The sequence below is a fragment of the Diadema antillarum genome, unplaced genomic scaffold (genome assembly GCF_040938485.1).
Source record: "Diadema antillarum isolate AM-2024a unplaced genomic scaffold, OU_Dant_1.0 seq00000637_RagTag, whole genome shotgun sequence".
NCBI classification, from domain to species: domain Eukaryota; kingdom Metazoa; phylum Echinodermata; class Echinoidea; order Diadematoida; family Diadematidae; genus Diadema; species Diadema antillarum.
The window spans coordinates 260170-314396 of NW_027271554.1; the positions used below are offsets into that span (position 1 = coordinate 260170).

The following is a 54227-nucleotide window of genomic DNA, read 5'->3' on the forward strand; positions in this document are numbered from 1 at the left end:
GATTCTCCGACGTGGACTGTGTTCAATGTTTTGAAGTTGTCGGCGCGCTGCTTGTGTCAGGCATCATGCAGCGGGAATCATTTTTTTTAAGACGGCACAGATTGGGGCATGGCGCGTGTTAAACCTATGGGAAAAACGTTGGGTTAGGGTTTTTGGTTATGGTTATGGTTAGGGTTAGGGTTAGGGTTGGGGTTAGGGTTAGGGTTAGGGCTAGGGTTAGGGTTTGATGGTTAGGGTTAGGATTAGGATTAGGGTTAGGTTTAGGGATAGGGTCCCCGATAGATTTTTAGTTTCCCCAATCTGTGCCGTCTAAAAAAAACACGCCAGCGGGAAAAACCAGAATGCATGCATTTGCGTGCTGCTCGCTGCGCGCATGCAGCTGCTGCCTGACACGGGGGGATGGGGAATACCGAGAAATGGCTGCATGGTGAAGACTGTTGTGATATGTGTTAGGAAACAGACTCCAGTCGTAAATGTGCAGTGCGCCCTACTGAAGTTTACAGAATTTCCTGGTCAAAGAACTAGACAAGGTGGGTATTCTTTTAATTAACTCAACAGCTTTGGTTTCTTGATGGGCTCTCCTATGCGAGGTAACGCAATCTTCGTGGGTTGATTGGTCCTGGGCTCACCGCGCCGCCCCACAACCGCGACGGCGACCCCAAACACTCACTCGCACCGGGCTGACCCGTGGTATCCCGGGCCTGATACTGCTGCATGCTGCATGCTGGCCGAGGTTGCCAGAGTTGGCATGATTATGCTTTCTGGCATAATTTTAGACGTTTCAGTATTTAGCATTATGCTAGGCATAATTTGGCAATAAAAAGTAAACAATAAAAAGCCGTGAAAATGTGTTTTTTGTGGCTTTGTTTTGGTGATTGACGCCACGTAGCTGGGAGCATAGAAATATAATTTGAGGACCTTGGCTTGTCCTTGTCCTTGTTTTTTGCTTGTCAGCCGATTGGGCACTCGTATCCCCAAAATGTGAGGCCTTTTTTTTTTTATGTCAGCTCGTCGGGTACCACAAATTGTAGCAAAAAAGGAGGACGATTGGGCACCACTATGCGAATGGGTACGACGATGCGATGGGGCACCACAGTTCAGTTTTATTTTTGTTGGGTGCTTGTCAACTGATCAAGCACCAATTCTAATTGACCGACAAGTATGTCTAAGGCGAAAAACTTCTCATTTATAATAATGACATTTGGTTGCTGGGTCAGAACAGCTTACCCAGCAAATGTCATTATTACAAACAAAAAAAGAATTGTGTGTCGTTATTTTCGCACTGGTTTCTGGTGGCATGAAATGAGTGAATATTGCCACTTTTACAGCATTCTTTCACTGAAAACTTATAAGGAGAGAGTAGGGCCTACATCTGCTTCAAAAACAATTACTTATAGAACACTGCAAGCATATGTGACCCGCTACAACAAAAGGATCCTAAAGTCGCTGATGGCTGAGCCGAGAAAATCGGGTTGGAAAGTCAGATCATCAAAATCAGTCAAAACGATCATATTTTTGTTTATGGCGTAATTTTGTTGTATAATGTATCCTCTATCATGCCAAAATTTCGAAGCTAATATAGTAAATGATCAAAGGAAAGGCAAGAAATTAGCGTTTTTCTGGGCCATGATTTTCCGACTTTCAACGGAACACAAACATGTCCGAAGGTTTCGATTTAGCGCTGCAGCTCGACCCGCCCCTAGCGACGAGGGAGTGATCTTATTGGTCAGTGCGCGGCATCCTGGTTACTGATTGGTTGTGCGTAGACTGTTGGCACTAAGCTTGAATGAGCATCACGGAGGTTGCTAGGAGCGTATACCTTCTATTGTCCAGCGGTAAAAACTGTGTGGTCTCCCGTTGATCATCATAGTGTCGGAAGAAAAACTTTGGAGGCGGCTTTCTCAAAACGCTGATTTCCTAAACCACTCGACATGCAGTAATAAAATCATTGGTATCTCCACAACTGAGTGCTTTTAGGAGCCGTGTTATATGTGAAATTAAAGTGGAAGAGTAAGGGATTATGAATGTCATGTCATTTTCAGAAAATTGTCCTCCCCCGACTTTCGGATCCTTTTGTTGTAGCGGGTCACATATTATAATGACCCACACTTACTCACATTTTCCCTCCTCTGTCTGTCTGTCTGTCTCTCCATATCTCTCTCTTTCTTTCCTCAAACAGTATTGAAATCGTCACCATGGCGATGCCAGCTGTGGACGGAGCTGTGCGTAACCTGAGAAAGGTGCAAGACCACATCAACAACGGAATGAATGACATCATGGAGGTGGCTACCAATATGGGTCAGATGCAAGGTACGAAATCGGGATCAAAAATTGGCTGGCTGGCCATATTTATATTGTGTATGTGTTAAATGTCACAGTGCAAGGTACTGTAAAAGTGGAAATTTTCGCGGTGTTCAAATTTTCGCACATTTCGCGCTACCAGAAACTAGCGCGAAAATAAAAGCACGCGAATATTTTTGCTTGCCATATGTGCCTGTGCGTGATGTCTTGTTTCCGCGGAATTAAAAACACGTGAAACTCTTCCGACCCGGCCAAGCGCGAAAAATTAGTCACGCGAAAATATCCACTTTTACAGTACTACGTACCCACATGCCCACTTGCTTACAGTAAGGCAGTGAAAATTTTGCTGTTGGGCAAGCGCAATGAATGGGCGCTTGCCTATCAGAAATCAAACTAGATGTGATCTCATCACCAAGACGAGATGGGCGATGGGGTCCCATACTGGCCACTCCTAATTGTCATCTTTGAAATTTGGGGTTCCCAAATCAAAATGCACTTTGTAGATTTAATATACAGTGTATAATGTGATTTGATAGAATATGATATGTTGAAATTTTGAAATGCTCAAAATTGTGTGAAACATACTCATAGACAGTCAAGAAGTCATGTTTAGCATTTTTTGATGAGTGCAAATGCCTGTGTAAGGAGAGCCTGACTGATATCTGTAATGCAATACCATCAGACAAGACTTGAAGTTTACGTTTACCAAAAAATGAGATAGAAATTATAGCATTGTATATCCAGTTACAAAGATATGATTGATCTTTGGCACTATTTGGACATTAGAAAATGGTACCTAGGTGACGTCAGGTATATAAAGTGATTGAATTTAAAAGTTGTGTAGAGTTAAGATATGGCCATGTTACCAGATTAAAAAAAAAGAAAGAAAAGAAAATTGAGGTGAATTGGTCAAGGCACTCTGAGATATACTGTCCACAAAATATGGCAGAAAGAAAGAAGAATAAAAAACAAAGAAAGGAAGACTCTTTGACAAATACCATAGATGATAAACTACTGTAGTATAATATAACACATTAAAAAAAAATTGTATGAGTACATTTACAGTATCTTCATGCTTGCCCAAATGTCCATTCAATGGGAGTAATATATTTCTTTTTTTTGTGGGGAAAGGGGGCAGAGTCCCTCACTAGTGGAATGTGTCCTTATAGTATACCCATTTGTAGGTTTTTTCTAAAGTCCTTCATATTTTATTCTTTTTTTTCCCCCCAGAACCGGGAGGGGATGCTTGCATGGGGAACATGGCTGCTCTTGAGAAAGTGATGTTGGAGTACGCATCCATGGAGCGGACCTTGAAGCAGTTCACGGAAGCTGTGAGAAGTGTTAAAAGCCAGGTAGATTAGACATACTAAAAGGAAAGGGTCGGTGTTCATACAATTTATTGTATTTTGTGAGCATAGTCATGTTGTAAATCAGTACCTGCAAGGCGGTATGATGATTCATTTGAATTTACTGTCCAAAAACCACAACAGGGTAGATGACTGAGAAATGAGTCGTCTTTTCTAGGAAATAATGTAAATGAATACCCACCTTTAAAATGACAAATATTGCATAGATGTTAACAGAGGCACTGATATTGCTTGTTACCTCCGCCAAGGGAGGAGGTTATGTTTTCGTTACCGTTGGTTTGTGTGTTTGTTCGTTTGTTAGTTAGTTTGTCTGTGTGCAAAATAACTCAAAAAGTAGGTAACGGATTGGAATGAAACTTGCAGGAAAGGTTGAGAATGACACAAGTACCAAACGATTAACTTTTGGTAGTGATCCGAGAATTTTGGGGGAATTTATGAAGGATTTTTGTTATTTTGGCAGGTAGGGTCAATGAACTTGGGAGTTCAGGCTGCGCGTATTTGAGGTTTGTATGTACGCACTATTAAAAGTGTGTGCTCTAGTTTCTGCTAGGGCGAGGCACGCCGTGCAGCTGAGGGTTTATGACGTAACAATTAAAGGCTTCTATATTAGGAAATCGGGTGACTTTCTGCACACTATAAACACTTTCAGCATGCTATAAGTATGTATGGGTGGAAATCACTGATATCTCTATGGAAGAACAAGATCAGTGATGGAAATGAGCTGCATGCTTGGCGGAGGTCTGCGCTCTCAGAGTGCTTCTCTAGTTTTTGTCTTTGGTGAACAACAGTCGACTCGTAAGAAACATGATTTCAGAAGAACTGCAAATGATGGTGTGACATACAGTAGTTGATGTAGCATGCATTTAAATCACATCAAAGAAGTGGAGTGCTCATGTTTAAGTGATATTTTTGCAGATTATCTCTGGGTTGAGATGCTATTGTAGACTATGTCAGACTTTGTATTCCTCCAGTGAAAGCACTGTTCTGGTTCCTAGCTAACATCACAATCAATCCCACCAAGATATCAGCTTCTAATTTTGCCTGGACGGTGTTGTTGTACGGCGAAAATCAGAGAGTTGACTGCTTTCGAATCGATCTCGAAATAGGTTCAAGAATCAGAGGACAGCAATGTGGACGTACAGGCCATGCTGGACACTGCCTTCCAGGACCTCCAGAGGGGCAACTCCAGCGCGGAACTCCAGAAGCACCCCAAGTTGAAGGAGTTCCAGAGCAGGCGGGAGGAGCTGTTAGAAGGTATGGGAACAGATTTCTTGTTGGGGCGTGGTCTGCAATTCTTTAACCCTTTATATGCCCAGGCATTTAGCTTAACTTTCCAAGCATTTTCATTTTAGTGTATAATATCTATCCAAACTTTACCTAGCTGTAGATTAGCAAGCCCACTTGGGTGTATCAATGTGCCTTAGTCCAACAGGAAGGCAATGGTGACACATTTGGGATTTGGGGATGATTTATTCAACTAGTTTCAACAGTTGGTTTTTATACATTCATGCCAGTTGGTAAAGAAAACACTCCAGCATCTCTGCCATTTGGGATCAGCTAAAAGTTTGCGAAGTTTGTCATGTGACCAGTCCACTTCCTATTTGCTGTGTCTCCGACACATGCACTTTTTTTCTTCGTTGCGCATGTGCACCAGTGACCAAAACTTTGAAAACTTATTGAGAACTGAAACTTTGAGAAGTTTTCCCACTATCAGACCTCCCAACCATTCTGAATTTGGAGGAAAGAATCTGAATTTTCACCATTCCCAGCTCTTGTTTTAGTAGGAGTTTCCTATTTTTCTTGATAATTTTACTACACTCTCCAATGAAAACTGTTCCTTCTTTCCCACTTTTGAGCCAAATCCCTATTTTTCATTCAGAAATGTTGGGAGGTCTGCCCCTATTTATGAACGGACAAGCAAATTTTGTCAAGTGTTCTCGAAGTTTTTCCAGTGTGACCATGGCTATAGAGAGTCACTGATTTTTGTTGTTGTCCATGCCCACCTGTCTGGTCGTACAGGTCTACGGGAGAATGACGGAGATGAGGAGGAGGAGGAGGGAGATGGGGTGGGGTCATCGGCAGCAGACCAGTCTCTTGGGGAGGAGGACCTTGTGATGACACAGGCAGAGCTGGGCACAAAGTGTCCCTTCACTCAGCAGGAGATGACCCAGCCGCTGCGCAACTTGATTTGCGGCCACCACTACGACAGGCAGGCCATTGACGAACTCTTGACGCACAGGCAGAAGAAGATCAGGTAAGCTTGTGTAAAAGGTGGAAGCCCTGTGTAATATATATTGTACTCTAAAAGTGGAAATCTTTTGCAGCATTTAAATTTTTGTCCATTTCGCACAACCAGAAACTAGTGCGAAAATAAAATCAAGCATAACAATATTTTTGCTTGCTATATGTTCCAGTAGTTCATGTCCTGATTCTGCTGAATTAAAAACATGCGAAACTCATCTTACCTGGCCGAGCACGAAAATTTACTCACAGGAAAATATCCACTTTTTCAGTATGTCAGGAATGCCACAGATATTCCACAGAAGTTTATCTTTAGATGCAACAGGGGTATAAACGTAAATTGTATCATGGTGACTTCTAAAACACTGATCAATTCAGTGCTTATTTACGTTGATGTAGGGCAATTTGTCAATCAGTGGCAATAAAAACATCTCCATGGGAAATTTCATGAAATCAAACAGGGGCATAATTTCAACGCATCTCATGGAGATGACAAAAGCTGCATCGCTGACACCCCTGAAGAGCGTTGATTGCAATCTTCACATTTTTTTAAATTTCTTTTTTTGAGTTAAATCTAGTCAACCAGAGCATTAGTTTAGAAACAGTCTTGAGTATCAATACTGGGTGTCCCAAAAAAAGCGGAACGGTGGATTTTCAGTACCTTGCATTCTAAAAGTGATATAGTTTTTGACATCATGAGAAAGAGCATCTTCCGCAGAAGACAGTGATACCAAAATCATTAGATTTTGTTCAGTACTTTTTATTTTACGCCAATTTCTGTAAATGCAGTCATTTTCAAATTTCGCCAGATTTTTGCGACTTATGAGATAATAATTTGGGTGCGACACGCGATCCATACGGTGAATATTGTGTAAGCTCGTTGATCCATGTCAACAAAAGATACAGCTTTCACATTGGGCGCGGGCCAGAAAAAACCAGTGTGTGTGTGTGTGTGTGTGTGTGTGTGTGCGTGTGAAAGCTGTATCTTTTGTTGACATGGATCAACGAGCTTTACACAATTCACCGTATGGAACGCGTGTCGCACCCAAATTATTATCTCATACATCGCAAAACTCCAGCGAACTATAAAAACGACTGCATTTACAGAAACTGGCGTAGAATAAAAAAGTACTGAGCCAAATTTAATGATTTTTGTATCATTGTCTTCTGCGGAAGATGCTCTTTCTAATGATGTAAAAGAATGTATCACTTTTAGAACGCAAGGTACTGAAAATCCACCGTTTCGTTTTTTTTTTGGGACACCGGGTATAACATTCAGTGTTGTCTTATTGAAGCTCTACCTCATGTAAACAGAGCATCTCACCTTTCTCCTCAATTAAAATTCTGCACACTGTACCTACCATTTGCTGTCCTGTATACTAGTGCAAGCAAACCCTGGTTCATCAGGCATTGTCTTTGACCCTCTCTTCTTGTCTCATATAGGTGTCCTCTCCCAGGCTGTACAAACACCAAACCAATTAATCCGAACGACCTCCAGTCCGACTCTGACTTCCGGCGTCAGATCGAGAGGCAGAGGAGGGCCAAGAAGAGGAAGATGGCAGACACAATGACCCAGTGACCTCAGTTGACCTGGTGACCCTCAAAGAGTCTTCCCAAGGCCCCTAAGGATGGCTAGAAAGATTCAGAGAACTTCAATGTGACCTCACTGACGTGGTAACCTTTGAGGAATCTTTCGAAAGCCTGAGGATGGCTAGAGAGGTTCAGAGTACTCTATTGTGACCTCAGCTGACCTTGTGTCCTTTGAGAATCTTCCCAAAGCCCGAGGATGACTAGAGAAGTTCAGAGAAGTCTAGTGTGACATCACTGACCTGGTGACCTTCAAGGAATCTTCCCAAAGCTTGAGGATGACTAGAGAGGTTCAGAAAACTTTAATGTGAGCTCACTGACCTGGTGACCATCGTGGAATCTTTCCAAAGCCTGAGGATGACTAGAGAGGTTCAGAGAACTTTGGCATGACCTCACTGATCTGATGACCTTTGAGGAATCATCCCAAGGCCTGAGGATAGCTTGAGAGGCTCAGAGAACTACAGTGAAAAATGTGATGCTAAAGCATGACCTTTTGACCTTACTGACCTGGTGACCTTTCATGAACCTTCAAAGAATGAGGATGTGGATGACAGGACAGGAAGGAAAAGTGAACTCTGACAAAAAAAGGCACTTTTATCCATTTGCCATTCTATGGACTCAGATGAAGAACTGAGATAATTTTGTAGTTTTTTTTTTAAGTCTTTCTTTCAACATCAATCTTATATAAAATATGCACTTTCAGCTTGCAGAGAAGACTAGTGTATGCTAGTCAGAGCAAGTGAGGAGATAAAAGTTGTAAAATATGCCTTCTTGTCATTGAATGCAGACGGCATACAGTGTTACTGATCGACATAATGAAAGTCAATATGAAGCTTCTAGTGTACTACATTTATATTGGAACCTCATAAAAAGGTCAAAAGTCACAAAACCCATTTACAACAAAGTGATATTGCAGCTTCCAACTCTTTACATTCCTTTGGCTTTGTACTCTGATATAGTGAGGAACCTGCTAAAACATGGTGATTGTCAATGTTTAGGTCCTTGTTATAGCAAAGTTTCCCAGTACCATGGCAACATTCCTTGTAACAGTCAAGTCTGCTAATAACTGAAAATGTCATCGTTGATTGTTTCCGTAGCAACATGTGGACAATCAAGTATGGTATGCTAATGTCTGCCTTAGCTATATGGTATTTTGTGGCTGTATGTAGACTGCCAATAGTTAGCCACTACCTTCAGGGCTTTGTTGATCTCAAGATTTTACATTCTTGCTGGAGCACACTAATCAAGTTTGAAAGGGGAAATCTAAAACAGTTTGTTTTTTTATTACTCATAAGCTTGTTCAGGGAGGAGGAGGTGCGTTCTAACTTTTATACTATTCATGCAGAGGCATGTAACCCTTTGCACACATCACTATTAAAGACTTGTTCATTTTACTGTAATGTAAAACGAGGGTACACACTTCTGTACGCACATATGTATGTTACATATATACATGCTTTTGTAGATTCTGTAGTTTCAGAACTTGATTCAATGCCAGCAGTGAGTGATTACACGCCATAGTAACGTTGTGTTTTGCAAGAGGAATGCCTTGATACGAATACAATTTAGAACAGACACAGTCATCTTTGCATGCCTTGATCACACAGTTTGAGATCATCCAGAATACTGTACGTTTGTGTATGCCATGTATTTTCGCAGGGTTCTTAGTTTTGTGAATTTAATGAATTTAACAACATTTGCAAATTTGACGTTCTTAGATTTAACAACATGCAAACATGTTAACGCTGATCATTAGGCTGCGTTCACATAGCAGTATTCGATATTCGGTATTCGGTATTCGGTATTCGGTATTCGGTATTCGGGCACCAAATACACCGCCACCCGCACCGTCAACTCACCATCCCATGCAGTGAGGATTTCTTCCTCCTACATCCCAGCAAATCTTATTAACAATTTCTAAACTGCATCAGAATGTCAGTCTACATGCTTATTTTTGCTAAAGAGCAAATCCAGACCAAAAGTGTTATTATTTCATAAACGAGAGACGGTATACGCTGCAAGAAAATCGAACAAGCTCGATTCCCACTTTGCTATACTTTCCGCAGCTATTCGTACTTTCGAATAGTGCCCTCCTATGTGAACCGGTGTGAGGAAATCCTATCGTTCGATTCAAGCTATTCGCGTGCCCTCGAAAAAAAGAGCCCAAATACCCGAATAGTATACTTCTGTGTGAACGCAGCCTTACATGAATATGATGTGCACGCGTACATTTCTCCCTTCATTACCATACTCTATGATAATGAATTTAACCACTTGCAAAATTGTCAAGCAGTCCTGACTCTCAAAACATTAGACTAGGTAAATATATGGAGTATACTATACATTTTATGATAACTTAATTGGTATAAAATTATTGTCACGAATATGTATTTATGTAAATTAAGTGTAACATGTTCAGCCCAAGTGGGACAGGAAGTTTCAAGATTTTTCAGTTTTAGCTTAGGCCACTGAGTTTTTACATGTCCCTCAGTCTTGCAATAGTAGCAAATGAGCTTTCTCTCATTCCTCACACCACTACTCTGGTTAGCACTACCACTTGTTGAATGAGCACTGGATATAAACTTTCCACCAGCCTCTTCAGACTTCTCTCCCTGGGAAAACATGAAATATATTTGGAGTCAAAAGGGGCCTGAGCTTTCGATCCTAGTTTATACCTACTTGGTGCTTATTATGCCTTGCCTGCTCATCTACATACATGTATACAATTTTCTCTCTCCTAGTTTTCACATGTGCTTTATTTTATTTCTTTTATCAATATATATATATATTTTTTTCATTACTGTTTTTTCATTATCATTATTGTCATTACTGTGTGTGTATATACTTTGATATGTTTGATTACTTCCTTTTGTTGCCTCCTCCTGGTACACCTTTTAGGGCTCACTGTTTGCTCAGCCCCCCCCCCCCCCCCCTTTTCCCTTGCTGTTGCTTTTTTCACTCTTTCCCTTTCTTTATCCTTCTGGTGTTCCTTATCTTCTTTGATGTTGCCTCCCTATTCATCCTTTCCTTCAATGGTTGCCCCCTTGATCCTAATGATCATTACTGACCCTCCTCTGCCTTTTGTCTGTCCACTCTCCTCTGCCCTTTGTCTGTCCACCCTCCTGCTCTAATCCCCCTCCCTTTACCTGTTGGGCTCCTTGCCCATGACCTCCCACCGTCTCCTTTGTTTTCTTTGTTCTGTGTACCCAGCCTGTCCCTGTCTGTTCTTGTTGTGTGAAGTCCTTGTGATTGCTTTCCCTGCTTGTTTGTCATTTTGCCTCTGACGAAGATTCTGCTAGGATCGAAAGCTCAGGCTCCTTTTGACTCCATTTTACTCCATTGGCTCACCTTCATTGGATAAGCAGTTTTCAGCAGCTTTTTTTGCTACATGAAATATATTTGTGTAAATTGTCATCTTGGTGTCTTTTCCTTCACTGTGTCCCCTGGCTGTAAAGATGAATTATTAGTTTTGTTGTCAATTTTGATGTTTCAAACCAAATATGGTTAGTCACACTTTTATTTCTTTTTTTAAATAAAACTGAAGTTGAATTGTATTGTACCATAAGTAGAGGGCATTAAAAGGGCTTCCTCATTAATCTCTCTCTCTTCCTAATAAGCCAGTTCGGAGATAGCTCATGTGCACATGGGTACAAATGACCTTTCATTTTTCTCAGTTGGTTAGGCACTTCGCTCAATTCAAAGCGACATAATGCAGCAGCTTGCCCAACGTAGCAATTTATGGAACTTGTTTTCTAACAAAGAATGAACCTGTGTAGATGAAGTGACCAGAATGGTTCGTCAATCAACACTTTGGGAAACATCTATTTCATTGTGCTGTTTTGAATACATTAACAAACTTTTTCTGTTAGCATTGCCAAATACCAGGCGGCTGTCAGGTGGATGTACTGGCAGACACCACTTATATGGATTCCATGAATAATCATAGCGTTACAGATGCCTATCTCAGTGAAATTAAAAACCAACCTGTCTCTCGGTACAAATTTGACCTTTTTCTGCTCATGCTCAAACTGGAACCCCGAACTGGCTTATTGCTCAACATGTAACATTTTCATGAAACAGGTGTTAACATTGAGAATTACCTTAAGATGGATTGCGCTATGCAGTTACAAACAATCTTCTCTTTTTATGTCTGCGAGTAATAAAATTTCGCTATGCAGTATCTCAGTTACAAATCATTGCTTCTTTATTGCAGTGCAACAAAATCTTTGGTCCCTTTGCTGTAATGCTGTCTTGATCTTGTGTAGGAGGTACAAGGCACACTGTGAAACATACTGGGAAACTAAAGTAAAATACATGTATATACCTCTCTGCTTTATGACCAATGCATCAAACTTTAAACTGTCACATGTCTTGAGAAGTGGTGGTGCCCAGCAGGGCCCCATTTCATAAAAAGTTGACAGGATAGCAACTCTTACCAGAATGGCAATTGTCATAGTAACAACAAGAATCTAACTTCCTGATTGGCTGTTGGTGTGTGAAGCTGCTATTCTAGCAAGAGTTGCTATCCTAATATCTTTTATGAAACAGGGACCAGGAACTGTCACTTGACTGCAAAAATTGGACAGGGGTCGTGATGATGGTTGTGTGTTATTGTCTGAAAAAGTGGGAGTGTGTGTGTGTGTGTGTGCGTGCATGTGTGGGAATGTGTGCAAGCTGCTTGACAATGCTCTTGTGATGATACTGTCTGTGACTTTCCATCACAAAAACCAACAAAGAGTCACGCTACCCATTTTTACACAAGTAGGTGAAATGGGTTGACTTAGTCAATCTTTGTTTTTCTATATTGTCTAAAAGAGGAAGATTTTTCTGCATAATGCTAAAGTTTGAGATCACAAAATGAATGGAAAAAATGTGTTTTCTGCAGTTTTTCTAGAAGCATTTTTTGGTAGGTAATTAGGAAGTTCTGAGAAACCCCTTCCATTTCTTAAAAAACCTTTTTACACACTTCACTTTTAACTTGAATAACTTTTGAAAGGACGATGATACTGCATTAAAGTTTCCAGTAGTCATGAATAGAATGTGCCAGTGCCTAAAGAGTGTAACACATTTTGGCTTAATCTGATAATCCCTTCATTGTGGTTGCTAATGAGTTCCACATCCTGTTTTTTGTTCTCTTCATTGCACTGAGCACCACTCTGTGAGTTTAAGCGCTTGAATAAACCCTGAACGTCAAAGCCTTATTACTCGTTATAACACTTTTTCAGAGGTTGTACTTTCCTTCCATTAATTAGATGAGTTAGTAAAGTCAATTTATATATCATTTTAAAGCTTAAAGGCTGCTCCTTCATAATCTGCCTTTACTAAAAATCCGTATCGTTTTGTTGGTTTTTTTTTTATGCAAGTGAAGGAGCAGTGTACATAGGGTGCTGTTTGCTACTTTGGTAGTTGCACCCTTGACAAACTTTGCGAGACTGAACATGAAACGATTGGTCTGAAAAGACTACCACGCTGCTGCCCTATACATGGCATGAAAACCAAACAAGAAAAAAAAAAACATATCAAGCAGATAGTTCTTCCTCCTCCAATCATTCTCTTATAACAAGCTTCACCTAAAGGCCTTTTGGTTGTCATGACAACCATCGTGACCGTGACCGTGATCCCCATGGATGTCCCTCTCCCTCTCAATGTCTCATTCTCATCTTTTGTTCAATGTTTCACAGCAGTGTCCAGGGCCTGTGTTCTGAAGTACAATAATAATAATGATGATGATGATGATGATGATGATGATGATGATGATGATGATGATGATGATGATAATGATAATAATGATAATGATAATAATAATAATTCACAACATTTATATAGTGCATTATTACATGAAATGTCTCTAAATGCTACGAGAAAAAAAAGTAGAAAAGGAAGAAGAAGAAAGAAAGAGAGAAAGAAGAAGAATTAGGTACAGTTTCAGAGACGGTAAGACATGAGTCATAGTCATAGAACTACTCAATAAACATATAAGTTTTTAACATGGATTTAAATTTGTCTACCGAGTCTGTTTGTTTCAAACATTCAAGTAAACTGTTCCAGAGTTGAGGCGATGCTGACTGAAAAGCGTGTGAACCATAAGATTGTGTATTGACAGGAGGAGGTATTAAAAGTGATTTGTTGTTTGACCCCAGTTCCGGAAGGGTAGGTACAATACAGTCATTAATTTAAGAGTTTATTGGAAAAATGAATTACTGTAAGTCCATTTTTTCATACAATTTGAAATGTTTATTGCGATCAAAGCTTTAAAAAGGCAAAGAAAATAACAAGATTTGGGATTTTTTCATAACATCTTCAAGAACATTAATTTTTATGTTACAAGTGAGGTATATCCTCTGGAAAGGTTTTACTTTTTCCATCTGATTATAGACTTAGTACACCGGTACTTTAAAATGTTTAAAAAGTGGCGCATAAAGGGATGGTATAGTTTTGGTAGAGATGGGGATTCATATTTTGACTTTTTTTTTGGGGGGGGGGGAATAATTGGAACTGAACAACTTGTATGAAATATAAAAGAGCATACAATTCCTAAAAGAAATTCAAAGCTTATTTGATGAAAGTAGGTTTTGAAAAGGCTGAGATATATGTAAAAAAACACAAAGTAAAACAAAATGGTCCTAATTGAGTTGGACCAATAGTGTATTAGGACCTCTTTGTTTCTGGATATCTCAGCCATTTTAAGACCGATTTTCGCGAAGTAAACTTTGAATTCCTCTTAGCCGTATATGCTCTTCAATATTTCATATGAAAAGTTTCTAATTGTCTTGTAAAGTAAATGTTAAAACCTGAATCCTCATCTCATCCAAAACTATACAATCCCTTTAACTTGTTTTGCGATCAAATCCTTCATCTATAGGCAAACTTATTCAATCCTGATGAGATTATGACACCAGCTGTTTGTTTAGATTCATGCTTTTGTTTTGTATGAGAAATCCCCTTTTTGTCTCGTCAAGTCTGCTCATTTTTTTTTCCATCCTCCAGCTCTCAGGCTCAAATAGTACAGTGGCAGATCTAAAGGGGTGCGCTCCCCCGGGCTCGGACCACCTCTTTATTTTTTGTTAAAACAAAAGAAATAAAGAGAAAAAATGGGGGGGGGGGGCGGCGTGCGACCCCTTTTTGATTTTGTAAAGGCACCTCCCCTGTATTTATTGTGGAATTCCTGGATCCGCCCCTGTCATAGATCAATCAAACTGAAAGGCAACAAATCAAAATGAAACAAAACAAAAAGTGTCAAATTCCCTATAGTCATGCATACACATGCTCAAGGATTTTGTCTCTGCAGTAAACTGTGTACCATGGTATCAATTTGTTTGGTTTTTGTTTGTTTGTTTGTTTGTTAGCCCTATCATTTAATCTTTAAGTTTGATGCAGGCTCACTGTTACTCGTGCAGTCCTCCACATCACACATGAGCGAGTTTGAGTCTAAACTGCATACTGTAGTATCTGTGATTGATACAGAAAGTAAAATTTGCTCGAACTTTTTGATACATGCTGTTAAAAAGATGAATGTCTTTTTTTTTTCTTAGCTCTATCAATCATAATGGGATAGTGTTTCAACAAACATGACTGATGCGTGACGTAGAGGGCGCGAATTACGACATAAATTTGATTAATTTGGCGTCTCTCCGTGATCGGTCCACACGATACGAGCCGCGGTCGTGAAAAGTGAGTTTTTAATACGTTCTCTTGAGTGCTTTTAATGTTAAAATCATGCATTTTGCGAGCAAAAATCGTCTATACGTATACTGCTATACATAATCGTAGGGATTTATGTGTCGTATTTTGGCGCTGTATGCCATTTATTCGTAAAGAGGAAGTTCGACGATGCACGTACACTTTTGACCATTGTAACATGCCGACTGCTGTTGTGAACTGTGGGTGGGCCGTGGGTTGTGCAAATGGTGAACATGCACGCGTAGCGGAGAATGCGTATAGATGGAAGAATAGAATGGCGGTGCTTTGTTGCGGTTTTGTGTATGGGTTTGGTTGGGGTACGGTATTTTAAATCAAGTCAGGGCGGGTAAATTGATCTGACTGAACTAAGTAGAGTCAAAGGAAGGTAGAGGGTCTAAATCAATGCCAAGTCAGTGCCAGTGCAGTGGTAGAATCTTGATTCCAGACACATTGCATTTTGTAAGTTTTAAGTGTCTAAACTAGGTCTAGCCGTTAACAATGCTAAAATTTTACTTGCTAACATTAACAAATGTTACTGCCGTACCGTACTGCTCTACTGCACTGGTTAAATTTACCTGATTCCTGAATTACCTGAATTAAATTTACCGACGATGACGCCCAGTAAGTTGAAAACCTAGACATCTAACTAAGTTAGACATCTGAGTATATATCTACATGTAGACTTGACCGAAAGATCGGTCTGTATCTGTCCGTCGGGGAATGTTCCGCGGAGACTACGTCTGGCTTCACGGATCCCCTCCGTATACAGACCGAAGTCAATGATGCCAGCTCCTGTGTGGCAGTAGCGCACAGATCAAACGTTACGATTAACCAAATTTCAGGCAGCTATTTTACATTCAAACAAGTTTGACATGACATGACACATTATGTAGCAATATTTGGGGTTAATTTCTCACATTGTGCTATCGAAATACTCACAGTTACTCGGTTATAACGCAGAAATTTTATCGATATCGCAACATCGCCGTTCGCAAGCAGTAAGTCGCCATTTTTAATCTGTAAGCCATTGAAAGCCAATCACATGCAAGGTACGTGTTTTAGTAAAACAAACTCGTAGAAGCTACCTCGCATATGATTGGCTAAGAGATTCATAGTGTGTGTTTCTGCAGTTTGAACGTGACGACGCGACAGGCTGTGTTTTACGTTGAAAATTCTACTAAAATATTGGATTATTCATTAATCTGGTGAGTGTAGTCTATTCTTGAATAGTTGATTTAACTATTCAAGCTTAAATTTGCCGACCCAGGGCCGTGAATTAGATGCAATCGAGAAGGGTGAGGTACCTCACCCAATTTTCCATAGAGACAGTGGTTAAGAACATCCACACAGCAATGGGTACTACAACCTTCCGTCTGTCTACGGAGGACAGTGTTAATGGCAAAATATAAAAGAGTCCTCCGGACAGACTGATCTTTCTGTCTACATGTAGACTACAATTGTACATGTAAGTGTAATGTTAGGCTTTTAAACTACGGTTAGGCTAACCACGCCCGAGACAGCAAGTTAGTTTGTAAAATGGTCTGACTGGTAAAACCCCCAATTTTCGGACACTTTAAGCTTTTTTTGCAATATTTGTTCAACTTGAATAAGCCTAATACTCTACAAAATTATATCTATAATCAAATATCAACCTGCTTTTCCCAAATATTGATTTTGTTCGATACATCATAAAATTTCACAGAATCCCCAAATACTATCACCTTGTCAATTCCCCAAAATTCGGACAGCCTCTCTAAAATTCGGACATGCGCGCAATATCAATACGCGAGTCATGAGGGCCGAGGGGGAACCCTGCTCATCATCATCATCATCATCATCATCTGTACGGGAGAGTAGGTAAATCCTGTCAGGTCTCCCGGTCGTCAGCGCTTGGTAGCACGTGTAACAGTCTATATCGAGCGTGGGCGTGGATGTCAGACAATTTCAAAACGTTTGTCTGACCAGAACGTGTCTAAACCATGTTTGAAAGAATCTATACCGCAGTGGATGTAACAAGTGATGAGGGCAGACTGTTCCATGATTGGATGATTGGATTTGCTGAAACAGTTGCTGCGGATATTCAAACGACAATGGGTTGCAAATAATTTGAAGGGATGGCCTCTTGTTCCACGATACTGTGACTGTACAAAGAAGGACTGTGGGTTGATTCTGTCTATACCATGTAGTATTTTGAAGACCTGGATCATGTCCCCTCTTTCCCTCCAGTAATGCAATGAATACAGGTTAAGCTTTAATCTCTCTCTCAGGCCTCGAATTAACCGACGGCCACGCCGTCGGTGCCCCTCTCGTTGGCCGCAATGCCTTTCTTTCCTTGATCAAAGTTACGGCCAAAAAAAATGTGCCCTTTTTCTTGCGGCCGTGGTGCCCTTTTAGAATGAAAGTTATTATTTATGACGTATAATATGCCCTTTCTCAAAGTCTACACTTTAATAAGCTTGAACAAATTTCCTGATCTCAAATATCATACCTTCAGTTCACTCGCGTCCCAATATATCTGATTCAAACTCAAAGTATTTTTCCGAGATACGAGATGACGTGTAGAAGTCTACGTACATGTACGCCCGACTGGCTTTTACCGTCCCGACTGCCTCCGCAGCGCAGCGGCCATAGAGTTACTAGCTAGGCAGCGGCGGGCCGGAGCAAGTGGTCGCAAGCCATGCTCAAAAATGCCAGGCCTGTCGGATTGCTGCGAGCATTGCCATCTCTCTCGCTCTGCATTCATGCCTCGCCGCCGCGCCGCATGCTCAAAGCAAAATGGCGCCGGAAGTGCTCCAAAGCGAGCGCGGCGTACGCGTTGAGAACGTACTGTATTACAGAACCTACATCGTATTGCGTATGGCCTACTGCCTAACGTCGTCTGCTGCGGAGAGATCTTATGCGTGCGTGCACTGCTGGAGTGTAGCAGCACGGTTGATAGCATACAGCTCTATGGGGCATTCACATCACGTATAAACACCCAACATGCCCTTTCCAATGTGGCCTTGGTGCCCCTCTGACTGTGCCCTGGCCTCTTGGAAAAAGTGCCCTTTTCTAAATGGCCTTGCCCCTCCAAAATCCTATTTCGAGGCCTGCTCTCTGTAGGAAAGGGTGCTCAGTCCAGGAAACAGTTTGGTTGTCCTGCGCTGAACAGCTGCGATCCTTCTGTCATCTGTCGTAAGCCTGGGTTTCCATACGACACTGCAATATTCCAGATGCGGTCGAACCAAAGCCTTGTACAGAGGGAGGAAAATATCTGGTTTGATGTTAACGAAAGCACGTTTGATAAGACGTAATATACATCATCATACATGTATGTAGTGACCCACGATACATCTTATTTCTCCATCGTCATCGATCCCCCTTTTTTGTTTCGGACAGTGTGTAGAAATGGTCTAGGCCTATATTTTAAGTTCAGACCAGTGAAAATGGAAAAACTCATACCTTCTGGTCGGTCGGTCTAGAGGGGACTTCTCGGACCAGTAGGACAAATGGGTTAGTGTGCAGCCGGGGATTGTGAGTAGTGGAAAATGAGGAGTGTTCACGTGCATTTTAATTTTGCGAATTTCGCGAGAGTCAAGATTCGCGAAATTAAAAATGCACATGAAAGTTCTTGTCTACACTACACATAGACTCTACATTCTACACATTGAATGTTAGAGGCAACTTGGCAAAAATTTCATGCTGTGAAAAAGGCCATCACAATCAGCTGCAGTTCGCAAAAATTTCATGCTGCGAAAATACCATGTTTTACAGTAGTTGTCTCGTTGCGATTGAAAATAAACTGAAACTAATATGAATACACCAGTGCCACTCTCACTCATACTAGCTGATACTACTCACTGGATATCTAGTTAAATGTAGCAATTGCATCAAATCCAGTTACCCAAGACATGCTCACAAATTGTAATCTTTTCAAAAATATTTTTCACCCCCTCTCTTTTTTTTTTCTTGCAACCTGGCTTGCACTTTTTTTTTCTTTTTCTTTTTTTTTTTGGTGGTGGTGGTAATTGAATACTGTAATACCAATAATCATGCTTTCCTTCTAACTTCTTTCTCTTTTCTCTCCTTTTTTTTTCTCTCTCCCCATAGAGAAAATGGAAAGTGATGAAGAATATGAGCGTCGCCCTCGGAGGCGCGATAAATTCCGCGGAGAGAGAAGGGATTATAATGACCGGAGGGAGAGGGACGAAAGAAGGAGGGATGACTGGCAAGATCGGTAATTATTGCTTCCCATTTACTCTTGTTTCCTGCCACTTTCCACAGATCACTCTGAACCACAAGACGACATTGTGTGTGTGTGTTTATTTTAAACAAATCGATGTACAAATGTGTATAATTTATGTACTACTGTATGTACAGTTACACATGCTGTAGTGTAGTCCTACAATTGTTCTTCTTTTGACTCGGTGTTTTGAAGCTTAATCTGTATTGACCCTTCCTCATCATTTGAAATTTCGTTCAGTACAGCAGTCTAAGCATTTGTGTGACAAACGACTATTGATGAATATTGCGTGTATGTACACATGTAGGTGTACATCTCATACTATGCAAACTATGCTTAGATATGAATACATCTTGAAAAACAGGATTCCCACCTGCTACATTATTTACAAAGAAGACAATCTAGTTTGGCCATGAAATTGTTTTATGATATTTCAAGTGAAAATGTAATAATGCAAAGAGTCAGCGTTTCCCAAGGCTATAATAGCGCGACATTGTAATATGGAGCCATGCCCTAATCTTTCTCTTCTCTCCCGTAGGCGCGCACAAGTGGGTAGGATGTCTCCTACTCAAATGAGGAACAGGAAGTGAGTAAACAAAGAAAGAGCAACAACAACAACAACCACTAAAGAATATTGCTTCTTAATTCATTCGGAATTCTCTTTTTTTCTCTCTGTTTGGACTTTACTCCTTTTAAACAAATTTACTTGTAAATGTTAAAAAAACATGAATCTTAGGTGGAAAAGTACAACTTCAGGAAGTGTGTGTGAATAGTCAAATGTTCACCCAATACACTGTGAAGGCCACATGAAAGTACCTTGTAGTCAATAATTCCTGAGCATTCTGCATATGAGAGTGCAGCCATTGTCGTCCCGGTTAAAATATTGCATGTTTTCCATTTTTCACGTAGTAAACACCTGCAAATCTGTTAATACTAGTCTAGATCCTGGACTCTTTCTTTGAGCAGCTAAAGCTGTATGCGTGAAGTCGAGTTATGGCATGATCCCAAGAACCAGAGAACAAAAGAATCCTCAAATTTATGAGGGAGTCATTACTTGAGAGCAATCACTCTGAACTATTTTTTTTCCAGTTCTCGGGATCGCGCTATCACTTCGCTCGACTGGTACAGGTATAGTAGCTCGAGTAAAAGATACCATAAAAATGTCCAGTATATAGACAGTGCATTTCAAGCATCAGCATATCATATACACTTACATGCAATATTATCTAAACATAGTGCTTTACAAGCATTAGCACATGCAATATTTTGATGATGGTGCATCAGTAGTTTCTCCTTACTTTCTGTCTTCCCTCCCTCTATCTGACATCAATTTAAGTCTGTGAAATATACTCTATAGTTTGTTCCACACTTCAACCGTAGTCCTGATATTTGTGAGAATTCTCCTGTCTACCCTTTTTGCAGTCGCACGTTTCGCAACGAGTGGACCAGAAGAGACTTCCCTGACTACGACAGAGGGCGCCAGGATCGGTACAGCCCGCCATCCCGTCGCAATGACATTAGCCCGCCAGCCAAGAGACAGCGACGTGACTGGTATGTATTTCCATAATCTTACAGACGACGTCGTATATCAAAATTCTCTAGTTAATAGTAATCTTACAGACAGCGTTGTATATCAGAATTCTGTTAATAGCTGTGGAAGGTGATTTGTACACTGTACGTTGAATATTGTGTGGGTATTCAGTAGCAGTTACACATGATGTATTTAGGTAATCAGTTCTGGATCTACAGTAACGGTTTGACTCTTGTCCTTTGTGTATTTCTGCCCTGGCTTTGGATTGCCAGCCCATAAACTTTTGCAGCTTGCACAAGTAGATTGGTTTCTCAGTGTACCAGCATATTGTAATGTGCGTGCTCAGTATGTTCCCTCCCCCCCCCCCCCCCCCCCAAAAAAAAAAAAAAAAAAAAAAAGTACCCAAGTACACATGATATATTTGGGTACTGGTAATCAGTTTTGGATCTCCAGTAAGACCGCTTACAGGTTTCATACTGTTTGACTCTTATCCTCTGTGTATCTTTTCCCTGGCTGTGGATTGCCAGTCCATAAACTTTTGCAGCCTACACAAGCAGATTGATTTCTCAGTGTACCAGCATATTGTACTGTACTTGTACATTATGTTTAAAAAAAAGGGGAAAAAGAAGAGAGAAAAATTACAATGGATTTTCACATTGATAACTTTCAATATGATTAAACTGTGTGCATGCTATTTCAGGGTCTAAGAATATAACATCTTACCTGTATTTTGCAGAAAACCCCATTCACTTTTGGTTAAGTGGTCACAGAGAAATGTGGATTGATGTAAAGCATGTCATGGGTTTGTTTCTTCCAAGTTTAGCACTTGGATGCTCTTGGAACTGCATATAATTATGAATGCGTGAACACAATGGACAGAACTTGGAGGGAAGGGATTCCTGACATGCTCTACAAAGATCCTCATTTTTTCTTTGACCATTGAAGCAAATCGGATAGTGTTTTCTGTAGGTTGTGGGAAATGAATTATAGTTTCACACCCTAAAATTGTATTTGGATTGATTCACAATTTCAAAAGTTATCGTTGCAGAGGGTCCCATTGCATTTTTTTTTTTTTTTTTTTTTGGGGGGGGGGATATGGTACAGGTCATGTATGTAGCAAATGTTCTGAACGGTTTTTTCCCCCAATGACACACTCTTGTTCGTCCAGGGACAACAGCGGCTACGGATATGACGGTGGCCACGGTAACCAAGGTTACGGAGGATATCGTAGTAACTGGGGAGGAGGCGGTGGAGGGGGTGGTGGCGGCGGCAGCGGAGGCGGCATGATGAGAAGCGGCCAGAGAGGGCAGTATCAAGGGCAAGGTCATGGGTCAGTTACACTCAATCTATTCATACTTCAGCGTAGACAGAACAAGTGATGACCTCGGGCCTCACTTTTGTCATCATCATCATCTTCCTCTTCGTCTTCTCTGTTCTCTTCTATGAATGATGACGCAAATATCGAAATGTATAAACAATTGATGGTAAACAGAAATATAGTAAGCCTTGCCTGAGTCGAATAAGTTTGGAGTGAAGAAATAGCTTTGACTTAGAGAAAATTCAACTATATGAGAGATTAAAATCAATAGAATATAAAGAGAAGAGGACTTAAAAAGACCTTCGACTTGGGTGATCATTCAACTTATGCAAGATCAACTTTAGCAAGGTTGACTGCAGATGCGAACAGAGATATTTTGTTGCATGACTGTGTTGGAAATCATAACAGATCATTATTGTTAACATGGCATGATGCCAAATTTTCCATTCTCGCAGCAAGCTATCACTTTACTGTTCACAACACTCGACCTTCAGTTGAAAAGTAATGAGAATAATGTGAAACTAATGCCTGCATGATAAAAATATATGAAATGCTTGCCTCAAGTTTGGGCCAACATTTCTCTACGTTATCAGACTGCTTCTGTCATAAGTGTTAGAGGCAGAGCCTTTCAGAAAGTGAAAGTAGCTTTGCCTGTAAAATGGGATTTGTTTTCTAGTATTACATGTTTGGATGTCGATGGGTTGCTGTGTGATTGCTCCAGTGTACTGGTAGAAGTCACACATTCCAGCCCTGATTATAATGGCTGCCATTGTGTAGCATCAGATGCAGAAAACCACACTCTTAACCTCTGCTCTCTTGGCCCCCTCTGACCTTACCTCCCCACCCCAGCAGGCATGGGATGGACAGCGAGCAAGGGGGTCGTGGGGAGAGCGGCTCTGGCAGCGGCCAGATGCTCAGCTTCAAGCAGTTCCTGGCCTCGCAGGAGGACTCCATCGACGACCAGGAGGCTGTCAAGAAGTACAACGAGTACAAGCTGGAGTTCCACAAGGCCCAGCTCAGCGAGTTCTTCCTGGCCCACAAAGATGAGGAATGGTGAGTGATACACTGTAGTCCCACATATCGATTTGTGCGTAAGGTGTTTCCTCTCCTTTGATGAAAAGTCACAGCAGTTCTGTCAGTGGCAGATGGGGGGGGGGGGGGGGGGAGGGGACAGAGAGATGAAGAATAATTTACATGCATTGTGTATGAGAGTCCTATTGATTTGTCCTATTCGAGGATTGAGGACAAACTGAGAAAGAGATAAATTCATGCCAGAGAAATGTTGATGACTACTATGCTTGAAAGATGACTAGAAAAAAATATGTTTGGCACAAGGGTTATCATATAAGATGGTTGGATGGGCTGCACCCAATGGATTTCATGATAGATTTAATACCATGAAGAAATGCTTTGCACTTGAATGATATATCGGAGTGATGACTTGTGATGTTATATCAATAGCTGTGTTTTTAAAGTTTTCTGTACAATTCTTTGTTTATGTTACTTCATTTGATTCATTTGCTGTACATTCCTGCTCTGTACCTGGAACAGGAAAAAACAAACAAACAAAATATGTTGGCATTTTATAAAACCACCTGCCATGTATTTATTAATTTGAATTTAGTGATTCTGTTTTTGTTTTGTTTTTTAAGTCAAAGCAGATGTGGGATGTAGCAAGAGCAAATACTGTGAATGTGTTTGATATCATCAACTGCATTTCTATGTCAGAAAAGTTATCAATATCAATTGGACAACTTTCTAAGGTTTTATAAACAAATTACAACCTGTATAAGAGAAATGGACAAATCGATTGATTCCCATGAACTTTGGACATACAAAAAATTGTATATTTTTTTTAAAAAGTAGAACACGGAAAAGACCTTTTTACCAGTCAGTATAAAGCTTGCACTGAATTCTCTTTTATGCCATTATGTTTAACCCTTCCATTTTCACAGCGAAGTGTTGATGAAGCGTTACTACAGCTGGAACCGCTTTTAGAAATGCTCCATGTACGACCCTCATCTTTATGATTTCTTTGTGTCGTTGTAAGCTCCCACTGTGAAACAATGCAGTGGTTGTAAGGTCGTGTCATATCTCGCGTACTACCCCCTCAGTATACTAGCACAGAATCGCGATACACCTCCGAGAATTTGCCATTGTTTATGTTCTCCCGCTCTCTCACTAAAAATGCTGACGACGATCAATTCATGTCATGCTGATCTCGCGACTCCGAAGCGAATAAGTAAATATTCACGGCAAGCCCGGATTTGAAGGAGATTTTGTGAAACCTGCGTGGGCACCCTCTGTGAAGAACGAGTTCCAAGGAACTCCAGCCTCGCCGACGCGGTCTGTCTTTTTTAATTTTCAGAAAAGCCCTAAATGAGTCTCTTAGCCAGCAAGGCTGGTGCCTTCCGAGACAGCGCCAGGCTGCCGGCGAGCGGGAGGTTTGGAGGACGTTGTGGCTAAGTGTGATATACAAGCTTTACCCATGAACTTTGACCCGCAACAGGGATGGGGCAGGCAAGACACATGAGGGACAGAAAAAACAAAAAACAAAATAACAACAAAATAACAACAAAATAACAACAATACAAACCTTTGTTGGATATGAACCTCCCAGAGTTTAAACAGTGTGATTGTATTTAAGAGATTTATGTCAAGGTAGATTGAATAGTAACAATTTGGATTTATTTGATTTCATATGTACCAAGAAATTGAACAATATTCCCACACCAAATATGTTCCAGTTTTAAAATGTATGTTGCTTTCTTTCAAGTTCATGCTGTTGAACATTATTTGCATTTTCTGAGGCTTGTTAGAGACCTGTAAACTTAATGATCTGGAAAAGTTCTGTATGTGTAGAGATATGACCGAATATCTGTGAGGCTAGCCCATCCTATTTCAGATATCAAACTCAGTAGAGTACAGTATATGACAAAGGCGCTTCTAACTTAACTTGTATGCACCTTATGTGAAGTTTGGGCATCTAGAATGTTTTGGGTTTGTGCTCACAAACATTTATTTTTGGGATATGACAGTGAGAGAATGTGGTGGCATTCTATCCGGGAGCGGCAATGTTGATTCATCCCCGTGAAATTTTCCAAGCAGGACATGTTTTTACCTGATTCATTGCCCAGAGTGGAGGTGGGGCATTCAGTTACTCTGAAAGTTTCCCTGATTTGTTAATATTTTTTGCATTCTAATCAGATTTAGATAAATTCTACTCAGGGGGAAGTTGAAACTGTAAGGAGGGGGGGGGGGGGGGGAAATGCAGACATTAAAGACAGATAAATCTTGAAGCTTGCTGATGTAGTTGGCAATAAGAAAACTCTTTTCTTTTTTTTTCAGTAATAAGCCTCTATTTGCAACTGCTTTTAAGTCCAATGCAGTCTAATACTTGTGGTAGCCAGACCATAGTTATCACTGTCCAAGTCGAAGAATGTAGAAATTAAGTTCTCTTTATTTTTTCCCGGGTTCCAAATTTTTCCAGTTGTCTTAAAACAGGAACAAAAGCAGTATCTAAACTTGTGAACCACAATACACTCTTACTGAATTACTAGAGGGATGCACAGAGATAAGAATGATAACTGTCAGTGAAATTGCGTTTCATTTCGAAGCCCCTGTGGAGCTTTAGTAAATCAGAGACACTCAGATACCCTCAGAGATTATAGAAAGAAAAAGTGTAATTTTTTAGGCCTTTTGGGACTGTCCAGTTTCTAACGCAAGAATCCGCTGGCTGCCCCATTGCAAAAACCCCAGGTTCCGCACCAAGTACTACCCGGACGAGTGCGAGCGGCAGCAGGCCGAAACGGAAGATGCCATAGACCGCCGTCTCTGTGTCTTCATGGAGTTCTTCAAGAAGGGCGACGTGGACAAAGTCGGGCTGCAGTCTGACCGGTCGGAGGGTGTGATTCGTCTCTTGGACTCGGGTAAGAGTTTATCTCCTTGCATTCTGTCAGTCACAAAATACTAAGTTGCCTAGTTCATCACTGAAACAGTCCCTCTATCAAAGAGTGTACTGCCAAACCAGAAACATTCGCGGCATGAAACCTTGAACATGAATTTCCCCTGCATGTGAAACCCAGTCACCTCACGATTTTCACTGCATGATGAAGATAGCATGTAATTTCAGCTCTATCTTTTTCATAGCTTCGTATCTACACAATTATATTTATATACAATTTTCTGAAAATGTTATGACGTTATTCGCTTACTCTTCTTTATTAGCGCATGTCAAGTGGTTGAGGAAAACAGAGTTTTGAGAAAAACGCCTTCAAAGTTTCCCTACTGACGCTATCATGATCAAGGGGAGGCAAGGCAGTTGTCAAAAGAGGGTATGCTCCTCGCGACCTCCGCGATGTTCATTCAAGCTTAGCGCCAGCGGTTTAAGCACGACCAATCAGTAATCAGGATGCCACATACTGACCAATAAGATCGCTCTCTTGTTGCTAGGGTTGGAGTCTAGCAACAACTTTTGTTGTAGCGGGTCAATATATATATATTTTTAACTGGAAATATTGTTAAGAATGCCTTTTTAACAAGGAACTATTTTACTGTGCATTTGTATGCCTCTTCCTCAAAGGGTGCTAGAAACATTATTTCTGTATGGTGTGCACTAGGGAATGTAAAACAAGTAAAGAGATCTCCAATGCTTTAGTAACTATCTTTGCCTTGTTTTCTCGGTCTCTCCTCAATGGATAATCTCAGTCGTGATACGCCTGGAGGGTGGAACAGACCTGGACCTCAGCATCCTGGATCAGCCGGAGCCCACCAGAATCGGAGAGAGGGAACGGAGTGTGTCGGAGTCCGCCAGACCCCCCAAAGTTGAAGAAAAGTAAGGCATTATCCAAGTGTGCACAAGTCGCAGGTGGTGGCCCACGCTTTTTCAAGCATGTTTTGTTCAGGAAATCTGTGCTGTCAGCAATTGGTATCACGCAATCTCACGAAGCAGCTAAAACTGTTGCTGCTAGTCTTCCTCTAAAAACTGTTCATTCCGACAGTACCAACACGTATTTGTGATAAAAAACGTGGATTTGGTCCACGCTTGTCAGAACTTGTTTCTGTTCAGATTCTGCACATTATTGCTTACTCTATACATATGAAAAGCATACTTTCTGTGCTTAGAAGATAGTTTTTTGTTTCTTATGCACAAAGTAAGTGGTCATTATGTTCCGCCTTCCTCATCAGCATTTGCAAATGAAGCTGTGATAAGTATTGAATAGAAAAGATTGGGATTTTCTCTTTTATTATCATTATTTTTCTTTTTTTTGGGGGGGGGAATATTTGATTTTGACGATCTGCTTCTTCTGCTTTATTGGCATTGTGAGATAACCTATTTATATTCTTTCTCTTGGAAACATATTCTTCATTTAGAAAGAGGTGTTTGTGCAAAGAGGAGTGTTTTCTGTTCTACACATTGGACTAAAATATTACTTTTACCCTTCAAGACTCCAGGATTCCAAGAAAGAGGAGGGCGAGGAAGATGGAGAGGAGGTAGAGAAGGAGGAGAAAAAGGCCGACGTGGAGGATGGAGAAGCAGAGAGCAAGGAGACAGAAGAGGACAAAAAGACAATGGAGGGAGAGGAGGGACCAACACCCCCACCTCCCAAAGATGTAAGTTACTGTATACGGCATATATTTATCGAGTCTAAATTTGTTTGTTTGTTTGTTTTTTGAATCAGGACTCCCCAACGATTTTGCGAGTGGATAAATTTGCGATTGTGGAGCATAGTACTGAATGGATAAGTGTTTGCATGCATGTCACAGTCATTTAGGGATCAAGCCAATATTTTCGTGTGTCTCATGAGATTTGTGAACATATAAAACCTCACATTATTTGGAGACCTGCAGGTGATTTTCAGACTTTAACATTTAAACAACTATCTATTTGTTATACTGAGTACAGAGTTTCAGAATTTATAGTGAGTGGGATGAGGAGTAAGAATGTTTTCAAAATTTATAACAAATTACAATAAACAAGGGTGATGACATGGCAGCCTCACCTTAAGAATGCACGAGTTGGGGATCAAGGAAGCAGAACAAAAAAAGGCATGCATAGATTCTACACAGGTGAACTTGTTAAGTAAGTGGTATTGTAATGGAATTGCACTGCTACATTTCTGAAGTAAATGAGGCTCCTCTATGTCGTCAACACTGTTTAGTGTAATTTGTTCAAGATTTTTCAGAGTATTGGCCTTTCTGCTCAAGGACCACAATAAATTCCACAAATCTATACATGGAGCTATCGATTCATGTACTACATGATGTGAAATTATGAAAATCTTCTGGAATGTCCCTTTCAACAGTATGTGGCCAGTGTCCAATGTGACTGCAGCATGACATCCGACATGTGTATTTGGTGTATTTGAATGTGTTTGTTTTCATACACACTGAATTCAGTCATTGCAAAGATATGCATTTACAAGATTCACAGCACCCATTGTAATTCAACCTTGGCATTTGCTTTTGTATGTTGGTCATTTTTATATGGACTACTTTAGCTATCTTGTTCTTTTTCTCATATCCTGCAATCTTCGTGTAGGATGACAGTAAAGTGTCTCTGCCAGAGCCCATCCCGCCACCTCCTGCCCAAGATGATGAGAAGAAAGATGAAGAAGAAGCCGAAAAGGTAAAAAGAACCTCTTACACCCCTCCCACACATGCTAACAACACCAGCAACAACACTGACACTGCCACCCACAACACTGACATCATCAACACTAAACAGTGACACCACCAAAGACACTGACACCATCACCACTAATACTGACAACACCACCACTAACCCCAACAAAATCACCACTAACACTGACACCAAAAACAACACTGGTAACAATTACTGCAATACTGACACCACTGCCCACAACATTGACACTACCACCCACAACACTGACACAAACACCACAAATCCCGTCACCACTGCCACTAACGCAAGCACAATTGTCACCAACACTAATACCACCAACCACATCAACAAAGAGAAGCTGTAGGATATTGGCAGTAGACTTGTTCATATCCACTGTTCTGAATAGATTTGATCATTTTTTTTTTTCTTTTGCTCTGTAAATATCTAGTTTGGAGGAGGTTTTCCAAAGAGACAATGCCATTTGTCTTTATAGTTGTGTCATGTTCTCTGCATTCAAACCCCTCTGATAGTTCCTTTATGCCCTCATGATTTTCAAAATATGTAGCACGTGCAACAATTTTTGGTTTCTTTAATGAAAGCAAGATGGAAGCATTGGTCTTTGATTAGGTAGGGGCGTCAATTTCGATGAAAGGAGAAACTGAAAGACTTTTTTTTTCAAAAGTGATATTAGACCATTTCTCTTATTAGTCATCCGATCAAGTGGTTCTCCATAAGTTTAGAGAGCATCAAATTAGTGAATGTCTTAAGTCCTGCAATGTTTTCTGTACACCCACACTCACTCTCTCGCAAAATTCAAACTTCAGGAGGGGGACACAGGACACCAGTCCAAGAAGAGGAAGAGGGGGAAGAAGCGCAAGCGTCCCAGGGACCAGGAGTACAGCGACAGCGAGAGCGACATCAGCAGCAGCAGCGGGAGCAGCGAGTCGGAGGAGTCTGATCAGGAGCAGGAGATGCAGGAACCAGAGCCTGCCCCTCCAGGTACGGACGAAAGTCTTGCGATTTCTTCCTCTCTGACATTTAACATGTTCCTTATGGGAACCTGTTGTACAAGGTTCCCGAAATATAGACAGGAGTGTCTACATACATGGCCTAAATTCGTGTTTATTTGTGTTATGCTTACCAGAAAAATATGATTTTGATCGAAAGATTTGAGTTCATAATCTCTCGTCCGATCTGTATTTCCCATTGTTTGATGGCACATGCCGTTGACCATTAAAAGGGGATACATGTACTCTACTGCTTGACTGCTTTCACACAAGCTTATAGCTGATCTGTGCATTCTTTGTCGATGGGCAAAAAGAATCTCATTTGGGGGCCTTAAAGGTTCTCAGAGAATCATGGAAGGAACTGGTTTATTCTTGGAGGACAGGGCCTGTCATTTGCAAGCCTTCTTAAATTTCCTCATGTAATTGTTAGGAGGGTAATATCTGGTATTGCTGAGGGTGTTTTGAGTTTGTCATTGGATATAAAGATTCAAAATTTTCCATTTTACTGATTGGTGTTAATTGTAGTTTTGGTGAGAAACCCTTGTGTCTCCAAAGTCTCCAAAATTTGATGAAAATCACTCTTGGATTAATTGTCAGATAATCAGCTTAGTGATGTCCTGTTCATATCGTAGCTGTATTACTACAAAAATAAAGTAGCTGTGGCATATCAAAAGATGTTAAAGGCAATCCCATTTCTTATACCTTCGGCAGTCACATTTTTTCTTCTTTTTTTTTGCTCTCCTGAACATTTTATTTTTTTGTTTATATGCCTCCGCCACGAAGTGGTGCCGGAGGCATTATGTTTTCGGGTTGTCCGTCCGTCCGTCCGTCCGTCCGTCCTTCCGTCCGTCTGTAATGAATTTTGTGGACAGGGTAACTACCAAAACCTTTTGAGGTATCCTAATGAAACTTGGCATGTATGTGTATTAGGGGGTGAAGTTGTGCCTATCAACTTTTGGGTGCACATGCTCAAGGTCAAAGGTCAAAAGGTCAAGGTCAAATGCTTAAAATTTTACTATTTCCCCCATATCTATGCAATGCCTGAAGATATTTTCTTGAAACTTAGTGTACACATGTACTACCCAATTAAGATTCTCTGGTGAAAGTTTGGGGTCATGAGGTCAAAAGGTCAAGCAAAATGTTAAAATTTCACTTTTTTCTCTGTATCTTGGAAATTGTTCAAGGTATCTTCATGGAACATAGTATATATGCATCTACTGACTGGCAGTGGTTATCTAGGGAATTTAGGGTTCATGGGGTCAAAGGTTAGGGGTCAAAGGTCAAGGGCAATACTTCAAAATTTTACTCTTTTCCTTATATTTATGCAATGCCAGCAGGATTTTTTTTAAAACTCAATGTATGCATGTATAACCCAATAGAGATTCTCTGGGATTTTTTTTTTTGCCAAGAACGTCAAAGGTCAAAAGGTCAAAGATCAAGTGAAAGTGCTGAACTTACTTCTTTCTCCATATCTCGGAAGTGGCTCAAGTTATCTTGAAACCTAGTACATGCTGAATTTATGTATGTTCTGCCTGACAGTGATTCTCTTATAAATCAAAGGCCAGATGAAAATGATAACAATTTACTGTTCAATACAGAAATTGCGCTTTGTCTCCATACCTTGAAAATTACTCAGTGCATACAGTAAACTTATGAAATGGTCAATGTCAAGTTAAAGTTCTTAAATCCCCAAATACATGCTCTCCTATTCATCCAATTAAACATAGGTCAAGGAAGGTAAACATTCAATACATTTGTGACAATCATGTCATTTTAATATTTTGCCAATTTTGTGAAAATGTAATCACACATTGTCCACATGTACTATAGACCTATTAGGAGAATCATGCATTATGGCGGAGGCATACCAGTCGCCATAGCGACATTTCTAGTTTTTAGATACAAGGTTTTGTCACCCCAAGAGCGTCACGTTTTACAGCGACACTGATTTGAATGCTGAGGTGTGCTCACCATACCACACAAGCTGTCTTTTTCAGCAGCAAAAACAGTCTGTGTCAAGAAGAGATTCCTAATGGCTACCCATTCAGGTCTTTTGTCTGTGACATCATCACATGATGAAAACTTCAAAATCAAACAAACTGAAGCATATTCGTCAGTGTATTCAATGTGTGGGGTCTCTTTTTTGTTCCAAAACGATCACATCAGGTTTGGAGAGCAACACAGACAAGGGAGCGTCGGAGAGCGACAACAAGCTCGAAGAGGGGGAGGCGAAGGAGGAAGGGGAAGAAGGTGAGGAGGGAGAAGGGGAGAAGGAGGAGCAGGAGGAGGGGGAGAAGGAGCCCGAGCAGCCCAAGCCCCGTGCCCTCCACAAGACCTTCTCCATCTTCATACGCAACGTCGCCCCGATCATCAAGAAGGAAGAAATTGTGGCGGTGAGTGTTTCAGGCCATTTCTGTACTTCCTTGGTAATGCTTGAGGATACTAGGCACGTATGTTATGCCTCCACCAGGAAGTGCCGCCAGAGACATGATCTTTTTCTTCTTCTTTTGAGTTCCTCTATTGTGACAATTACCATTATGAGCTCCCTCATGGACTAGACGATTTATTCAGAGAGGTTTCAGTAATAATACTGTGGGATATGTTACAATATCGTTTGATCTTATACAAACACTGCCTGTGGCAAATTATTTTGAGAGGGCCCCATTTGTTTTCATCATATTCAACGACAATTAGGCACACATGAAAATAAAATGAAACAAAATAAAACAAAAAGTTGTGATCCCCCCCAAATAAAAAAGAAAAAGGAAAAGAAAAACATTTTGTACAATGCAGTGAAATTCTTTTATGCATGCTTGTGATATCTTATGTTAATAAGAACACACATCTACCAAGTCTTCCTAATTTTGCGAGAGGCTCCCTAAAAACCAAAAGTCCTCTTATACACCTGCCAGTATGATATATGAAAGCCTTACTAATGTGGGAATCATTTTTTGCCCGTTGTGATAGAAGCAAAACACAAGTATCTCCCGTATTGCTCTTTGGTACCTCCCTACTTTTTATGTGTGACTGTTGGCAGCCTTGAGAACAGTCAGTTGTGTTAACCCATAGCAGAATAGTCCCAAGAAGTATATTTGTACAGGTGTCTATAAGAAATGTGTGTTACAGCAAAATCAGCTGTTCTCCAATGAATTAAGATGCTTAAACTATTACTCATACATACACGTGTACATGACATATGACTATGTGGCTTTATGATTTATAATCGTTGTAACACATCCACTGATTTGTCAAACTCATGGCCTTGCATCATTACATATCACATTATGATAGCCATTGATGATAGAAGCAATTGCCAGTAGTTTTTGTAATTGAATAAAAAATCTGCATGAGTGACATAAGGACTTATGTCTCTGTATGCTATCTTTCATCTCACCTGTACCCAACAGCTCTGCAAGAGGTACAAGGGATTTATGAGGGTGGCCTTGGCCGAACCCCAGCCAGATAGGAACTTCCAGCGACACGGCTGGGTGACCTTTGACCGCACAGTCAACATCAAGGAGATCTGCTGGAACCTCAGCAGCATCAGAGTAAGTCTGGAAATTTAGACAAAGACATCCAAAGGAAACAAAAAAAAAAATAAAAGTAGTTCAAAAAAAAGATAGAAGAAAAGGTTATGACAGTGAATTCAGTAGCCTTTCACTGTATTGCAGTTGTGGCTCCCCCTTTAGATTTCTTTTCCTCCACCAGGGCGGCATTTTCTTTTCGATTATGTGGAGATTATGCTTATGTGTTATGCCACATTTGATAAGCTATCTACTAAATACTAAAATAACCAAGTGTATTTATTCATGACTCCCCCCCCCCCCCCCCTTGTTGATGTCAAAACAAAGCAACGATTTGAATGCTAGTAACTTGAATGAAATGGACAAGAATGTAAAGTTGTTACCTCCTTGTCATGTTGTAATACCCATCTCCATTCATGGGTTCACCTCCTCCTCTCCCTCAGCTGCGAGACTGCGAGCTCAGCCCCGTGGTGAACCGTGACCTGGCGCACCGCATCCGGGCGGTCAGCGGCATCTCGGCCCACAAGGTCATCGTGCAGGCCGACCTGAAGCTGGCCGCCCGCCTCGTCCAGCTGATGGACAGCAAGCACGAGCTGTTCACCGGGGAGCCCGGCTGGGACGCCCGCAAGCAGAAGGCCAAGGAGGACAAACAGAAGGAGAAGGAGGAGGAGAAGAAGAAGAAGGAAGAGTCGGAGGCCGCGGCGGCCGCGGCGACGGCGGGCGGGGACGCAGAGAAGGGCGAGAAAACGGAGGAGGGGAGCATCGAGGAGAAAGAAGAGGTGGGTGTGTCTTTCTCTGGCCCACTTAGGAATGGTTTTTCATCAGTTGACTGTCATTTGCTGTTTTATATCTACAACTTTACCAGTTCCCTTCTTTTGATGAGTAGATTTGTTCCAAGATTTATTTTAGGATTACTGCTGTTTTCATGAGTTTGGTCCAGAGGAATTACTTCTCTTCGAACAAGTGACAGGGTTTGTCTTCATTGAAGCTGATCTCCCATCATCAAAATTTCAAAAGTTACATTTTCTGATTTCTGTGTGAAAAAATATTTGATGTAGTTTATATACCTGGCTTGTTAGTATTCAAATCATTTCTGTTTGAATTGTGTGGATTTGAGAGAAGACAGATTACACTACAACCAAACACATTTTAGAGAAGGCTATGGTGTAACATATTTCATTTATGTTTGTATTTATACCCCCGCCAAACTAAGTTTGAAGGGGGTATATAGGAATCAGCGGACGGTCGGTCGGGCGGTCGGTCGGGCGGTCGGGCGGTCGGTCGGGCGGTCGGGCGGTCGGGCGGTCGGGCGGTCGGTCGGGCGGTCGGTCCGTTGCAAATCTTGCGTCGCGAACTACTTCCTCAGTTTTCAACCGATTCCCATAAAACTTGGCACAGATGTGTGCCTTGGGTTGTAGATGTGCAAGACGTATTTTTTGACAGTACCCAAAAGTACGTTGCCATGGTAACGGCATATTATGGGCAAAAATGGGTACAAATCTTGCGTCGCGAACTACTTCCTCAGTTTTCAACCGATTCCCATAAAACTTGGCACAGATGTGTGCCGTGGGTTGTAGATGTGCAAGACGTATTTTTTGACAGTACCCAAAAGTACGTTGCCATGGTAACGGCATAATATGGGCAAAAATGGGTACAAATCTTGCGTTGCGAACTCCTCCCACAGTTTTTGATCAATTTTTATGAAATTAGGTACAGATGTTCATCTGAATATGTTAATGTGCAAGACACATATTTCCGCAGTGGCAAAAAGTGCGTTGCCATGGTAACGGCATGTTATTGGTAAAATATAGGGCAAAATGCTTCATGGCAAAACTGCTTCATCAGTGTTCTTCCAATTCTCATGGAATTCATATTGAATGTTTGTCTTAGGATATAGGTCAGCATGACACATTTCTTGACAGTGACAAAAAGTATGTTGCCATGGTAACAGCTCACATATTATGAGCCAAAATGATGGAAAATTTTGTGTGGCAAACTACTTCCTCAGTTTTTGCCCAATTTCCATGAAACTTGGTACAGATGTGTGCCTTTGGTTGTAGATGTGCAAGACGCATTTTTCGACAGTACCCGAAAGTACGTTGCCATGGTAACGGCATATTAATGGCAGAAGATCAAGGAATGATCTTGCGGATTTAACTACTTCCTCAGTTTTTTGACCAAAGCTTATGAAATGTTGTTTTGACCAAAGCTTATGAAATGTTGTTTGGTGGGGGTATAACCAGTCGCTGTAGCGACATTTCTAGTTAGCATCTAAAATCAGGCAGAAAATGTAGGTCACAAAACAGTGGATGGTTGTCAAAGTGAAATTAATTTCTTAACTTTTTTTTTTCTGACATGAAATGATGTCAGAAACATTGTATTTTCTTTCAGTTTCCTGTCTACCCCAAATGTCTTTGAAGCGAAAGCTCACATCATTGGAATCAACTGATTTTGACATATGAACTTTTTTTATTATTTCCCTTCGTCTGATTTGCCCACGCAGCCCAAACCTGTAAAGGAGGAGCCACGAGAGCCCCTCCCGGCGAGGAACCCGATCCTGGAGAACATCACTGACTACCTGGTGGAGGAGCTGAGCGCCGAGGAGGAGGTGTTGCTAGGCAAGAAGGCGGACGGGGAGGAGGAAGGGCAGGAGGTCGGGGATGTGACCTTCGAGAAGGATGAACACCTGTGTAAGGTAGGAGTGACAAGCTGGGGGCGGGGGTTGGGAAGGAAGGAATGGATGGAAGGATGGATGGATGGATGGATGGATGGATGGATGGATGAATGAATGAATGGATGGATGGATGGATGGATGGATGGATGGATGGATGGATGGATGGATGGATGGTGAAGTAATGATTAGTGAAGGACTTGGAGGGTCTTAAAATGATTCATTGTTGATGAATATACAATGTATAGTTGGATGGATGGATGGATTAATAGATTTATGTATGCATGTGTATATGAATGTATGGATAGTTAGATGGATGAATGTAGATATGTAAAGATGACTTATAGGTGATAATTGGAGAAAAGATGAATATTAGCCAGGGAATAAGGGGTGAATGAATGGATACTTTGATGGATTGTTCACTGGTTATTGATAGTGGATGGATGATTACTGGATGACATATGAATAATGGATAAATGAATATGAATAGTTATTGAGGGGACAATTATTAAACAGATGATAGATAGATGAGTTTATCAGTTGCATCTTCATTGAATATTGAATGGTTAGTTCTTGAGGATGATGAATGTTGTATAGCTAAAATTATGCCTGATTGATAAATGAAGCCTGGATTGAAGATGAAATGTGAGTGAAGATGATGAAGAAGCTGTGCTCATATGTGCAATCCTTACACACTTTTGAATTTGTTTCAATCATGTTGTGTCATCCAAACCAGGTCTTGGACAGATTGCTGCTCTACCTACGCGTCGTTCACTCAATAGACTACTACAACTGCTCCGTCTATGGCATCGAAGACGAGATGCCCAACCGGTGCGGCATCATGCACTGCCGGGGACAGAACCCTCCGACAAGAATCACGCAGAAAGACAGTAAGCATATTTGATAGGCAAAGCAACTCTAAACTGTCAGCTCATGTTGAAGGCAAACAATGCAGTCATAAAATTCTCATGATCAGACATACTTTAAGACCAGCAATTATTGCATGCATTTTACTTTCATAAATTTTGTGAGAGCCAAGATTTACAAAATTAGAATGCAGACAAAAATTCTTGTCTACACTACATGTGTATATGCATTGAATGCCAGTGGCAATTCTGGAAAAATTTCATGCCGCAAAAGAGGCCACCGCCTCCAATTCACAAAAATGTATAGCTTTACAGTGTGCTAATAATAAAAAGGGTGAAGAAATAGCTGAACCGCAGACATGCATGTAGCAGTGTGTCTGATGCTCCTACGTCTGTTGTCATTCATCATGTTTGCTCTGCTAGTGATTCTCCTGCAGGCAAATCTTAAGTTGTTTTTTTTCTTACTAAGATTTCATGCTCCTTTATGCTCTTCCTTTACAGTATAATGTCTAAATTTGGAATTGTTTCCATCCTCCCCCCCCCCCACTTCTCTCTTCTCACAGTGGAGAACTGGCAGACCAACTTTGAGAACAAGCTGCAGCCCCTGATGAACATCAAAGCCAAGATGAGCGATGAAGAACTCACAAAACTTGGCAAGAAAGATCAGGATCTATATCCTTTTTATCATTCTAAAAATATTATATATTTATTCACTGTGGACAATTCATTTGCTCTGTGTGATTTACAATGTCTTGCTCTCATTTTGTATTCGAATTCTTTTTGGGGGGGTTTTGTTTTGTTTTGTTTTGTTTTTGTGTTTTTGTGGTTTTTAGCTCACCTGAGCCAAAGGCTCAAGTGAGCTATTGCGATCGCCCTTCGTCCGGCGTCCGTCGTGCGTCGTCCGTCGTGCGTCGTGCGTCGTGCGTAAACTTTTTACATTTTCATCTTCTTCTTGAAAACCCCAAGACCGATTTTCATCAAACTTGGCAGGTAGCATCCCTAGGGGGTTAGGAACTCAATTTGTTAAAATGGGCACCATGCCCCACCCAGGGGGCCCCCAGGGGGGCCCAAACCCCCCAAAATTAAGGAATCTGTAAAAATCTTCTTCTCTAGAACCAGAAGTGATAGAGCTAAGTTAATACTATGAGTTAGTACATTGATGACTGTAGTTTCAAGTTTGTTCATGGCAGAATCAGGGGTGCCCCCCTTGGGACCCAGGGGAGGGGGGTGGGGAAGGGTTCTAATGGGGCCTAAATTGTACATTTTCATCGTCTTCTTGAGAACCCCATGACCCATTTTCACCAAACTTGGCAGGTAGCATCCCTAGGGGGTTAGGAAATCAATTTGTGAAAATGGGCACCATGCCCCACCCAGGGGGCCCCCAGGGGGCCCAAACCCCCCAAAATTAAGGAATATCCGCAAAAATCTTCTTCTCTAGAACCAGAAGTGATAGAGCTAAGTTAATACTATGAGTTAGTACATTGATGACTGTAGTTTCAAGTTTGTTCATGGCAGAATCAGGGGTGCCCCCCTTGGGACCCAGGGGAGGGAGGGGGTGAGGAGGGGTCCTAATGGGGCCTAAATTGTACATTTTTATCTTCTTGAGAACCCCATGACCTATTTTCACCAAACTTGGCAGGTAGCATCCCTAGGGGGTTAGGATCTCAATTTGTTAAAATGGGCACCATGCCCCACCCAGGGGGCCCCCAGGGGTCCCAAATCCCCCAAATGAAGGAATCTTTATAAATCTTCTCTAGAATCAGAAGTTATATATAGAGCTGAGATAATACTATGAGTGAGTACATTAATGACTGTAGGTTCAAGTTTGTTCATAGGAGATCCAGGGGTGCCCCTCTTGGGTGGGTGGGGGGGGGGGGGGGGGGGGTGGTGGTTGGAAGGGTCCAAATGGGGGCCTGAATTGTACATTTTCATCTTCTTCCTGAAAACCTCATGATGGATTTTTGTCAAACTTGGCAGGTAGCATCCCTAGGTGTTCAGGATCTCAATTTATCAAAATGGGCACCATGCCCCACCCAGAGGGCCCCAGGGGGCCCCAATCCCCCCAAATTAAGGAATCTTAAAAAAATTGGGCCCTTATTGTACATTTTCATCTTCTACTTGAGAATGCCTGGTCAAATTTTGGTAGAGCTGTGAATAATTTAGATAAGTGACTGCGTGAAAGGTGAACTTGCGATACTCAGGTGAGCGCTAGACCCGCGGGTCTCTTGTTTTTTATATTGTGTACATTTAAAATTTGGCATTCTAATCTAGTTCTCTGTGTTGGGCAGAAATTAATGCAAACAGGTTCTATTGACTCAGTGTATCGTTATTCAGTATAACAGGTTTGGTTTAGTAGAATATGCGAAAGTTTCAGGCAAACTCAATGCTGTGGGGATTTAAATGCAGTAAGCACAGTGTCGTCCTGTCTAGGCTCTATATACACAGGTAAAGCAGATACTTGCAAGTAGAATAAAGTTGTTCCATTTGTTTAAAGTGGGGGGTTTTATTGCCCACCAAGTCATGATGTGTGAAGCACTTTTAGAGATACCATTGCCCCACTCATTTGGATTAATTGTGCATATGGACTAGCTGTCGTTAATAGATGTCAAGCGCTTTTAATTTGGAGAACATTAAAAAAGTGTGACAGGAGGAAACTATCCCCAGAGTAAAACTTTTCCTTGACTGAGTTTTCCCATACGGAGGTGGACAAGTTCATCAAGGCTAACACCAAGGAGATGGCCAAGGACAAGTGGCTGTGTCCGCTCAGCGGCAAAAAGTTCAAAGGGCCAGAGTTTGTCAAGAAGCACATCTTCAACAAGCACAACGACAAGATTGAGGCTGTCAAGAAAGAGGTTGGCAGAAATATATTGAAATAACATCACCATTTTTGTCCCACCTTATGCTTGCAGAGTGTAGAGATCTAATTCTGTAAAAGTGGAAAAGCTTTTGTGGTGTCGAAATTTCCGCACATTTCGTGCAACCAGAAACCAGTGCAAAACTTAAAAGCGTGTGAATATTTTTACTGGCTATATGATCGAGGAGTTCAGGCCTTGATTCTGCAGAATTAAAGACATGCAAAACTCATCTTACCTGACCGAACGCGTAAAATCACTCGCATAAAAATATCCGCTTTTACAGTATGGTCTATGGAAGTGGAATTGATGAATTGAAAACGTGCAGAGATGCTGATTGTCACATTTTTGCAGTGTTTTGTACTGTTTCTTTTGTTTTTATTAAAAATGACAGTTTCATGGAAAATACTCTCTTTCCCAAATTGTATTACTCAGGGATGTGAGAGTTTTGAGTTCAATCTCATTCAAGGCTATTTTACTCTGCCCAAAACCCACTTTTCAGACTTATTTTTTTTTTTTTGTAGTTCAAATGTGTTGAAATGTTCACTGTCAAATGCAATTCAGACTTTTTGTCTTAAGTTTTAGATTTGCTCAGATTTATTTATTTTTTTTCTGCAAGTACTCTCACACTCTTGATTAACCCGTTGAGGACAAGTCCTGAGTGTACTCGGGCTAACGTCTATGGAAAATGCGTGTTGTAGCAAAGTCAAACTGTCCTCAGCAGGTTAATACACATGTATGTTACTAAAAAGGAAAAAAAAAAAATTTCCACCAAAAATATGCTTTTTTAGCACTCAGAATACTGCAATACTTATTACAAGGTCAGCATCCTTGAACATGCCATGTCATGCTAGGGCTTCTCATATTTGATGTCTAGAAAATGGATCGGCAGTCTGCATTCAGTGTACACAGCCAGCAGTGGGTTGAGTAAACTTCATATGGTCCCTTTCTCTCTCTCTGTCTGTATGTGCCCAGGTCCTCTTCTTCAACAACTACCTCCAAGACTCCGCCAGGCACAGGATCTTGGAGTCCGCCAAGCCCAAGCCGGCCCCCAGCAGCTCCCGGGAGGGGCAGGGCGACCAGGGGCACAACGGCCAGAGAGGCGGTTACCACGGCTACCAGCAGCAGAGTAGCTACGACGGCCAGCGCGAGAGGCAGCAGCAGCCTCTGTATACTCAAAACAGAGGTATGCTGTTATTTTAGCTTGCTCAGACCTGTCATATGTTGTGTACTGCAATGCTATCCTTGTAATATGATATCACATTATGTACAATATGTCCCAAAAAAATTTCAATCAGATTTTCACATCCATAACTTCCAATATAAATGAACAGTCTAAGTGCTACTTCAGGGTCGTAAAATATAACATCTGAGCTCTATTTTGCAGAAAACCCCATTAAATTTGGTTAAGTGGTCACAGGGAAATGAGTATGGACTGTTGTAAAGTGTGTCATGGGTCTGATTCTTCCAAATTTAGTACTAGGATGCTCTTGGACCTGCATATTAATGTTGAACACAATGGACAGAACTTGGAGGGAAGGGATTCCTGACATGCTCTGCAAAACTCATTTCTCTTTGACCACTGAAGCAAATGGGATGGGGTTTTCTGTAAGATGTAGGTAGTAAGTTATAGTTTCATACCCTGAAATTGTATTTTGATTGACTCACTATTTTTAAAGCTATCATTGCGGAGGGTCCTGTTGTAATTTTTTGGGGGACATGTGGTACATACCACACATGTGGTAAACCCAAGACCTGAAATTATATCTCATGATATTCTGTGCCATGAAGGCAGACACTGATATAGTATGGACTGGCCGTGAAGGGAATACATTATTTATTGCCTGTACTAGAATTTTAGTAAGGGCAATTATTAATGTTGTATCCCCTTCAAGGCCAGTCCAGATCATTATTATTACCCATTTCTGGCATTTTGAGCAGTATCAGAAATTATCATAATGTAAACTTTGTACAACTTCCCTATAACAAAATTTCACTAGGCACCAGCTTTAGCTTTGCTCTGCATGCATTGTGTTGCACGGAAACCATGCATGCACACCTGCACAGCTCAGGCATGCGGCATGGGTAACTAGCCAGCACACACAGTTACAAACATGCGTTACACATGGAAGACATTTGCAGTGAATGTCCTCCATTTTGGGAATTAGCCCTCTGTCATGAAACTCCTATCACTGGCAAATTTTCATCACCAAGTGCCCAGATACACCATTACCTTATTTTTTCACACGTAAATCCCATAGGCATTTGTAGAAGAGGGGGATGTTAACCCCTATTTCCCTGCTGGCACTAACAACAAGGGGAATGCAATGTCGTAGAACCGCAGCTGAGATGTCTGATATGGGTAATGATAAATTGTGTTGCCTGATGGAGGTTGCATTTATCCTTTTCTGTATAGCCCTTTGATATCTTTGTCCTTGTGTTTTCCCTAAGCTCTGTTTTGTCATCCCTTTTACATGCCTCTATGCCAAAGCATGACAGAGACATTATGTGGGGCTTGACATTAGCAGTGGCCATGGGCCACCAAGGGCCAATAATGATTGATGTTGGGCTACCAAATTGTAATAATGCTATCTTTTAGTGGCCCAATCTGCTTGCTAAATTTCAGAATGAATGTGTGTATTTCATATTATTTTGGGCTAGTATGATTTTTTTTTTTTTGGGGGGGTCAACAAAATTTCAAAGTCAAATACTTTTGGTGGCCCAAGCTGACCTTGCATAATTATTCCACAGTTAATTGCTTTGGTCTTCAAACATAACCCTTCTAAAGTATTCCTTGGCACCCTTCCAATCGCAATCATAAAAGAGAATGCCCATATGAAGTCTTTACACGTAATATCTGGTGCAGATCTTTATTGGACATGCAATGTATGCAACTTTCTTTCATTTCTTTTCAGCAGAACTAAGAGGTTCAAGGTGGAGTAGTTTTTCATGTTCATTCTGCATGATTTCCTCTCAAAACAGTACCAACATGTGTCATAAAACATTGCTGGCATCAATACGTGCTGAAGGCTAATTTATGGGTCATTTTGAGTGAAACTTGTGATTCAGAGTGGAATTAAAAGTGCAGCATTGCTGAATATGGTTTGAAGGGTGGTTATGTTGTGTTGGCATTAAAAGATATATGAAAGACACTATTTTTATGCCTCCGCCACGAAGTGGTGCCGGAGGCATTATGTTTTCGGGTTGTCCGTCCGTCCGTCCGTCCGTCCGTCCGTCCGTCCGTCCGTCCGTCCGTCCGTCCTTCCGTCCGTCTTTCCGTCCGTCCGTAATGAATTTTGTGGACAAGGTAACTATCAAAAGCTGTTGAGGTATCCTAATGAAACTTGCCATGTATGTGTATTAGGAGGTGAAGTTGTGCCTATCAACTTTTGGGTGGACCTGCTCAAGGTCAAAGGTCAAAAGGTCAAGGTCAAATACATAAAATTCCACTATTTCCACCATATCCATGCAATGCCTGAAGATATTTTCTTGAAACTTAATGCATACATGTATTACCCAATTTAGATTCTCTGGTGAAAGTTTGGGTCATGAGGTCAAAGGTCAAAAGGTCGAGTAAAAGTATTAAAACTTCTTTTTTTTCTCTGTAAATTGGAAAATTGTTCAAGGTATCTTCATGGAACATAGTATATACATGTACTGACTGGTAGTGATTATCTAGAGAATGTAGGGTTCATGGGGGTCAAAGGTCAAGTGCAACACTTCAAAATTTTACTATTTCCCTTATGTTCATGCAATGCCAGCAGGATTATTATTTTTTTTTACACTTGGTGTATGCATGTGTAACCTAATAGAAATTCTCTGGAGAGTTTTTTTTTTTTTTTTTTTTTGCCTCAAAGGTCAAAAGGTCAAAGATCAAGTGAAAGTGCTGAACTAACTTTTTCCTCCATATCTCGGAAGTGGCTCAATTTATCGTGAAACTTACTGCATATTTATGCATGTTCTACCTGAAAGTGATTATCTTAATTTTAGGGTCAAAGGCCAGATGAACATGGTAACAATTTACTATTCAGTACAGAAATTGCACTTTTTCTCCATACCAGTACCATGAAAATTACTCAATGCATAAATGTATGAATGTGTCAAAGTCAAGTTAAAGTCCTTAAATCCCCAAATACATGCTCTCCTATTCATCCAATTAAACCAAGGTCAAGGAAGGTGAACATTCAACACATTTGTGACAAACTTGTCATTTCAATATTTTGCCAGTTTTGTGAAAATGTAATCACACATTGTCCACATGTACTATCTAGACCTATTAGGAGAATCATGCATTATGGCGGAGGCATACCAGTCGCCATAGCGACATTTCTAGTTTTAGACATGAACTCATATCAATAAAATGTTCTGCTGTCAAAGATACACAAATGATCCAAGGATTAGTTTGCAAAGATGTCTACATGTCCGATAAACATTTGATAAATTGCTATCATAAACATTTGATAAATTGCTATCACTCCACCGTTGTGATAGAAATGTAGGGTGGAATTTCTTATTTATTTTTTGGGGAGGGGGGAGGTTGGGGGATGTAAGTGCTTCTTCTCTTCTGCCTCAACCCACCCCCACTACCCCTTGAACCACCATGAAATTTTTCTTTTCTTTGCATTTGCATTTTTTCTTGGAATTAGATAGAAAAAAGATTTTGCCTTGAGCTTAACTCCTCGCTGATGTTGATGTGTGTGTCAACTTCCCGACAGGTTATTCGCAGCAAGGGCGGGGAGGATACGACCAGGGTTACGGCTACTCCAGCCAGGGACCGCCCCAGAGGCAGTACCAGCGAAGGTGAGGCAGCAGCCCGGTGAGAAAAAGAATATTGGGCGTCATTTGCGGTGAAATGCCACTTGCATGTTTGCATGGAATTTTTCTGGATAGATCTAAACGAACAGAACAGTTGGAGTTTTATTTAATTGCACATACAGAAGGCAAGTCATTAAATATCAAAGTCTTTCATGATTTATTCAGAGATATTTGTACATTTGACGAAGCGTTATCGTGAAAAAATAACAAAAACAAAACAAAACAAAAACCCAGTCCCCTATTGGTTTGTACAAGGAACATAGATATGATGTTTTGGAGTGGATGAATTTGCAACTACTACCTCCTCTCCTTTCAAGATCCTGTAAAAGTGGAAATTTTCGCGGTGTTGAAATTTTTGTGCATTTTGCGTGACCAGAAGCTAGGACGAAAATAAAAGCACATAAATATTTTTGCATGCCTTATATTCCACTAATTGATGTATTGATTCTGTGGAATTAAAAACATGCAAAATTCTTCTTACCGGCCAAGCGCAAAAAATTGGTTGTGTGAAAATATCCACCTTACAGTACGTCATCACATCAAATTTTCCAGCAAAATAAATTTTCATTTCGCCAATTTGTTCTTTGGGATAAAATCTGCCATCATTATAGTTTCATGTGAATCTGCAATGTAGTTGCCCTCATTGACAGGTAATGATCATTTTATGGGATAGTTTCCATCACGCCTCTTGTGTACTTCCTATGATCCTACCATAGAGACGTACAGTCACTCCAAATAAGTTGACTGTGCATATATGTCAGATAATTAGCCAAGTCGATGATAATAAAAGCCCCCAGTTTACATCCAAAGCATTACACGTATTGTTCCTCATTCCTCTGTACACACAGAAGTCAAACATTGCGCAGGTCATTGCGTTTTCCTCGGTCCATTCAAGACGCAGATTTGACTGTAGTGCAATACAGTCAATTGTATTTTGCAATTTGTGATGTGTTTTTACTGCCTTTAAAGGTAGGGAATCCCATTTGCATGCCTTAAATGAAGAGTTGTATAAATACAGTGGTATGTTGAAGAGAGTATCATTTTAGAAACTCCCATAAAGTATTGAAAGTGGAAGGTAACATTTAGTACATTTTTATTGACCGTTAGATTTTGAATTGAATTTTTTTCGGGGCTCACCGTAAATTCCAGCACATTACTAGGCTACCTTTGCAGACCCATGCACTGCATGTGTGTCCATCATATATATTTTGTGAAGAAAGTTCATCAAAACTTACAAACATTTCTATATATATTCTTGCCACACACTCTATATATTATTACATCAGCTCTCATACTTTTAGATTTGTGTTTATAGATAAAAAAATACAGAAGACTGCAACAAAAAAGCTTAAGTGTGGCTGACACACAGAACTACTGAGTAGTTGAGTTTTGTGCATTATTCAAATTGTAGATAACTGTTGACTTCCAAATTTCTCAGCAGTGGCCTAAACAAGTCCCCAGAGGTTCATATCTAACGTTTTGCTGCATTTTGGGAGGTCTGTAAAAGGTATCCCCTACCTTTAAATGGAAATGAATGAATGAATGAATGAATGAATGAATGCATGTATATATATATGTATGTATGTATGTATGAATGAATGAATGAATGAGCAAATGATTGAATGAAGGAACAAAATACATTCTCCAGCTGTACTTTCAATCTCTCCACAGAGGTGACCCACGCTCCATCATCCAGTATCGCGACCTGGACGCTCCTGATGACAGCGACTTCTTCTAAGTGGGCAGATGCATTCTCCTCCTCCTCGTATCCCTCTTAATGTTTGTTTGACGCTGCGTCGTCTTTCCATCATCTTCCTGACTTGGGACCACGGTTCCCCGGTCTACCGAGATTTATTTTGCGTACCAATTAAACAGATCGATAGTGCTGTTACGATTCCTGCGAATGCTTGTCTTGTGTGTGCATGTTTCTGATTTGTCATTCAACTTACCAGGTAGATGTGTGTTTAAACTTTGTAAAAGTGGCAAGCTCTATCTGCAAATTCTCTCCCAGTGAAGAAAAACAACAACAAAATGAAAACAAGAATTGTGTAGAGATAGCCATGCCTCATAAAAATAGCGTGTGCTTGATTTTAGTCCCTCATTCAGGGATGGTTGTATTAAACTTATTTCCTTAATTTTACTAGTAGTGTTGGGAGAGGAGTAAGGTGTGTCTCAGATACCTCGGCAGCTTGCTACAAATCCACTTGCCAAGGGCGACCAAAACCTATTGTCTGACAAACAAATGAGTCAGTCAAACGAATAGGCAATTGTTAAATGAATGCATGTGTTAAGTACTTTGCCCGTGCCCTACTTCATATACTGACAAGTGGGATAGACATCTTTTGCAATGCCCTGCCTGATGTCGACATCAGATATTCCAGTTTTAAAAATCCACAGTAATAGCTGTAGGACAGTGAGTGCATGAAATCATTCGAAATTATCAACGGACGTAGAGTATCAACTGATGGCAAGATTTCTACGAGTGGAAGTAGCTACAGGTTTCAAATCCATTTGCTGTTGTGACCGAACCATTGTGCTCTATCTTGCTTCCTTGTGTCACCTACAGGTGGCAGTATATACTCCTGAGCACCGATAACTCTCTTTATATTAGGTGGAGACCGAGCACCATTGAAACTGAGATACAGGAGGTCAATTTTATCAATGCTTGACACTTCAGTTATGTTTGTCCCTGCAGTTCTTTAAGGAGAGCCGTAAATTTGGACAAAACTCTTCCAAGGGACCAAACTTTCAGGAAAGTATTTCAGTATGCACAATACATGTACAAACCTACATCTCACCAGTAAATTTCTATGACCCTGGGGACTGAATGCAAAGCAACAAGATGAATACTGCAAAAATGATTCATTACTGGTGGAATCATTTCATTGTGATATGAGAGTGCCGAGCTGAAATATCCCACTTGATGACACAGAATTTGATAAAGCCTTCTACCACCTTGTTATATTAAAAGAGTACCTTACAAGCGAGACTCACGGGTACTCTTGCTTGTTTATGTGCCACCCATCATCCAAGACCACTGTGGTGGGTGGGGCCCCCGTCTAGTTTCCACTTCATGTAGGATGCTTAGAAGCCACCTATTCCCGAAATATATATGCAAAGCTTCATAGATAACGTGCAGTTGATTCCATGAGATTTGAGTTGTGCCATTGGACATGTGTTATATATTTTTCTACCAGTGTTGTCCATGTGCTTAGCCAGTGTGAGATTTTAATACCAGTAGTGTCTGTTCTCTTGATATTTTGCTATCGTGAAGTTTAATGAAATGTGAAATGCTTTGCTTATTGTTGTTGTTTTTCCCCTGCTTTTTATTTCTTTTTTTTGGGGGGGGGGGAATGGGGAGCATATACCAGCAGTTCATCAAAATGTTTATTTCAATATTAGATAAAAAGTCGGCGAGGGCTAAATAGTAGCTGTAATTAACTGAGAGTGCTCAAGTTTTGGAATTGTATTTTATCTTGCATTATTCATGTACATAGAATGGCCCAACAATCATAATTCAATACTTTTCCAAAACAGAGTGTTGGTTTTTGATAACTCGCCCAGTGGATCTTTGAAGACTGCGATGTTGTGTACGTATAAACCGTCATTCCCGATTGTTATAGCTTGTTAAATATCAAACAGTTTTGAGTGTCATTTTCCAAATATAGAAAACAGAGAAACAAATTGTGTTGAACTTGTTGTTTTATTCCAATGTGAGCATGAACAGAAATTCATTGTGGTAATTTTGCATTTATGTGTTTGTGTGTGTGTGTGTGTGATATGCTCGCCTTTGACTACAGCTCACTCCAACATCTTAGAAAGGGATGGTATAGTATTGGTTGAGACGAGGATTCAGCTTTTAACTTTTTTGTAAGATGCTTAGAAGCCACCTATGAAATGTTAGAGACCACACAATTCTACATGGAATTCAAAGTTTATTTCATGAAAATAGGTTTTGAAATGGTTGAGATATCCAAAAACAAAGTACATGTAAAACAAATTGATCGAAATGAAAGGTTGGTCCCATCTTTTATTGTGCTCACTTTGTTTTGGATATCTCGGCCAATTCAAAACCAATTTTCATCAAACAAACTTTGAATTCCTCTTAGAATTATATGCTTTGTCACATTCCATAAGAGATTTCTCATTATCTCACAAAACGAGTTGGAAACCTGAAGCACCATGTCGACCAAAACTATAATTCCTTTTAAAAGCTGCTGCTATGACATATAATTCATAAACGTGCGCATATAAAAGAAATGTTGTCGATGCCAGTCATATGGCAGTTTTCCCGCATTTATCAACACCTCCATTATCGGTGTACTGTACTGGTGTATATCATTAACGACACCATTAAAGGGACATAGTTCCGGTAGTGTAGAGGGCGCTGTTGATGATACTGCCGATCACCGTTAGCATTGATACGAAGATTACCGAAGTTGAGCTGTCGTCAAGAGCTGGTCAAGAGTAAAGTGCGTAGGTGTTGCTAAGTAACGTTGCCTTCGTTGTCTTTTCTGCGCATCGCGCAGCCTGTAGTAATGCCAGGGTGCGTGCATATGCGTATCCGGGCACTTACCCCCTGGGCAACTACCCTCCGGATAACTACCACCCGGATAATTACCCCCCAGGTCTATTCCCCCTTAGGGCAACTACCCCCCGGACAATTACCCTCCTAGGGTAATCACCCTCAAGGGCAATAACCCCCTAGGACAACTACCACCCGGTCATCTACCCTCCTAGGGCAACTACCCCCAAGGGCAATTACCCCTAGGACATCTACCCCCTGGATATCTACCCCCTGGGTAACTACCCCCTGGATGACTACCACCCGGATAACTACCCCCCAGATAACTACCACCCGGATAACTACCCCCTGGATAACTACTCCCCGGATAACTACCCCCTGGATAACTACCCCCTGGATAACTACCCCCTGGAGAACTACCCCCTGGGTAACTACCTTCCGGATACTACCCCCAGGATAACTACCACCCGGATAACTACCCCGCGGATAACTACCCCCAGGATAACTACCACCCGGATAATTACTCCCCGGATGACTACCCCCAGGATAACTACCACCCGGATTACTCCCCCCCCCCCATAACCATACCCCGAACCCCCCCCCCCCCGCCCCCTCCTGATACTTACCTACGGGACAACCCCCCTCCCCGCCCCCCCCCCCCGAAAGTTACCACCCGTTGTAATTTTTCCATAAGTTCATAACACCATATCAGAAGACGGTTCTTTCTCTTACACTGTCATCTTACTCTTTTGGCTTGTCATTTTCTACCGTTATAACACATTAGACGATAAACATAAGAAAAGGAGAGTTGATTTCACTGCAATTCATATTCCGTTAACATTAGCGAGGGACCCTTCGATATAAAGCCATAATTTCTGATAGGATCCGGGCACGGTTTTATGAAAGTTATCAGTCCTGACAAGCTGTCAGTTCCACACAATTACCAATCGTTGGAGGTCGATCAAAGCAGGTCCATGGTAACAAGTCAGTGACTCGAGCTTATCAATCAAGCAGAACCCATGATTTTATTGAAATTATTAGAGACTAACAAGATGTCATAACTGGCAACTTTTATCAAACGGTGCCCTAATCTGTCATAAGAGTAAAATTACAGCTTGTTTTACATACAAGTAGAATTGTGTTAGTTTTCAAATTAAATGCTCTCCACACTTTAAGAGGAAATCCAGTTCAAATATAAGTTAGTCTCATTAGAAAGAATAAATATTGCGAGTTTTACGGTATTTCTTTTTTTTTACAAAACACCCCTAGTTGTTAACGAAGTCTTTTGTCCTGCACCCTCTTTTTGAATAGATCTATAGAGAGTTGTAGTTGACAGAATCCTTTTTACATTATAGGGCTGCTCTGTTTGATCCCGGCCATTTCAAGAGTATTTTTTTTTTCACAAAAACTTGAATCCATTAAAGTCTATGGTACAAAATTCGCTTATAACGAAGACGGTTATAACAAAATTTTCGTTATCACGAAGTCTTTTCTGAGCGCCACTGACAAAGAAAAACAAAAGAAATGTGCTCCGTTTAGAATACAGTACTCTCCGCGTAATCGGGTATCGCTTAAACGGGTACTCCGTTTAATTGGGTAGTAATGTCAAAGTCAGTTCCAATGCACATTAAATTTACCTGATAATCGGGTTGCCTCTCCGCATAAATGGGTAAATAATTTTCTTCTAATACAATTTCTATCCACATTTTATCGCAAATAAAACACTTTAAGAAATCATGAATGTCAAATTTTCCACGGGTAATCGTATTCTCTGTAATTTGCAAAGAAGACCAATCATTTGGGGAGTGATTAAACATGAGTTTTCTGAAGACATATTTGTCCGTAAAAAGAGTGTAAACTATTGCTCGTGACTCAGCAAGTGTAAGGTATGTATAATGTGCCGTGCAAGCATGCGTGTTCAAGCATACAGCGTAGGTATTTGGTGCAGTGTACAATGCATGTACAGTATAATGTACATACACACATTGTATGTGTCAACTGTGAATGAGACGTGTTCTTCTGTTAATCGGGTACTCCGCTTAATCGGGTAAGAAACGCTCTGTCCGAGCCTACCCGATTATGCGGAGAGTGTGTATAACGAAATGCGGATCGCATTCGAAAATGCATAGCGGAACAAGCATTTTTAAAGCGTCTCTGCATGAGCGAACGCATCATTGAATGTTCACTCCCGTGACCGTGTATCACGCACAGTTTCCGAGGGGAACTTGCGTTACTGTAATACAATAATCTGAATTCAGATAAGGTTTGTTTCATTGTTCCGAAGTCCTTTAATACAAAACACACAGTTTCTGATACAACTAAATGTCCGTTAGTTCGGAAATGAAAAAGGGTTTGTTATTAAGCACATTTTGGCGTTATTCCAAAGGTTCGTTAACCCGATAATAAAATATGGTCCTTATTCTTATTCTTATTCTTATACGGTTCGTTAGTCCGAAAATGACAGGAATTCAAAACGTTCGTTAATCGGAACATTACAAAAAGTATCGTTAATCCATGGTGGAAAAAGGAGAGTACACTGACAAAGCTTAAGAATTGCAATTCTTATAATCGTCTTAAGATAAATAAATCTTCGAAATAACAAACCTTTCTCATTTTTTTTTTCATTAACAAAATTTCTTCGGAATAACGAACCTTATTTCATTTTCGGATGAAAAAGCCTTCGGAACAACGGACTTTCTGAATAGTGAACCTTTCTCTTTTTTTGATTTATAAACCTTCAGAATGACGAAGCTCATTTCATTTTCAGATCAACGAACCTTCGGAAAATGAACAATATATTATTTTGATCTAAATTATGAACTCTCGGAATAATGATTCTGCGGAAATGCGAACCTTCACATAAACAAACCATCGGAATCCCGGGGATGGCGAAACTTCGGAATAAGGAGCCTTCGGAGTAGCGTACTTTAGTAAGAAAAGAACCTTTGGAATAGCGAACTGTAACCTGTAATGACCCGGGAGGTAGTTAAACAGGGGGTAATTGGCGTGGTGCACTGTCCTGGGGGTAATTTTCCTCTTGATAGTTATAGGGGAGGGGGAGTTGTAGGCCTACTTATCCGGGGTAATCATCCATGGGAAGTTATCGGAGGGGGTAGTTATTGGGTGGAAGTTATCTGGGGTCTAGTTTTCGGAGGAGGGGGTAATTAACCTTGGGATAATTATCCTGGTGGTAATTATCTGGGGGGGGGGGGGGTAGTTATCCGGGGGGTAATTATCCGGGGGTAATTATCCGGGGGTAATTATCCGGGGGTAATTATCCGAGGGGTAATTATCCGGGGGGTAGTTATCCTGGGGGTAGTTACCCGGGGGGTAGTTCTCCGGGGGGTAGTTACCCAGGGGTAGTTCTCCGGGGGGTAGTTATCCAGGGGGTAGTTCTCCGGGGGGTAGTTACCCAGGGGGTAGTTTTCCGGGGGGTAGTTATCCCCAGGGGGTAGTTTTCCGAGGGGGTAGTTATCCAGGGGTAGTTATCCGAGGGGTAGTTATCCAGGAGGTAGTTTTCCTAAGGGGAATTGCCCTAGGGGGTGATTGCCCTAGGAGGGTAGTTGTCCGGGGGGTAGTTGTCCTAGGGGGTAATTACCCTGGAGGGTAATTGCCATTGGAGGGTAGTTGTCCGGGGGGTAGTTGCCCTAGGGGGGAATTGTCCTGGGGGGTAATTATCCGGGTGGTAGTTATCCGGAGGGTGGTTTTCCAGGGGGTAGTGTTCCTAGAACCGTGCATATGTGCTTGTTATTATGACATCACAATAGAAGTTTGCTAAAGCTGTCATCCCCCTCAGCCGAATCATGAGCCGAACTGTGATCGGACCACTGACTACAGTGAATCGGACTTTTTCGGACTCGGGAAAGTGGGCCAAAGCGTAAGCGCCAAAAGAAGTCGATAGCGTAGGTCTCTATAGGAAACTTGCGCCGTGCGCCCGCGTACGCATTTGATTTTTTTTTTTTTTTTTGATTTGATTTGATTTGATTTATTTCTGCTTAAAGGTGCATGGTCCCCGTGTTTTAGTCAAATGCGTACGCGGGCGCACGGCGCAAGTTTCCTATAGAGACCTACGCTATCGACTTCTTTTGGCGCTTACGCTTTGGCCCACTTTCCCGAGTCCGAAGAAGTCCGATTCACTGTAGTCAGTGGTCCGATCACAGTTCGGCTCATGATTCGGCTGAGGGGGATGACAGCTTTAGCAAACTTCTATTGTGATGTCATAATAACAAGCACATATGCACGCACCCTGGCATTACTACAGACTGCGCGATGCGCAGAGAAGACAACAAAGGCAACGTTACTTAGCAACACCTACGCACTTTACTCTTGATGACAGCTCTACTTCAGTAATCTTCGGCAGTATCATCAACAGCGCCATCTACACTACCGGGACTATGCCCCTTTAATTCCGTTACATCAGATAGGATCATGTACATGTCATTTATGACAAACAGTATATCGACACATAGTTTTTAGTACAATTATACAAGACAAATACAGACATACAAGCTTATGGAACTTAAACAGAAGGGTCTCCAAAATAAGTTGAGGCTTGATGGTATGGAGACTATATGCTTACCTACTCTCAATAGAATAGGGAATAGAGAAAGAGAGAAATAGGGAAGGGTAGGGGGAATAAGGAAAGTTACAGAGTGTATGGGTACCACTCCAACTACTTTACAATAATATTAATGATGATAAATACAATATGATAATGATATTAAAGTTAACACGTTCAGTTGCCTTTGCCGGAGTAATGACCGAATATGCACTATAAAAATAATAATATGTGAATACAAAATATCTTATACGTATTGTTATCTGACATTGAATAAAATATATCGTGCTTGTTTTATGTACACAGTAATGGTAAGGCACATCGTACACATGCATGCTCATGATATATACATGATGTATCCTATACATACATATACATACTCATATTCATAATATGGATAGATAAATAAATCGATATATGTATGCACACATCCATGCATTATGTATCACGTACATATTCATATACATTTGATTATAATACAATAAAGAAATCAGAATGATATCCTGGGGAATACTGCTTTTAAAAAGGAGGTGAAGT

General features: G+C 40.9%; 2 protein-coding genes across 2 annotated transcripts; both read left to right on the forward strand.

Moving 5' to 3' along the window:
- The first annotated feature begins 410 nt into the window (after positions 1 to 410).
- LOC139736354 (E3 SUMO-protein ligase NSE2-like) lies at positions 411 to 7989 on the forward strand. The gene is made up of 6 exons (XM_071647110.1): positions 411 to 530; positions 2180 to 2298; positions 3532 to 3653; positions 4775 to 4922; positions 5688 to 5922; positions 7353 to 7989. The coding sequence occupies exons 2-6, from the start codon at positions 2196 to 2198 to the stop codon at positions 7486 to 7488; spliced, it is 744 nt and encodes a 247-aa protein (XP_071503211.1). The 5' UTR covers positions 411 to 530; positions 2180 to 2195; the 3' UTR covers positions 7489 to 7989.
- Positions 7990 to 19270: 11281 nt separating this feature from the next.
- On the forward strand, positions 19271 to 46650 carry LOC139736336 (serrate RNA effector molecule homolog). The gene is made up of 20 exons (XM_071647092.1): positions 19271 to 19392; positions 19937 to 19984; positions 20821 to 20949; positions 22098 to 22259; positions 23100 to 23300; positions 26007 to 26176; positions 26955 to 27081; positions 27695 to 27860; positions 28789 to 28875; positions 29697 to 29871; positions 32046 to 32272; positions 33287 to 33427; positions 33847 to 34182; positions 35907 to 36098; positions 36811 to 36964; positions 37504 to 37612; positions 39639 to 39792; positions 40768 to 40978; positions 44508 to 44592; positions 46279 to 46650. The coding sequence occupies exons 1-20, from the start codon at positions 19271 to 19273 to the stop codon at positions 46343 to 46345; spliced, it is 3063 nt and encodes a 1020-aa protein (XP_071503193.1). The 3' UTR covers positions 46346 to 46650.
- The last annotated feature ends 7577 nt before the right edge of the window (positions 46651 to 54227 follow it).

Excerpts from the sequence above, each read along its gene's own strand:
- LOC139736354 (XM_071647110.1), top strand. The coding sequence starts at position 2,196 with ATGGCGATGCCAGCTGTGGACGGAGCTGTGCGTAACCTGAGAAAGGTG. Across the intron at positions 3,654-4,774 it reads TGAGAAGTGTTAAAAGCCAG|GTTCAAGAATCAGAGGACAG; the intron begins GTAGATTAGACA and ends ATCTCGAAATAG. Across the intron at positions 5,923-7,352 it reads CACAGGCAGAAGAAGATCAG|GTGTCCTCTCCCAGGCTGTA; the intron begins GTAAGCTTGTGT and ends TGTCTCATATAG.
- LOC139736336 (XM_071647092.1), top strand. The coding sequence starts at position 19,271 with ATGGAAAGTGATGAAGAATATGAGCGTCGCCCTCGGAGGCGCGATAAA. Across the intron at positions 23,301-26,006 it reads GCCCACAAAGATGAGGAATG|GTTCCGCACCAAGTACTACC; the intron begins GTGAGTGATACA and ends CAAAAACCCCAG. Across the intron at positions 32,273-33,286 it reads AGAAGGAAGAAATTGTGGCG|CTCTGCAAGAGGTACAAGGG; the intron begins GTGAGTGTTTCA and ends TGTACCCAACAG.